The sequence below is a fragment of the Erigeron canadensis genome, chromosome 2, assembly GCF_010389155.1.
Source record: "Erigeron canadensis isolate Cc75 chromosome 2, C_canadensis_v1, whole genome shotgun sequence".
NCBI classification, from domain to species: domain Eukaryota; kingdom Viridiplantae; phylum Streptophyta; class Magnoliopsida; order Asterales; family Asteraceae; genus Erigeron; species Erigeron canadensis.
Genome location: NC_057762.1, coordinates 25,282,696 through 25,348,387, shown reverse-complemented (window position 1 = coordinate 25,348,387; position 65,692 = coordinate 25,282,696). Strand labels below are relative to the sequence as shown.

At 32.6% G+C, this 65,692-nt stretch overlaps 7 protein-coding genes across 10 annotated transcripts; 5 read left to right on the top strand and 2 right to left on the bottom strand.

Moving 5' to 3' along the window:
- Positions 1 to 13,414: 13,414 nt before the first annotated feature.
- Positions 13,415 to 15,526, top strand: LOC122587494 (60S ribosomal protein L35-2). Its single transcript, XM_043759680.1, has 4 exons — positions 13,415 to 13,517; positions 13,636 to 13,771; positions 14,862 to 15,018; positions 15,302 to 15,526. The coding sequence occupies exons 1-4, from the start codon at positions 13,514 to 13,516 to the stop codon at positions 15,374 to 15,376; spliced, it is 372 nt and encodes a 123-aa protein (XP_043615615.1). The 5' UTR covers positions 13,415 to 13,513; the 3' UTR covers positions 15,377 to 15,526.
- Positions 15,527 to 16,424: 898 nt separating this feature from the next.
- LOC122588518 (chalcone--flavanone isomerase) lies at positions 16,425 to 19,915 on the top strand. Its single transcript, XM_043760652.1, has 4 exons — positions 16,425 to 16,606; positions 18,223 to 18,381; positions 18,687 to 18,910; positions 19,561 to 19,915. The coding sequence occupies exons 1-4, from the start codon at positions 16,495 to 16,497 to the stop codon at positions 19,765 to 19,767; spliced, it is 702 nt and encodes a 233-aa protein (XP_043616587.1). The 5' UTR covers positions 16,425 to 16,494; the 3' UTR covers positions 19,768 to 19,915.
- Positions 19,916 to 28,753: 8,838 nt separating this feature from the next.
- Positions 28,754 to 31,873, top strand: LOC122586431 (probable receptor-like protein kinase At5g59700). The gene has a single exon (XM_043758421.1). It carries the CDS (start codon positions 28,988 to 28,990, stop codon positions 31,430 to 31,432), a length of 2,445 nt encoding a protein of 814 aa, XP_043614356.1. The 5' UTR covers positions 28,754 to 28,987; the 3' UTR covers positions 31,433 to 31,873.
- A 2,599-nt stretch (positions 31,874 to 34,472) lies between these two features.
- Positions 34,473 to 35,746, top strand: LOC122587952. The gene is made up of 2 exons (XM_043760103.1): positions 34,473 to 35,356; positions 35,530 to 35,746. The coding sequence occupies exons 1-2, from the start codon at positions 34,473 to 34,475 to the stop codon at positions 35,744 to 35,746; spliced, it is 1,101 nt and encodes a 366-aa protein (XP_043616038.1).
- Positions 35,747 to 37,689: 1,943 nt separating this feature from the next.
- LOC122589081 (protein CMSS1) lies at positions 37,690 to 42,709 on the bottom strand. The gene is made up of 7 exons (XM_043761325.1): positions 42,397 to 42,709; positions 41,787 to 41,982; positions 40,025 to 40,097; positions 39,760 to 39,809; positions 39,240 to 39,353; positions 38,053 to 38,230; positions 37,690 to 37,968 (listed from the first exon to the last, which is right to left on the bottom strand). Exons 1-6 carry the CDS (start codon positions 42,665 to 42,667, stop codon positions 38,095 to 38,097), a joined length of 840 nt encoding a protein of 279 aa, XP_043617260.1. The 5' UTR covers positions 42,668 to 42,709; the 3' UTR covers positions 37,690 to 37,968; positions 38,053 to 38,094.
- A 4,103-nt stretch (positions 42,710 to 46,812) lies between these two features.
- On the top strand, positions 46,813 to 57,089 carry LOC122586459 (rab GTPase-activating protein 1-like). Its single transcript, XM_043758446.1, has 18 exons — positions 46,813 to 47,083; positions 47,713 to 47,782; positions 48,497 to 49,003; positions 49,452 to 49,601; positions 49,782 to 49,895; positions 50,378 to 50,436; positions 50,538 to 50,604; positions 50,692 to 50,743; positions 50,828 to 50,920; positions 50,997 to 51,080; positions 51,590 to 51,945; positions 52,086 to 52,147; positions 54,884 to 54,953; positions 55,173 to 55,253; positions 55,337 to 55,438; positions 55,620 to 55,744; positions 56,030 to 56,150; positions 56,684 to 57,089. Exons 1-18 carry the CDS (start codon positions 47,025 to 47,027, stop codon positions 56,792 to 56,794), a joined length of 2,283 nt encoding a protein of 760 aa, XP_043614381.1. The 5' UTR covers positions 46,813 to 47,024; the 3' UTR covers positions 56,795 to 57,089.
- A 1,727-nt stretch (positions 57,090 to 58,816) lies between these two features.
- On the bottom strand, positions 58,817 to 63,266 carry LOC122586460 (probable serine/threonine-protein kinase PBL7). Of its 4 annotated transcripts, none has more exons than XM_043758447.1 (5): positions 63,121 to 63,266; positions 61,363 to 61,526; positions 60,472 to 60,661; positions 59,365 to 59,756; positions 58,817 to 59,182 (listed from the first exon to the last, which is right to left on the bottom strand). In XM_043758447.1, exons 1-5 carry the CDS (start codon positions 63,209 to 63,211, stop codon positions 58,982 to 58,984), a joined length of 1,038 nt encoding a protein of 345 aa, XP_043614382.1. In that variant the 5' UTR covers positions 63,212 to 63,266; the 3' UTR covers positions 58,817 to 58,981. The 4 variants fall into 4 exon arrangements, with proteins under 4 accessions (XP_043614382.1, XP_043614384.1, XP_043614383.1 ...); XM_043758449.1 differs by lacking the exon at positions 63,121 to 63,266 and adding an exon at positions 62,120 to 62,149; XM_043758448.1 differs by lacking the exon at positions 63,121 to 63,266 and adding an exon at positions 61,992 to 62,140.
- Between the last annotated feature and the right edge of the window lie 2,426 nt (positions 63,267 to 65,692).

Below are 65,692 nucleotides of genomic sequence, written 5' to 3'. Positions count from 1 at the left end.
GAAACATATACTATAGTAACAGGATTTTACAACATGTTCGATTATCTGAAAGTTTGTTGTTTAATTTTCTTGTGACTTTGATGCTAATTTAGCAGTGATGTACATAAAATATACTTGGAGAAACAAAGTTTATCCGATTACCTAGTTAATTAGAATGAAGAGTATAATCGGCATTTGATTTATTTGATTTATCCAATTACCTAGTTAATTTTGGCATGAGATAAACCATTATCTTTTGAGATCTCTTAAGTCTTAACATGAGTATGTGCTTAATGGTGTAGTTTTTTATATAGTTTGATTACATAGTTTTTTTATATAAATCGATAACTACACTTTTCACCAATATACTAAAGATTTAAGCAAAATTTTGGTAAAATTCGAATTTTTCACTTAACCTATGTATTCCACTCCTAGGAGCCCACTAAAATAGTTGCGTACAAAAGGGAATAATTTTTTCTATTCGAACTTACCGAAGTGAATTATACATTGAAATTAATCTAAAGTTGACCGGTTTCGTTAGCTCTTCCAGTTCGTTTTGGTCAAATTATTGAAATCGAAACACGGCTTTAGCGAAAGTCAAATTAGACCTAGTTGTTTACAGGTTATAATTTAATTATTTATAATTATAATAATGTACATAATGATATGATGAGATATTTAGATGCTCGATTGATTATACTCTAATCTCTAATATAGTGGTGGAACGCATGCGCAAATAAATTATTGGATTCAATGTTCCACAAAACTATTATTGAATAAAAAGTAGTAGTTCATTATTGAATCTTCGGGTCCTTAAACATATAAAATATCCAATCTCTTTCAATGAGAAGAAGTACAACATAACTTAAGAAAAAAATTTAACTGTCTTCTAGCCATATGCTATTTCTGTTTTTGAGAAATAGATTTTCTTCTGATTTTGACTGCTAGAATAGAAAATACATACATGTGAGTCAAGTGAGTTATTCAAATGAATTGTACGGATTTTGGGTTATTCATATTTAGCCTATCACAAATTTATCCAACGTCCAAACCATAGATTGTTCGTATCAGTCAATACTTTTTGAGATCTAAACCTATATATTCATTTTCATAAATAAATAAAATGGAATTATAAATAACTTTCTAACGATCTGATCAATTTATAAATAAGTTTCCCAATTATTAAAAGTCAAGTAGATGCGATATCAGCAATTAAAACTTTTAATACATACACTAATATTTTGAAAGTTGGATACGTGAAGTACAAAACCTACTCAATTTAGTACCGAATATATATTCTAATAAATAATTATTGACATATATATGTCAAAATCTATGTAAAATTTTTTTAAAAAAAGAAAATCGAATGGATGTGTCAACAATTGAATAGATTAGACATATTTTTGATACATTTTTTTTTAACCCTATCGATCATAACTCTTGAACAAAAGACAAAAAAAAAAAAAAAAAAAAGGAATTGTGTATGCTTAAGTAGAGAGTATAGTTGAATTTTATCACAAGATCCGAAGCCTTGTAAACTTCAATTACATGAAGTCAACTATTTTGGAGATTCAATTTCAACCCCTTGTTCTCGTAGCCTGGATTGTCAACAACGTTATCGTTGGCTCTTTAGTCAACTTGCAAATGGTAAATACCGATCGATTACCGTATAGTGTATACTAGATACAATGTTTGCCTTTTACTCCTATAGTCCTATATAGGTACAACTAATTTAGAGGTAAAAATATAAAATATATGATGTATTTAGTGATATATGATTGTATGTATAAAAAATGTAATATATTCATCTCGAGAGTCGGGTTAAACCGTATACCGACACTATCAGCTATAAAGACCAGGAATTGTTTGTTTAACTCTGTGTTATGCCGGTTATGTGAAAAGGAGGAGGAAACTGTAGATCATCAGTTTTGCTTGTGCGAGGTTTCTTTGGAAGTTTAGGGTAAAATTGCTCAATGGCGTAGTCTTCCCCTCTCTTTCTTTTCTGTAAAAGATGTGTTCGAAGTCCACACTCATTCTGATTTTGGTAAGACAAAGGGTTTGGCATTACAAGGGATTGTTTTTATTACATGTTGGTGCATTTGGAACCCCCGTAATGATAAGAGGTTCAACAATGGTAGGATTTTTGTTCAAAAGATTTTTTTAAGACGTTAGAGTTTTTAGATTTTTATGGTACAGAAATAAAAAACTAAGAAGTGTGCATTGTCTTAAGATGAGTGGTGCAAGTTCACCTTGATGTAATTGGCTTTGTATACTTATTGTCTCTCCACTAGTTGGTGGATTGGTCGTTGTGATAATAGTTAAATTTCCATTAAAAAAAAAATTAAAAAATAATAATAATAATTAGAAGTGTTTTTGGTCAACGGCGAGTTTGGTTGTTTGATGTCCTTATGTATAGATTGTATTTTGTTTTTAGTCAACTGGATGATTAGATCAATTTTTCAGTCATTGAATGGGTTTGTTTAAAATATTGATCATGGATGATTATCTTTAAATAAAATCAAAATTATATTATTTGACGAAAATCCCATCAAAAGAAACTATCTTAAACGAGTATTATATCTATATCTATATTCATACTACTTATAAAAATTCGAAGGGCGTAACACGACCAGACAAAAAAAGGTAGCCCCACTACCCACTATTAACGGCGACGTCGCCGGAAATAGTGGGTCCCACCGACAGACTGCACCCATTCAAACCGACCGTTTCACGTGCAGTGGACCCCACTATTTACGGCGACGTCGCCGTTAATAGTGGGCCCCCCACTGCAACCACATCGTTTTAAACGCGCAGATCTCTCTTTTCCTCCATATTTTTCTTTCTTCTCCGTAAACCTCCGGCCATCTCTTCCTCCATATTTTCCTTTCTTATCCATATTATCCTTTTTATTTGCATAATCCAGCCATCTATCCCCTCAACTTCGTTATCAACAATCCTATTTGTTTGTCCCACGTTTTCCGGCGTCCAGGCCTCCATTTTCAAACGCCGTTTTAGCGGCGACAGTTTTCCGGCGAATAAGTTATCCGGCCAACCAGTTTTGCGGGGAACGTTTTTTCCGGTTATATCCGGTGAACCAGTTTTGGAGATTTCCGGCGATATCCGGCGAACCAATTTTCCGGCGGTCAAATTTTTTCCGGCGACCCAGTTTGTCCGGTTTTCCGACTACTCATTTTTCCGGTGAACCAGTTTTCAGACGAGGTAACACTCATTTACCCTTTAAATTGTTGTTTTTATTTTAAGGAATCAAATATTTGTTTGTTATAGAAATTATTAGTTATAGAAAATAAATGTTAGAAAATATATGTTTGTTAGAAAATATATGTTGAAAAAAATGTTAGAAAATATTAGTTATAGAAATGTTATAGTTTAATGTTATAAAATATATGTTTGTTATAGAAAATATATGTTAAAAAACAAGTGTTAGAAAATATTAGTTATAGAAATGTTATAGTATTATAGTTAGGAAATATATGTTTGTTAGTTTGATTGTAAAAACTTTGTAGAATATGAATGTTAGAAAGATTATGTTATTATAGTTAGAAATGATATGATTCTTAGAAATTAATTGATTTTTAGGAATTATTGGTAGTTAGAATTATTGTTTAAAATGTTATATTATTATAGTTAAAAATTATATGATTGTTAGAAAATTTATAGTTATTGTTAATATGATTGTTAGTATTATGTTAGAAAACACTTGTTAGTATGATTGTAATTGTTAATATAGTTGTTATTAGGTTAGTATTAATGTTAGAAAAGAAGGGTTGAAAAATAAGTTGGAAAAATGTGGTCATTTTAGGTATAATAAGTTTGAAAAACAATTTTGTGTCCAAAATATATTAATTTAATTTGCGCCTTTTTTTTTACATTTATGATTGTTTATATTATTTTATAAGTTGTGTATAACTGATGTAAGTTAAAATGGTTGCCCTTCACGGCGGAGATGGTGGCAATGACCCTCCAAATTGGGGGTGGAATCCCGCATGGGGCTGTAGGTGTACGGGTAGTAAGTGTATATTGATGTATTAAGCATATAAATATATTATATATGTATATATATTTGTTATTTTATTCTGTTTTGCAGGTATTAGCACAGGGAGAGCTGCCGCTGTTAACAATGATTTGGAGCGAGAGTTTCAGAATTCCGGACGCCGTATCTCTCTTATGCTTAATAACGATCTTAGTAGGTGGCAGGCCATCGGGGACCATGCCAAATGGTACAAGAGCTATTTGGGGACCTATGTCACTACCGTCCCACATAATTACGAGTCGTGGGATCAGGTGCCCCAGCCCATCAAGGATGGACTTACTGAATGGCTTATGGTATAAAACATTATTTTTTACAATTTAAATACGTCATTAAAAAAATAGGGTAGATGCTAACTATTACTACAAAATTACAGAGACGGTTCTACTTGGAACCCTATCTAGATCACCCAGAAACTCACCCCTTACAGGAGGCCGTGACCAAGATGATTCGTCAGGATGCCCTGAAGATCTACAGGGACAAAAAATCAAAATTCAAGAAGACTTGGTTCACCGACAGGGGTGGGTCACAGAGGCTGGCAGAATTGGAGGGTCAACCGCCGTATGGAATGCCTCCATAGGTCTGGAGTTATCTACTGCGTTACTGGACAAGCGAGCCCCGGATGATTGCTGCCCAAAGAAACACGACTAACAGGCAGCAACAAGATAATATTGTCAGTACTCACGGTCGACAGTCATACGCTCAGCGTGAATGACATTACGCTATAAGTTATCGTAAATTTTTATATCCACATATGTATACATATATCTATAGAGAGATACACATACATATATATAACTTTGATTAATGTATATACAGGAAGATAATGATGGGCGACGTGAGGAGCCGCCTGAGTTCTATTTGCGGACCCACACGAGACGAGATAAGACGGTGCAGAACGCAGCTATGCCCATTTATGTAAGTTCTCGCACAACACTTAAATTCGTAATTTTTTGTAATTTTCTATTAAGTATAACTAATTGGTAGTTTTTTGTAATTTTTTGTTCATGTGGTACAGAAGCGACTTGTTGATACCCACCATAGACTTTCCCAAGTGCCCAATACCCCGCCTACGCAGACATTTGTGGACGCTTTAGGGACCCGATCGGGACATACTCGTGTGGTTGGGCGTGTCGTTAGGGGAACACGTGGACTGAATGTCCCCCTCCCAAAGGATATAGAGCAACCTCTCCCAACCCAGCAGTCACCGTCCTTTAACGTGAGTGATATGTTCGCCCAGGTTAGCCCTTGGAGCCAGGCATCATTCCAGGCCGGGCCTAGCACGTCATCATCCCAGGCTGGGCCTAGCACGTCACGGGCCCCCACACAGCGGTTGGGTACTGATAGTGATAATGAAAGTGATTAATTTTTAATTTTTACGAACTTGTTCGTTTAAGTTTGTATTCATGGTTTAACTGAAGTTCGATCTGAGCATATTATAAAAATATGATCCGATGCGGCTTATAAAAATACGATTGGTATCAACTTTACAAAAAAATTAATGATTGTAAACTTGTTTTGGAACAACGAAAACTCGAACATAAAAAATATATACAATAAAAAAATACAAAAACATACAACCTATATACAACATCGAACGAATTTAATCATTTATTACAATAGGAGGCCCAGGTGATACTCTTGGTTTGTTTGCATACATCCAATTTTGATACGTTTGTTCTTGATTCGCGTACATTGATGCTAGTCGACGTGCAGGATCAGTTGCGTGGAAATCCCACTCTGGATTCTTGTAAGCCATTGGGTAGTCCCCTGCTAATTGCACTGCAACAAAATGGGTTTCGCCATTTATGAGAGCAATACTTATCGGTTGCTGGAATAACAGTTGATCCAAGCCGTGATGCATCGGGAATACTGTGCGGGGGTCACGTAGGCTTATGCAGTTGATTATTATACCCAGCTTATTGGTCAGGAGGATATGGAACCACACTTTACTCATCCAATAATCTTTGGGTCGGTTTCTTCCATAATAAGACGTTCGCAGCGCCGACAACATGCGGGTGCCCTCAGTTTGCCCAAACATTCGCATATACCCATCGAGGTCAGATTCATACTCCGCGAGCATCTGCGTACGAACCCACTCTGCACCCATCTCCTCATCTAGCCCCAAAGCAACAACGGTAGCTCGAAATCCACAATTACCATCTCCTTTGACATTCTGTGCGCCTACAACGTACGGGCGTAAGTACGATGGTAGCTCATCTAGTACCCAATCGTAATTTTTGGAAAGACTGGCGTTATACGGTTCCGCAACATACCCAACCCAACTGGCCGAGGACTGTGCCTCTGACTCTAGATCTGACACCTGCTCTTTCGTTGTTTCATATATGGGTGCATAGTTAGGTTGTGTCGGTGGTGCCCCGAAAAAGTCATCAACTAAGTTGGAATATGGTAACACCCATTGATAATTCGCCTCCCGCTCGTTTACGATAAACGCATACGCTAAACTAAAGGTCTTGCCCGTTGAAGTCACGCCGACGATCTCAACTAGCGGCATGTTGTAGATGTTGGTTTTGTACGTGGAGTCTATTTCAATAACCCAGGGAAATGCGCGCCATAGGGTCATTGATGTTGGATGAATGAAAAACAGGTTCTCCAAGCGTCCATTTTTGTTATTTGTGGTGAACTGGTAAAAGTACCTTTTCTTCTGCAACAGTGAGAACATAACCTGCGAAAAGTGAACAAGATATAGTAAATAACTCACTTCCAACAACGTAGTACATAATCACTAATTTGATGTTTGTACCTACATTGGACTACGCCTTGCTTGGCCCGACCTCCGTCTCGATTTCAGGAAGTTGGTAATGTCTCCTTTCCAAGTCAGGTTTCCCGGAAATTCAAGTTTGAGGTTTACCAGGATCTGATGTGGGTACAAACCGCGATCCGATTAGTTCCCCACATATTCCATTTCTTCATCCGTCATCCGTCTCGCATACGCATTCCCTTGCAGATCGGTAGTTGGATCATGATTGTGTCTCCAGTCCTTGACGGTTACCCTCCAACCACCATCACACCCAGGGCGGCCTATTAAAGTGAAGGGACAACCTATCTTACTGGACCGTTTGGGTGGCCCAATTAACCTTGCATCGCGCGCTCCACCGTGGTGACATATAAGTGTCACTTTATTGACCACCTCTTTTGAGTTTTTATTTGTCCGCCGTATGACTAGAACATAACCTAAATCCATTGCTGTTCTTTGAGCCCACTCCGTCAATTCTTCAACGGAACCGAACACCTCATTGGTTTCAAAGTCCCCAGCTTCGCATTCAAATTCACCGTCTGCATCAAGTTGCTCAAACACATTATCCGACACTTCAATACGTACGTTTTCTGGGTCTGCCCAAATATCCTCCAAACTATCCATCTGAAACAATTCAAGTAAACATCTAGTTCATTAACTATTGATGGTGTCCATACTATCTATATATATATATATATATTTACACATATGTATAATATCTATATCTATATTCATAACATATATATATAAACATACGTCAATATACCAGCAGCTATGAAAACGAAATTGCCAGCGGCTATGAAAACGAAAAAGTAATGTCTGAAAACGAAAGACACAATACGCTTGAAAAAGAAAGATACAATTTGCGTTATGAAAACGACGACTACATATAGTGTTTGAAAACGATGGACTGCCATCATTTTATCCTATCAAGTATGGCATCATTTTATCCTATCAAGTATGGAAAATAACCATTCCCGAGACTATCCTGGTTTGTCAGTCGGTGGGGGGCCCACTTTTCGCGGCGTCGTCGTCGCAAATAGTGGTGACGGGGCATGTGGTTTGTCAGTCATCGTTGTCATCGTTGCAGGTTGTCGGGGGTCCCACTATTAGCGGCGACGTCGCCGCTAATACCCTGGTGAGGTTGACCGTTGACCTGGTGGTGTTACCCAGTGCCTAAAAATTATAACCACATGTTAAAAGTTTAGAAAGGATGAGACATACGATTTGACCAAACTACCTTTACCAACCTTTAATATTAAATTACACCATTATTAGTCACTTATATTATAAAATATATTTACTACCGCTTTTATATTATAAATATTTTACATCAATTACTTACATTATTTGACGTTGTCACCACCATCACCATCCGTCGCTTCCATCACCAGCTTATCATCGTATTGTGTGGATACCAAGCTTGTTTGTTGTTAATATAAGTGTTAAACATTTATTTATATTATTAAAATTCAACAAAAGTGGGAAGAAAATGAAATTCCGACGTCAGTCAAACACGAGTTGATCAAGGAGTAGAGGACCTCATGATTTATTACTTCTTTCTAGACAAGTGGATTGGATTTTGGGATTTGGGGGCCGTTGAAAGTCGGCTGTTTGACTTTTTAAGTCCATGAAATATTGATTTGTCTCTAAATAGTAATTAACGTGTACTCTTTTCGAATATCATCGAATATTTAGGTGTGGATATATATAAATAGATTTTGCTACTGATAGCGTTTTTCTTCTTGACAACAATTTAATTTATTGACGGGTTATTAACTTATTCAATCATCTAATCTAATATTTAATACTATTTTATAAAACATTTTGTCCTTTTTTTTTTGAAAAAGATGATTTGAACTACCCAAAATACCCATATTCTTTATTTACTAGATTAAACATCTCTACCTAATATACCTATAATAACCATAATCTCAATCATTCATTTTTTTTAATCTCTTCAAATCTTAACCACTTATTTTTTTCACTCTCAGCTATAAATCATTTTATTCCTTTAATTCATTTAAAATTTTTTATCTCAAAAACCGTATATCGATAAATTATAAAAATTGTATGGGTGTTCTTAAAATTTCATACTCTTTCATTAGAGATGTCATTCGATATACTTTCGACGAATTTTTAAATCCGATGGCGGAGCCCATCCGCCTAAGATATTTTGGCTATCATACTCTATGACTTGACCTATCACCCCATTATCTCACCGCCGCAATATGCGGGCACTATCTCTCGTCTCTTAAAAAAATTACAATTCATTTTAGATGAATGGAAAATTCCATATCCTAACATAAAAGTCAATTTTTAAAATTTAAACTCATGGTTTTCTACTTTTTCTCATTGTTAAAGTTATTGTATTTATCTCCTCAACCATTTGAATTGAAGCACTCGTTACTTATAACACTTTTAAAATTATGTATGATTTTAATCTAAAAGTTAAGATCTTTCAAACTCAAGTTAAGATCTCTCCAACTTAAAACTCAAGTTAAGATCTCTCCAACTTAAATAAAAGAAGATCTCATCTTTTGTAAACACTAGATGCTAAATTTGTATTAGATAACATGCATTTAAAAATGATAATATATCAAATCTTATAGATAATTAAATCAGCAATGTTTTTTTAGTGTGTGCGTTGAATATTTAACTTAGTATTAGTATATTGACTCTTTGTTCTATTTTTGTATGTACTGGTATAATATGTCTTGCTTACAAACTCTACAAAACAAGTCATTTACGTGGTACATATCAAATATTATTGGTTATATAGTGTAATTATTGCATTGTTATAATAAAAAATTACTTGATTAAGCTATCTAACAAGTCAGGATCATGCTCAGTTTTACCAAAGATTATGAATTCGATCCAGAGTAATAGCAAGTCTTGGGGTTTCTCCCTATCGAAATATTTGTAACGGCTCATGGTCAACATTTCATTTTCTAAAATACGTGCAATTATTTCATCATTATACGGCGATGTTTCCTGATGTCATATCCCGACAGAATAATGAAAAAAAACCTACAAGTTACCTCATAAGTAACCATTAACGCATAGAAGTATCACAAGATGACTTCATTCACAGAATTTGGTCACTTTTATGTATAATGCATTACTATTATGAACTGTCTACGATGACGAAAGTAATTTAAAACACATGTACACATTGGTGCATCTTTGTTAATGTAATATTGTAAATTTGTAATGCATGTGTCATTTAACGTTAGTCTTTCTCAATAAATAAGACTAAATGAGTTAAGGGTGTTGTAAACAATCTGTTGTCTTTTTGGAAGACCAATAGCAATATTATTTGATGTGACTTTTTAATGAATTAAACTTGCCGGGAACATTTTTGGATTTTCCATGCCGTCCTCAGAATTCTATTTTTCAGATGTAGGATATAATGGTTATATTATATAACCAAATCTGGATGTGTATGATAAACTCTTTTAGTTTAATCTAATCTAATAGTATATTTTTTGTTTTACAAAAACAATGTAATATTTTAGGGATTAATATGAAACTAGTTAGTATTATACTCGCACGTTGTTACGGGATCTATTTCATACATGACAAAGTTTTAGATATTAACAAGATATATTAAATATATTTATGTCAAGTTTTTGAAACTAAAAACTTGAATGGAATAGAAGTTGTAATAGTTATGATAAAAAAAGACGTATAAAAACCATAAGGGAGTTGATATTTATACAACAAGTTTTATCCATCTACAACAAAAATATAAAATATATTGCGCAGTGTACAACTGTACCATGCAGCATTTGTTGTAGATGGATAAAAGTTGTTGTAGAATTATCATTTCCCAAACCATAAGAATGATAAGATGTATAAAAACATAGTACAAAACAATAATTGTAAAAATGCAAATAATGACATTTTGACGATGATAATATAATATACTCTCTTACTTTAAATGTTACATAAATGTATGTATTAAAACATTATTTATAGCGAAACAAATGAAAATTATCAAAGCCAAATATTTAAAGATAAAATCAAATTATAAATTTGTGAAAACTGTTTGATATATACATGAAAACCCAAATGTTTGGTGTTATAAAACTAAAATAAAAAACATTGATAAGGGCAAAAGCTAAATAAAAATACTTAAGGGGGTAAATATGAAAGGACCAAAAGTCTTGCCAAAGCCTAAAAGTTAAATGTAGAGTATAAAATGAAAATTGATAAAGATAAAAGAGTAAATTATTTTTATTGACTTTGAAGTTGACATTTTTTTTTCAGTTTCAATCCTTTAAATATAAATACTTGTATTATTCATATTGTATTTAAGTATGTATATAATTGTACTTTAAACTTAAAATTTTATATTAATAATATTGTATTTTAGTATGTATATAATTGTGGTATGTAATTTTTTTCTCATTTCATGAGAAAATTTATGTAGTTATCATTTCTTGCATGTGCACCAAACTCCAAATCATTTCCAGACATTGAAATATAACAAACATTTAATAATTTTAATTGAATATAAGTTAAAGATAAAATGTGTCAGGAAAAAAAAAGAAGAAAAATATATGAATTATTATGTTCTATCTAGTTGAAACTTGAAAATATAACAACTAGTATCGAGTTATATTTTTTCCACTTTTAATTTATATTTACGGAAAATAACAGATATTTCAATATATGAATTTTTTTAATGACAAATTACCGTGTCATCTCAATTTAAATATTTTGTTTTAACTTTTTGAATTTTTCTTTTCAATTTTTACTTTAGATATTTTTATGTTTTTATAATATTTATGTAAATATATAAAAGATAAGTTATAAATATTATATCAGTATAATTTTTTTATCAAATATTATATAACCGAAAAAAAAGTCAAAGTTAAAAAAGAAAAATTCTAAAATGTCAAACAATAGATTTTTAGGTTGAGACAGAAGAATTTTTTTAAAAATCTATGATCTTGTTAACATCTAAAGGGAAAAGTTTTAGGGATAAATAATCCAACCATTCAATTCAATTCAATTCATTTCATTGCTCTATGCAATTGGTCCCTTATCTATTAATTGTTGATTATGCGTACTTTGTAATTGGCTGGATTATATGATGTGTCATACTGAAATAAATTTTTATGATCATCTTATAATCCTTTAAAAAAAAGACGATCCAGGAGTGATAAAGACTAAAGTGAACAATGAATACGCGTCTGCTAGCGTATTTTGTTCTTAGCCGTATGTTGATTTTGTGATATTTTTTTTTTTATATATCCACACTTTCATAGTTTTTATTAAGGAGTAGGACATTAAAATGTGAGTAACTTTACACAAATTATTATAGGGTGTTATGTGTATTGAACTTCAGTCTAGTGCGTTGTATTTAATAAACTTTTAAAACATGTGCATTGTATGTATCTGAGTATATGTGACAACTATATAAGTTGTCACTTGTAAATTTTAGATTGGTCGAATACATAAAAATTATAGGATTTGAAAGTTCATTACATATAATGCACATGATTAAAGTTCGATACGCACTATGACAATTCATGTAAAATTGTTACATTTTAATATGCTAACCCCTTTTTATTATTGTCACTACGACACTAAGCTACCACTATACTATACCTCTGTCTATTGTGATGATAGCATGGCAATTTCAAATCTCAATGGTTATGGGGCTATTAATACACTAATACGTGCAAAGGTTGAAAAACTCACTAGTCTACATCGACCGTACAATGCTTTAAAAACATGATATTTGAATATTATTACAAATTTAGAGCGAATAAATGTAATGTAAGGACGTGTCTGAGTATTAAGGATTAATAATCTCCGAAAAGCTTAATCTCAGTCAACGTTACATCAGCAAAATACAATTCAAAGACTAATTCTCTTAAACAAACTCAATATTAATGACTAGTCTTAGACTCATATTTTATTTTTATTCTACAATTTAAATATATATAAACTTTGGTTTTAATAATAATAAAATATTATTAATAATGAGAACAATATAATAATAATAAAAATAAATATGGTAACAATAATAAAATAGCTTTTTATATTTATATATAACATTATGATAAAAAAAAAAAGATAACAATTGTTCCTATATAGTGAAAAATGTGTACAAGAAATGTAGTAGATGACTATAATTATATACTAGTATAAGTTAACAATAAAGCAGGTAAATCAAACTCATCGATGAGTATAGTGATTTACATAAAAGATATAAATAAAAGATGAAGATTCGTTGCTTTTCGGGACCAAATGGGACTAACAGGATTTGTTCGGTATTTCCCAGTACTAATATCGCAAACTTATAAAAGTGGTTACCGGTATCGATTCCAATTGAGACTGGGACCACTTTCCGATACTAGGACTAGGACGGAACTGGGACTTAAGACTTTTCGCTTATCCCTAGTAGGTATAATTACCAATGCACGATATTACAAAAAGTTAACATATAGATATGTTTACTCATGTATCATGAAAAAAATTTAGTGGATAAAATCATAATGGGCTAAGAAATAATAATATACACAAAATACAAAATAAAGATACTTTGGGCTACATTGGGCCAGTGACTGATTTTCTTAAGCCCGCCCAAGTCACACTATATAAAACCCACAAAATCCCAAACCCTAATTTCCTTTCATTTTATACAGCAACTAGGTTTTCAGAGGCAGCCTCCCTCCTTCCATTTGCACTCGGATTTCACTTAAGCTAATCAAATGGGTGAGTTTATTTTCTCTTCTTTTATTTCCAATAACATTTGCATTGATATATTTAATTTTATTTTATAATCTTAATAATAATAATGAATTGATATTTGTTTTTAAAAAATATAAAACAGCAAGAATCAAGGTGCACGAGCTAAGAAGCAAAACAAAGGCAGATTTGTTCGCTCAATTGAAGGACTTGAAAGCTGAACTTGCCCTTCTTCGTGTTGCTAAGGTCACTGGTGGGGCCCCCAACAAACTCTCCAAGATGTATGTTTCATTATCTCTTCATTTTATTTTTATTTTATATATATGCATAATACATATTAAAATATATTTAAGTATACTTTTTGTTACATGTGTGTATTGATGTTATTTGATTTATACAATACCCATTTACAAATAATAGATGTACTGCTTAGCACAATTTTTATAAATTTATTTATATATCTTGGTATTGGAGGTTTTTTTATTTTATTTTTTATATGCCCTATAGCCCATTTTTTGTTGTTTGTATTTGAGTTTGTGAGTTCATGATATGTTAGAAAGTAAGTCTCAAAAAGATGCTTTGGAGATGTGTTAAGTTTGCTGTTTCAAATTTATGGCTTAACATTTTTTTTTTTCATTTTCATTTCAAGGTTCGGTAGATTTATAAGCATTGTGCAGACCTTATAAATCTCTGGATTGGTTTGTGTTTTTGTAATTTATTATGATCTGTTTGATCGTTTAATCTATGATGGTATGAAATACAAAGTTTATTTAGTTGATGTTTTGTTCTGTATGTTTTAGTTTGCATACTTCTTTTTGGTTTTTAAGATAATTTGGGTAGCATTTTGGTCTAAAGTTTGTAGCTTTGATTTATTGTGAACTTGTTATTTTTGCGATATAAATATCTGTTATAGAAGAAAAAACTGTTTGAAACAATAATTGATGCTTGCGTGTCGTGATTGTTTATAAGGTTGATTTTGATGATTTTATCGTTTATCTTCGTTCTTTTTAAGATAACCCATTTAGTTGTTAGATGTTATCAATTTCTTAACAAATTGTATAGTGACTACAGATGTTTAAGTGTATCTGGTTTCATGAGGTGCAAATTTGATTTCACTGTTATATCTTACAGTTTTTAAGAATTAATTCTTTCACCAAATTCTACCTTTTAGATTTTATTTTACCTAATACACATGATCTTCTCGAAGTTGACTTGTCAGTCATTTAGTTGGTGACATTCTTATAAGATGTTTTTGTATTTGTCTGATATGAGATAATGTACATCGATTGTTATCTGCTTGCTATAGTTTGTTTGTTCAAATACACAATTCACTTTACTAACAAATGTTGTGAATCTATTTTCTTTCTACAGTAAGGTGGTGAGGACATCGATTGCCCAGGTGCTGACTGTGATTTCACAGACTCAAAAGTCTGCTCTTAGGGAAGCTTACAAGAACAAGAAATACCTTCCTCTTGATCTGCGTCCCAAGAAAACCAGAGCCATTCGCAGACGTCTTACCAAGCATCAGGTATGCTTCATACCACAGTCTCGTTTGTTTTTTTCTTTTTTTTCGAAGGCAGTCCTTTTCTTTCCCCGGACAGTTGACTCGCTTGGCCAATCGTGAATACCATCAAACAAAATTTTAATTATTGATTTTTAAAAAAAGTAAAAAACACACTATATGATTGTTTTGTTTCACTCGCATACTGTACACCATGAGTTTTGGTACATGAGAGTGTTTTGCTGGTTCTTGAAGTAAATGTTCGGTGTGGTTTGGTTATGCTTATGAGGCTGTCTTTTATGTTATGTAGGCTTCGTTGAAGACAGAGCGTGAGAAGAAGAAAGAGAAGTACTTCCCACTGAGGAAGTATGCAATCAAGGCATAGGTAATTGAGAAGGATATTTAGTTTCAATTTTGAGTTTGGACTATGTGTAAGATCTTATGAAAAGCTTGTTTGATTCGAAATATTGGATCTTGTTTTGAAATGTTGAAGGTTGTTTATGTTATGCATTCTGCACTTTGATTAGATACCAAATCTTTGTCATGGCTAATGTGCAGCAACCCATCAAGTAGTTTTCGTCTTTTATGGTTGATTTATTCTGAAAGCTTCTTGTCCAATTTTTATTGTAATGGACCTCATCTGGATGAAACCATATCAATTTGCTCCTAAACAGGGTAGATGTCAATTTTCAATACAAGCTTGAAAGCACTGTTAAATGTAAAATTATACCCAGTTTTGCGACCCCAATCTTTTTATATATATACTAGCATAGAGCATTAGCTATTGAAATTGCAATATGTTTGCTGCCTCACTATACCTGTTTACCTATGTTTAACTATCTAATACCTTTGACCTGTTTAAGTTAATGAACTAGCGGTGTCATATTGGATTGTTTGATACCCATCTCTAACTTGAATCCGAGATGGATAAATACCAATAACTAATCTTCGTTGAGTAATTAAGGAATCAGCTGTATTGGGTTATAACTTATAAAGCCTAAACTTGTGTCTATAATGGAGTACTATGCAATTCGAGAATGAAACACTTGCGGGAACTCTTAAATCCCTCAACAAAAACAGAAGACTAAGAAAAATAAAAGGATATAGTAAGAATTAAGAAGTCTCATGCCTTCTTTTGAAATTTTGGTCAAGCAAAATAACTATGTAGATAAATTTTAATTTTTGAATCAAAATACTCTGTAGATAAAATCATAGATTCTGAATCAAGATACTTTTTAGTCGGGACAAAAAACCATATATATATATATATATATATTCGTTGTTATTATCATTTTAATAAGATGACGTACGAATATAAATCTTTGGATCTCCACCGTCCATGCATCCGACAGACTAATTATGATCCACACGATCCATCTACCACTTCTAAAATCTCTATAAATAATTAAATGCATGCTTGGTTGGTAAGTCATAAAATTCATAAAACTGTTGAGTCAACCAAGCCAAATACTTTCCCAACCGTCTAACTTAACAAACTTCACAATGGCTGCCACGACAACACCATTAACCACCAGTCTCCAAGTTGAATCCATCGTTTTTCCGTCGTCTGTCAAACCTCCCGGCTCGACCAAATCTTTGTTCCTCGGTGGTGCTGGTATTATATCTATATATATTCGATTTTGATGTTATATTTATATCAAATGATTGATAACTAATTTTGGTCTAGGCGTCTAGCTAGTACCATAATATAAACTAGTCCTAACATTGTTTATAAGTAGGTAGTGTTTATATTCATATATGCAAATATATATTATATCATGTTTAATGTATAGCATTACCCAATTATTACTTGGATATTCTAGTTTGAATGACTACTCAATTATTACTTGGATATACAAATATTAGTGCCCAATAATGCCAAGAACTTAGTTTAGACCCCGATAAAAGTTGTTTTTCCCTATTAGATACCCGTCCATGGATCGTAATGCATGCCGGTTTAGAGTAGCTTATAGAAAGTAAGTAAGTAAGTAACACCCAATGCCGTCTTCCACGGGTTTTGGGTCCCAATACCTCGACGGTGTATGGGGAAGGTTAAGATGTAGACAGTCTTACCCCTACCACGACTGTGTAGAGAGGTTGCTTCCAGATTCTATCTAAAGATAGAAAAGGACCTCCGGCCTTGCAAGGGATGAGGATAGAACCAATGACCTCTGTCTCCAGAGGCAAGGGTGTTAACCACTTGATCCAACCTTGTTGCTTTTATAGTAGCTTATAATCTAAGGTTATTGTCTTATTGAAGTTTTAAAGGTTAATAATTTTCTTTCTGGCTAATGTGGGGTTAGCCCACTTGGGAACTCTGGCATAGGTGTGTTTACTATTATTTGGGGTAGTTTAGGAGTAGACTAGTTTAATTTGGGTAGTTTAGCTAATCTATTAGCCGATAAATAATGAACGTATCTGTCTTTTAAAATCTTTGTAGTAATCCTATAAGCACATATATGTAAACACTAATCCAAATACTCTTTGTATTGGTCTTATATATTCTTAATTAGTCACGCTCCGAATATTATACCTATGTATTGTGATTGATTAGCCAATAATACAATCCCAGGAATTTGAATTATACTTTATATATATACCTGCGTAGTATGAATTAGGACAAATGTTACAATATATCAAATTTCATAACTTTCTAAAAGGTAAAAGTAAACTTTTTTTCGGTATTTTAACAAGAAGTTTTTTATTATATGTAGAGGAACAACTTTCATCATGGAACAAATTTCAAGCAATCTAGCAAGTTATTTGCTCAAATTGCACCCGACTCTAACAGTTTTCTTTGAAAATTTAAAACCCTTGTTAATGACCTGAATCTATATGCAGAAGGGTTGGATTTGGTGATCCAAATTTGGTTTACGTATCAGGGGGACGGTGGTTACCGCCTTACTGGTTGGAAAACATCATAATAACCCAAACTGAACTACCATATTAACCAAAAGCCCGTTCAGATGATACCAATATTTTTTTTTTTATCAAAGAGCTAGTATGTGACCTTAATAAACTTTTTTATTTTTGTTTAGATTATTACATAATTGTAAACATTGTGAGGGGCAAATACTATAGGATCAAACTGCTCACACACATGGCCTTCTTATTATATCCATTTCGTCTCTAACACCACGTTTAGATCGATTTTTAATGGTAATGTTAGTATGTAAACATGTAAGTATGTATCGGAGTTTTAATATGAATTTTGTTGCTATCATGTGCAAGGTGTGAGAGGTATGGAAATCCAAGGGAACTTTGTGAAGTTTACGGGAATTGGTGTGTATTTAGAGGATAAAGCCATTCCGTTACTCGCTGCTAAGTGGAAGGGCAAAACATCTACTGAGTTGCTGGATTCTGTTGAATTCTTCCGGGATATTGTTACAGGTAATCCGTAACTAATATTTTTGCGTATAATTTTCATTTGTCTTTCTGTTTTGACACAACTAACTTGCGCTAATGTGTTCTCATGTTATGTTTGTTACTAAATTATAATTAGTTGTTTGTATCTATTATAGCATTTTTTAAAGTATTCGATATACATTCATTTATTATTATCATTGTGCTAGACATTCAGATGTATAACATCAAGTCAATTACAAGGATAGGACCATAACTGATTCTGTTAAATTAAGCTTTTGTTAATAAGATAAAAATGATTCATATGTTTAATTGTTTGTCTTTTTTTACAGGCCCCTTTGAAAAATTTACTCAGGTGACAATGATACTTCCATTAACTGGTAAGCAATACTCTGAGAAGGTATCGGAAATGTGTGTCGGAGTTTGGAAAGCTCATGGGGTCTATACAGACGCAGATGGCACAACCATTGAAAAGTTTCTTGAGGTTTTCAAGGATGAAAACTTCCTGCCAGGCTCATCTATTCTCTTTACAACTTCGCCTCATGGATCACTGACGGTTAGTGCAACCTTAGATGATTGATTGGTTGGGGAGACTTGGTTTTTATCTAGCTGGCAAGATGGGTGGGTAGATGGCTTAAATGGGTTGTATATGAAGTGGGTCATTTTGTTGTGAGTCGAGTCAATACTGTTTGGGACGACTTGGTTTTGTCTAGGGATGTTAATTTGGGACACAACACACAACTCTAAAAAAGATAAGAGAATAAGTGAATTAGGGTTGGGGTTTATAATTCGGGTCAACATGACTAACATGTTTTATAAGCTGGTTGGGTTTGGGTTGGCTTTTCAAGCCCGCTTTTAAAACAACCAATAAGTATATATAATTACTATAAACTCATATGCTTACCGCAAAAGTGATAGCAATTATATGTTTTCTAAATTTTTGTATTTGATTTTTAGAGTGTATCTTCAACATATGTTGTTTGACTATTAAACGGGTTAAGTTTGGGTCCAACTTTTTGAAATGATTAATAAATGGATTGAGGTATATGAACTCGTCCACCAAAATTGGTACTTTTAGTTTTAACCGCTTGAGATGAACTGCAATCCAGATCGGCCTATAAATGGGTTAGAATTGTCACTCTAGTTGTTGTCTTTAATTCGAGCAAAATTCTGAGGTTGTATTTCTTCGTACTTTTGTAAATACAGATCAGCTTCTCGAAAGATAGTACCATCCCTGAAGCTGCGAATGTAGTATTAGAGAATGAAAAATTATCACAAGCAGTGATCGAGTCAGTGATTGGGAAGAATGGTGTTTCCCCAGCAACCAAACAAAGCTTGGCATCAAGACTCTCTGATCTCATGAAAAAGTTTGATGAGGAATTAAGTGCAAGTGTGGAAGTGGTTTGTAAATAGTTAAATAAGGATGTCAAAGAGGCATGAACATAATGCAGTATTATCTGCATATGTGATTATGTGCTCTGCTAAAGCTTCTAATAAGATGTAACATTTAACACAAGAACGTCTACAATTTAATTTACACGATTTTTATCATTGTCCGACATTATATACTTTGCAGATAATCGTTAATTTGCAACGTTTGATAGTAGCAACCTCGTCAAGTTTACACTTTACATGGTTGCTATAGAGGTATATCATATCTCCCTTGGCACGCCAAGCTCATAGAACTGGGTCAACTGGCAAACTTTTTCGTTTAACTTTTACATTTCGAAGATTTACATATAATATTGAGAAGGAAGTTCACTTCGATCAATTTACAAATTCGAATATGTTTTTCATTGAAATAGGCATTATTAGGAAAATCTAAACATGGTAGGGTTGCCAATTTGAAAGTTCTTAAACTTAAAAGTTTATTAGAGTTAATATCAAAACTGTTGATAAAGGTATGCAAGATATGCAACACTTACAAAATTTGAAGGCCTTTCAAGTTCCAAAATTATTATAAGCTTCATTTTGATCATATATTGTATCTTTTTGAATAATAAAACTTTTTTATGTCATGACCTAATCTTGATATTTGCACAAGGTCTTCATAATCTCGTCCAATATTGACTAGGGTGAGAATCGAGCCGAGATGTTCTCGAACTCGAGGTTAATTGTTTCAAGCTCCAGCCGAGTTGTTGAACTCGAGTAGTTAGACGAGCTTATAGAAACTCTGTTTTGAGTCAGCTCGTTCAAAAGATCGTTCACCTGTTTAACAAACGAGCCAAGCAAGCTCCACGTGCTACTCAAGCTGGTCGAACCTTCCATTACATGGTTAAAATGAGCATATTAGAACTGAAAACAAGATTAGTTTACACATAATAATAAATGAAATTATTCGAGCTCAAATTCAAGTAATTAGACGAGTTTATCGAATTCATCAAGGCCTTACAAAAAAATTGGTTAAAACTTTAAAAAAGATAGTGAGTACCAAGCTCGAGCTTGAACAAGCCTAAAATTCATGAAACTCGACCCAGCTTGGGTTGTTCTCACCCCTAATCTTGACTACAGCCACTTTTAATGTTAGTATGTACGTACGGTAGTTTGAAATTTATGAATAATGTAGCTATACATCATGCCCAACGCATGAGTTTTGTATAAAATCCAAGACAACAACGTACATGAAGTTTACGTAAGTTGAGGAGCACTTGGTAAAACGGCAAAACCGTTACTTAATTAGTAGCGGATTCAGTTGTAGAAGAGTTAGACAAAATGATATGGTTTCTAGTTATCCGTAACTAATTTGTGGGTATGTTTTGTGTTCATATTCACTAAAATCGTGTTTTCATATTTAGTCATTTCCGTGTTATTAACTTATTAATTGTTTGCAATTCTATCTAGGATTTGTTTGGATGAGGTTCCTCTCAAATTAATTACCAACTTTGACCTATATATGAAGTGTGAAATTTGTGGGTTAGAAACCATGTGAGATTTCTATCATAAGTTCGGTTTTTTATTTTATTAGTTTTTATTATCTCACAAAACCAATTTAATAAGTCAAGTTACTTGAAATGATCCAGGTTTTTCTACATAAATTATCTTAGACCAGATGCACAAATTAACAAGAGTGGAGTCATGATTTATAGCTAAAGGATGTAACAAACTAACAATGATAAATAGATCTGAAATATAAACTTAAAATACGTTTGACACATAAAAAATATTGATTTCTTTTTCTTTTTCATTGTCATTGATCATGGTATATATGTAATATGTCCACATAGAAAATTTAAGTCTATTAATATAAAAATCCAGGCCTATCGATTATTAATCTTTAAAAGTATATCATAACTTGTAATTTTAAGTTAGTAGAGCCAAAACTTTCTTTTAACCTTAGTCTAATTAACGTATAACTATTAAAATTCTATCATTATATGGTATATGTACTCCTATGATATTAATTTTTTTTTATCCTTAACCTTTATATTCAAAATAAAAGAAAAAACTGTGTCGTTGATCTCTTATAGCGACGTACTATTCTTTATTGGCCTCTATTTCTTGCATTTATCTGAAAAATTTTTATTTACCTTTTTATATTACTAGCGTTGTACTCGCACGATGCAGCGGGGAATAAGAAAAAAACGCTGGTGGTTTGATGGTGGTTTGTGGGGCGGCGGCGATGAAAAAGAAAAAAAAATAAGCCGGCGGCAGTGGATGATGGTTTGATGGTGGTTTTTGGGGCGGTGGTGGATGGTGTTTATGGGGGGAGAAAATCAGAGAAGGGATGAGGGAGAGAAAATCGGAAATCGGATGAACGTATGTGTGTGTAATGAGCGTGATGGAGAAAAAATAGGGTAGTGTAAATTAGGAGGGCATAAAAGACATTTTAAAGGTAGAGGTGTTAAAAGGGGGTGTGATAGTTTGCTTATTAATGGAGTATAAATGTGTTATTATTATGAAATTATTATATGTTGAACTTCAAATCTTTTGATATGGGTCAAAAGATTATCGACAAAGTTGGGCTTTTAGATGGGCCAAGCACCTGCGGGGTCATTTACTTAATTATGAATGAAACACGTTATTAGCTTGGTAAACTCAACTCTTTCTTCTCCACTTCTAATGTTCGAAGAAAGACACTTCAATTTGTGCTTTTTTACTTTTGTTTTATTGGATTGAAAAATAAATAAAAATAAAATATTATAATTTAATTTTATATTCTAAATAAAATAATAAATATAAATAAAAATATATATAATTATAAAAGAAATAAAAATATAAAATTATAAAGAAACAAAAGGTGTTCTTAATGCTAGTTTTGATCAAGATAGTAGTGATCGGTCATGGTATCCATAGCGTTGCTTCTTCCAAAACATAGAGTTGTTAATTCGCATAGTAACTTTTTGTCAATTGTACATTGAATTTTAACAAAGTCAAATTAGCAAAGTGCATACTCCTAAGTCTTAAGATGATTATTTAGTATGACCACATGTTATTATGTTAACATATACAGTTAACAAATCATAATTATCGGAACATTTAGTTGGTGTTTAAACTCTATCATTCTAATTTGTGAGAGTATATTATGGTGGAATTAAAATCTCTTTGATTACTCAATTAAGTGGATGTGTATGAAAGACAAGAGTCCAAACAACTATGAATTATGATGTTTTTCTTTTCTACTTCACACACTTATTTGTTTATTGTGTCAACAACTTAATAATTCACCTAGGACGTCAAATCCTGCGTATATTATACATCTTCATTATTGACTTTAAATGATGGGACTCATGATTATGCATGTGACATTGTTTTAACATTCATGTGTAGTAACATTGAATCTGATCAATCTTTATTTGTTAGTTGTATACGATTTAGTATATACGTATAGTCGGATAAGTACTGGTCACGTACAATTTCCCATTATTATAAAGTTTAAGATAGACTTTGGTTTTCATTTTAATAACATCTTATAGACTCAGAATTAGACTCGATACGACTGAAAATAACACAACCATCAACTAAAAGAAGTTGCGAATTGAACAGACAAAAAGGAGGATGTATCATGTATGCAACTTTTGACGATAGGCCCAAACTGAGATCACTATACGAAGGACATGCAATACGAGACACTCTCATGAAGGACACAAGCCCGAAGGTGCTTAACTCGGTCAAATGACAAAAAGATTAACATAAATCCTTTCTAAAGATAAACATATACTCTTGCCTAGTCTGGAATATTCTAGGATATTCTTCTAAGGAAATTAAATCGGATAAACATGACAATAAGAGTTTGATTCAAAGAAGGAAAGGGAAAACCTTAGTCTTCTTCTCTAAGAAACCTCATACTATAAAAGCAGCAGGATTTCTCCACGAACGATATATATTCATACAATCACGGATCGAACTAAAACCCTAACTAAAGTCGAACAAGCTTCAACGCTTACACCATTCTACCCTAGTTGGCGTAAAGGAACACCGTTCCTATCTTCGGGGAATCGCCAACAAAACCTAAACCCCTTTTTAGGGTTATTCACAAATCATCCCTAAACCAAAAACCCCTCGACGCGGTTTGATGCACAATTGTCTTTATTGTCCTGAAGCCCTTTTGTATAATTAACCAAATCAATTTAGTCGGTGTGCCATGTGATTATGGCATTAAGACAAACTTGCTAAGGCTATCTCCAATGGGGTGCCTTTGGATGTCATTAGGTGTTCTTGAATATCCTTTGTCGTTGAAACTTGTCTAAAACTAAAGATTTTTTGAAGGATGTTCTTACTTATGGGCATGCCCTTACTTGTCATTACCTAATATATTTTTGTTAAGATGATATGTAAGGATATTTGTATAATTGGAGATAAAATTATAGGATTTGAAGGATTTATAAAGATTTGTAAGGATATGATAAGACAGCTCAAGGGCGGCCTTAGCATTGGAGATAGCCTAAAAACGAATATATACATTGTCGTTTGAAAAGATAACTTATCTATTTCTATACTATATTATAAAGCAGATTCCTTCCAGATTTTCAACATTGAGTTGAAATTTTCAATATTGACTTTAAGTACATCCCCAAAATACCTCTCTCATCTATTCTATATTTATCTAAAATAACCATAATACCCTTTCTCTCTCCTCAAATCTCAACCAATCATCTTTTTTCTCTCTCCTCCATAAATCATTTATTCTTCCAATTCATTCAAAATCTTTTATCTCAAAAATCATACATCAATAAATTATAAAAATTGTATGGGTGTTCTTAAAATTTCATGCTCTTTCATTAGAGATGTCATTCGATATACTTTCGACGAATTTTTAAATCCGAGGGTGGAGGGCGGAGGCCGTAGGCATTTGACTATCACACTCTCTGACCTAACTATCACCCCCATCATCTCACCGCCGCAATGCATGGATACTTACTCTTATCAGGTTTAAAACTCTGACAATAATTATAATATGTGTTTAAAACCAACTTCAACCAAATCCTTATCAAATTTTTTTTTCTATAAAAAGAAGTTTGTAAGAGGGGAAGGAATGGTGCGAGATGGGGGTCTGGTATCATGTGGTACCATTTGCTACACCATCCATTCTTATATGAGATAGAGAAAAATGGTAAAATTAAAATGAGAAACGACATGGTGATCAATTAAATGATCTTGCAAGTCTCTTTCACACATGACACGTATGCTTTACTTTATTGTTTTTTTAGATTGAAAGAAACGGATAATAGATGAAAATTGGTAATAGATGATTATTCATTGTAAAATGAGATTGTATAAAATGGATGATGTGGAAGAAAAAGAAGAAAAAGAAAAAAAAGAGATTAGAGATGGGATAGAGGGTGCTCCCTCCACCCCTATAGTTTTTCAATCGGATCAAACACATAACCATAGTTATCGACTCGATTATTTTGACTCGACTCGAAATTTAATTTTTTGACTCGTGAATCGAATCGTAAGAGTCAGGATATTTGGTATTATATAATTTTATAACTATATATAAGTTTTTATTGTAAAAATATAGTATTGTATTGATATTTTATGCTAAAAATAGTATACATTATTAAAATTTAAATCAAATTTGAAAGCATATAAAAGAGTTATGTTTTAAAAAAAATAAAAATAAAAAGTTATTTTCGTGACTCGTGACTCGGAGTACGACTTGTACCGACTCGTAAAACAAAACACGAGTCATGCTACGAGTCTGGATTAAAACGTGACATCTACCGAGTCGCCTCGTTTTCACTTCATTTTGACTCGACTCGTGACTCGTACGAATTTGACAACTATGCACATAACAACACTTCAACGGTATGTGTATGTCGATAGTTCAATTCTACCATGCATATTCAATCGTAGTTCATCCGTTTCTTTTTATGGAGACCCATAGTTTTTCCTAAGCTAATACTAATCACAACCCAAAGTACAATATTCTCATATCTTCTTTCTGTCTTCAAATTATTAAAGTCAAAATATTGAATATAGAATGAGTACTAAATTAATATATAACTATGATGTGTCTTATAAAACAATATTAAACAGACAAAAAGAAGATCCATAACAAATATATTGTCCCATATATGTTTAGTCAACCACTATGGTCCGGTTGTTACACCCGAAAACGCGCTTTGGCCAACTCTTCATGTTATCTTTACTAACTTCCAAAATATGTTCAAATCTTGAAAATTAAATATATGTATCCTCATTATATATTTCCCTCTTTTCTTTTTTAATTTTTCTGTAGAGCAAAAATATGATACTAAAATCATACTCACACAATATAAAATGATAGACCATACGTGATGCAAGGTTTTTATAAATATATTTTATATATAGTATTTTTTTTTTAAATATGTATTTTATGTTTTTTAAATACTATAAGTATGCTTTTTTATATTTTCAAAATTTTAACAATCAACTCATGTTTACGTTAAAATTATTCAATGATAATAAACACACAATTCATGTTAGATGGTTAGAGAAAACATTATACCCTTTTTTCTTCCGATGAGTAGCTATATGCTACCTTGAAAAATAAACATCACGGGTTAATATTCGAGCTTTCGAAGTTATCATATCAATACAAATTTTGTTTAGATGTAATATGTATTCCGTATCATTATTACAATATTTTATATAATAAATTATATTAATAATACCAATTTAATATAATAGTTTGAGTCACACTAAAAATCTATATCTACATCTATAGAACTAGTTAAATTAAAGTTAAATATATTTATTATAATATATTAATATAGATTAACGAGACACAAATTACAATCTTATTTTAGTTTATTGATAAACTAGCTAAATAACCCGGGTTCAATCCGGACATTTTAAAACAAATTTTGTTAATCAATAATAATGTATACTAAAGGAATAATTGCATATTGCATATTTACCAATCATTAATAGATGGATTGGTATATGGTAGAGTCTGAGACTGTGAGGTCTTGGGTTCAAATCCTGGTGTGAGCAAAATGCTACCAGGATGAAGACAGGGGTTATCCTAGTATGTGTTTCTCTGGAATTGGAGTTGGGTATATGAAGAGGCATGCCGCTAAGCCCAAATTTGCCGTTAAAAAAGGAATAATTGCATATTTGTTTTATTCTTATATATGAAAAAAATTCTGAATCAAATAATGCAATAATCATTAAACACAATGTAATAAAGTATTTTAACATTGACTATTTATCACATATATGAACAAAACTGATAAAATATACACGAGAATGGGAAAAAAGTTATAATCATAATAATATATTTACATATTTAAATGGATATGAGACAATTAGCTTTTCATTTGCTCTACACTTTCAAATTCAAGAGTAAAAATCTTATGAAATTTATTACTTAGTATTAACTATTAAGTGATACTATTTAAGAATAAAAGTCATTATTAAAAATCTTATAAAATACACACAAACTAATAATTATTTTTTTTAGTTAATCTACAAATTAAAAAGAAAACCAATAATTAAGCTACAAATTAAAATAGACTATAACTCTATATCATTAATAATAACTTTAACATAATAATAATTAATAATCATAAAGGAACATCTAAAAAATAATTGGTTTCCATATTAGATTAAATATACAAACTTTAAAAGAAAATAAAAATAAAAACGAATTATGATGTCATGATTTTTAAAATCCTTATAGAATAAAATATAAACTTGATATTTAAGATTTTTATTTAAAAAATTTTATAGAAACAATTCTCTTTTATTTATATAAGAAAAATTTCAATGTAATTTTAAAATTCAAAAACCTCAATTACAACAAGGAGTGATGGCAAGTAGCGATCAACCTCACCCATTGTCAGTTCTAATTGATTTTATCATACAAGAGTATATGAGTATGTAAAAATTGTGTTCGTTGTTAACGGTTGAATATTTAGACATAAATTTACAAAAAATAATATAAATATAAGAGGAGCGAGAATATATAGTTGTTATACACGTAGCTTGGGAGTAGATCCTTTTACATTTTGTTTTTTAATCTATAAAAAACATGAGTCAATCATTTAAAATAATTATTAAAAAATTAATATGTTAAAAGTACACACCCAAGCTTAGATCACATACTCATTTTTCTCTAAACATAAACCACTACGATGATGATCCATTTGGAAGAACTTGTACCCCTTAATGTAAAGATCACAATTTATATCCTTAGCATAATCCTTTTAGTGGACACAGAGGTTTACCAACTATGACCCCGAGCTCGCAAAACGAGTAGCCATAAGATTAGCTCGCTCACAATTTGGATATGTATAGGTTATATAAATGATCACGTATAAGGATAACATGGTAAAAGCGTTCTTATTAAAAGTTACAAATCAATAAATATGTATAGGTTACTAAACTCTTAATCTTTTATTAAACTTTTTACTATATTTTTTACTCTCTTTTACATGTATGGTTACTAAACTATTTACTCTTTCCTATTATTATCTTGTTTATCCAGAAGTCCTTATGAAAAAAGACTTTTTACCATAAAGGCAAAATTGTTTACATCTCACTCTTTTATACTTCGCGATTGGATCATGTTGTTGTTGTTGTATTTGTATAAGTTTAATAAAACCAAAATATTAAAGTAAAATTCTTTCTTTTTAACACGAATAACATTTTAGTTTATACGCTTTAAATTTATATTTGTAATACCTCATTTCCAATACGGTAATATTTCAGAGATGATAGCCAAAATCATCTTTGTATGGTTCCGCCATAGCATTAGCATATACGGTATCTCATTAATCTTTTAATATAACCCAAAAAATTGGGAGGAAACTTCTCACTGAAATCACTACCAACAACAACTTTTTGTCTGCTGTTTTCCACATCCAATTATCAAAAACTAGCGTCCCCCCCTTTCCCCATCAATACTACATTATTATATAGCTGTCTTTCTATATCTATCTATATCTATATTTTTCTGATTTTCATGTACACACACATACACATTATTTTCATACATATATCACCACCATTATCTATTTGATTCTTATTTCTCAAACATAAATAAAATTCCCATTCATTCCTGTAGACTGATCAAACCATATACTACTTCCCACCATAAAAAAGATCAAATTTTTAGCACAAATTTGGAAAAAAGGTTGAACCTTTAGCCCAAATTTGAGGTTGGTTTGTTGTATTCTTTGATTCTTTTTGTGGGTTTGATTCAAAAATGGAGATAGATAGATATAGATTATTATTATGTGTTGTGTTCACCATGTGTTTGATGAAATGCGCCTTAGGGTTTGAGCCTGTAGATAACTATCTGTTAGACTGTGGATCCACCAAAAATACTTCAGTAGGCAAAAGGGTGTTCATAGCAGAAACTTCTGATCATGGTTTTCTGTCAAACCCAGATCAAGAATTTGTAAAATCAGCTGATTCTGTACGTATATTAGCCCCTTATGGTTCTGAATTGTATACAACTGCTAGAATTGTTAATACTACTTCAAACTATACTTTTAGTATAAACCAACATGGCCGGCATTTCGTTCGTTTGTATTTCTTTCCGTTTGGTCTAGATTCTGGAACACGTAACTTGAGTAGTGCTAGATTTAGTGTTTTTGCTCAAGGTTTTACTCTTTTGAAAGATTTCCAGCCTTATTTTAGTCCTGTTGTTAAGGAGTATTCTTTGAATGTTAGTTCTGATAAGTTGGTTATTACTTTTGTTCCTTCTGGAAAGTCGTTCGCTTTCTTAAATGCTATAGAAGTTGTGTCTCAACCGGATGAACTTATCCCGCCTACTGCCAAAACTGTTGAGGTTCCTGGAAACCATCATAGTTTGATGACACAGGCATTGGAGACGGTTGCTAGGGTGAATATGGGTAACCAGACGGTTTCTCCTGAAAATGATACATTGTATCGGCTTTGGAATGCAGATGGTCCGTTTATAAAACATAACAGTTATATTCGGTTTGTGTCGAATTTAAGTGCTGTAAATTATACACAAGGGGGTCCAACGCGTGATATTGCTCCACCGTCTGTTTATGGTACTGTTACTAAACTAGATACTTCGTCTAATCCTGGATTACTTTTGAATAATACTTGGTCGTTTAATGTTGATCCGGGGTTTTCCTACTTAGTTCGGTTTCACGTCTGTGATATCATCGAGCGTCCACCTTCTGAGCTGCTCTTAAATATTTACCTAAATTCCTTGTTGGTTGTTAAAGATCTTAATCTAGGTGAGCAGATGTCAAACATTTGGGGGGCTCCTTACTTCTTGGATGCTGTCACTAGGGCAAGTGGAAATAGGCTACTAAATGTAAGTGTAGGAACTAGCATTACAAACGGCAACTACCCTGAAAGCATTCTTAATGGGCTCGAGATCATGAAGATTAGTGATTCTAAAGGGAATCTTGATGAAGATGAGACTTCACGGTCAACGAAGAAAGTTTGGGTCATAGCCGCCTCGGTTGGTGGAGCTTCGTTGGTTGTGGTTCTTTTGGGTTGTCTATTCTTTATTATAAGCAGAAGAAATAGAAGGAAGTTATCACAAGAATGCTTGAGCTCTAATGGTAATAAGGATCTTGATGAAAGTAACATCTTTTCAAGATCAAAGATTGGATACCGCTTTCCCTTGATAGCAATTCAAGAAGCTACTGATAAGTTCAGCGAGAGCTTGGTAATTGGAGTTGGTGGTTTTGGAAAAGTTTACAAAGGGAAATTGTTTGGTGATACAATAGTGGCGGTGAAAAGAGGTACCCCTCAATCTCGTCAAGGTTTGGCTGAATTTAAAACCGAAATTGAAATGCTATCTCAATTACGTCATCGCCATTTGGTATCACTAATAGGTTATTGTGACGAATGTAATGAAATGATCATTATATACGAGTACATGGCAAATGGGACCTTGAAAGAGCATCTTTATGGCTCAGATCTGCCTAAATTGAGTTGGAGGCAAAGGCTCGAGATTTGCATTGGGTCAGCCCGAGGACTTGATTATCTTCACACAAGTTCTTCAAAAGCGATCATTCATCGAGATGTCAAGTCTGCAAACATTTTGTTAGACGAGAATTTCATGGCTAAAGTTGCTGACTTTGGACTTTCAAAGGACGGGCCAGGGCTTAATCAGACTCATGTTAGCACTGCAGTCAAAGGAAGTTTCGGTTATCTTGATCCAGAATACATGAGTAGGCAACAATTGACAGTGAAATCAGATGTTTACTCCTTCGGTGTTGTGATGTATGAAATCCTCTCTGGGAAGCCTGTCATTGACCCATCTCGTGGACGAGGAATGGTCAATTTGGTTGAATGGGTCAAAGAGTGCCGGGAAAAAGGCGAATTGGAGAAAGTTTTTGACCCATTTCTTGCGGGGAAAATGAACATGGAGTCTTTGAAGAAGTTCTTGGAGATTACTGATAAATGCTTAGCAGAAGAAGGCGTTGATAGACCTACAATGTATGATGTTGCACATAATCTTGAAGGTGCACTTGCACTTCATCCAGAAGGAACAGAAGTAAAAACGCCTCAAATGGACACTATTTCTGAAACCAATCATGCGGAAAATGGTGTTAGTAGTACACTTTTTAGTGAAGCAAGTGTTGGTGATCTTGAAGGTGTTTCAATGAGTAGAGTCTTTTCAGAAATGGTTAAAGGTGAAAAACCTGAAATGAGGTAAGAAAATTTGAAGTTTTTTCTTCTTCTTCTGATTAGGGAAAAGATGTATAATGAAGTATAGGAGATGATTAAAGATTTTATTTTTGTGTGTTTTGCCTGACACCATAAGCTTTCCAACTTGTAAGTTGATTTTCCTTTTAATCACTGGTTTGAAATGTGATTGATCTTGAAGATGGTATATGTTAGTTGTTTCATTTGTTTTGTATCTGCTGTGCCTTCTTAAAGCGTATCCGTGATGATATTAGCTTGTAAATAGGTTGATTTGAGTTATAATAATGGCGAGAATAAATCCGCAAGGAACGTCAAACCAATACAAGATTTATGACCAAGGACCAGACTCCAGAGTCTTTAATCAGCCATGCTTTTAGCATTGGATTTGAAATTATGAATTACGAATATGATTTGTCGATCTCTTTATGAAAACAATCTTTTTGTCTTTGAATTTGGGTATCTGGTACCTTGTTTTGACCGGACATTGGGTATTATCGACTTATTGTTATTGTTTGCTTATGAAGCAGCCCACTTGTTTATTCCTTACTTTGATCATGTCATTCTGCTCCTACATTAGATATCCCCATTCTGCATAAATTAGGGGCTTATCTCAAAAGTCAAATACTCAAATGGAACTAATTTTTCTTCTTTATAAACTCGAGCCTTGCAAAATGTTGTACAAACAGCTTATACTTTGATAACCGATACCATTAAAAAATGAGGTTGTAACCGGATGAGTCGTTTTAAATTGCAAAGCCAAATAAAATCCAATGTAACATTGATATTTTGGTTTCAAATATTGCAATTGTGTTTTGTTATTGATGTTTAAGGGCAAAAACACATCCAAAAGTTTACAATAGGTATTCATTGGTTTTCGCTTGAGCATTGTGTGGTTTCAATTATTTTAATTATGTTTCGTTATTGATGTTGTGACATTATATATGTGTGTTGTAAACTTTTTGTTTGCAATATCGAAATGTATATATTGATGTAAGAAAACCAAAAATTAAAAATGGGGAAAACAAAAAAAGTTGAATAAAATTTATTTCAATGTGATTAAATCCAAGTAATGATACTAAATATAATTTGGACAAATAAAACAAGGGCAGTAGTAGCACTGTTTATAAATCTTGGTGTTCAATATAAAGTAATGTATAAAATTTATTATAAACATAAATTTATTAAATATTGAGTTTTTAATAAATATATATATATATATATATATAAAACATTACATTTACTCCAATGGTTTAAATAAACATTTTGGATAAACATTAGTAATTGACTTATTAAAGGTTATATTATATGTGACCAATCATTAATGAGAATTGATAAATTAATCAATAATTTGATTAATTTATCATATTGTACAAGTAAATTATGAGAAATGATATTCCTACAACACATTTTAGCCATTTACAATAATACATGCATTATGCAGTTGTATTCTGTGCATAAAAATTTATATATTTGTAGTAGAAATATCACTTTCCGTAAATTATACATAGGTATAGATAAGTTCTTATTGAAGGAACTTGAAAACTTAAAGTTTTAGATTTTAATTTTGGTGTAAGTAAAATATTCTTTCAACTGAGTTTTTTTGTTGGCACTAATCATTTAGTGAACAATCAGAACATTCAATCAACAACATATTGAAAATTAAAGACATGAGATTAGTTTTTTAAAGAATTCTTCTTAATGAATAACCAAAAGAATTAAAAGACTAACTCTAATCTTAAATTATTCTTCACTAAATATTGATTATGTTTGATAAATACTAAATTTATCAAACACGGAGAACCGCTAGCAGATAGAGTTCTTGAGAACAATATTTGAAAACACAGAGTTACAAAAATATTATTCTAAACAATTGGACGAACACTTTCTTTTAGTTGTTGACTTTCCTTTATAGACAAAGATTCACTTCAGACGAGTGAAGGTCACATGTCAAAGTCTGATTAGACAAGTACATGTTCTGACAACTATGTCTCATACCTTTGTGTCTTTGTTGTCTTATCCTAAACACAAAAATACTTCGTGTCTATCCATAATCATTTTTTGATGAATCAGTAGGGTTTCTAGATTATGTCACTTGTTCATCAACAACTATTTATAAAACTTGTCGATGATATTTTCAAGTTATCATTTAGACTTCTAGAGTAATTCCACTAGTCTTTGAAGTTTCTTTCATCAAACTTTTTTTTTTTTTACTCCAACAGACTATTTTATGATGTTTTTACTACAACAGACTATTTTATGATGTTGATATTTATGATGTTGATATTTGATGATACTGATTCACGGTGAGACACTTAATAAAATGTTTAACTAATTAAATCCTAAATCCTTTTTTGGAACTAACAGTTTTCATACCAAATGGGTTAAAAACCCCAGCGACATTCCGAAGTTCTGCAATGATGTTTAGATCCTGGGAGACTAGGGTTCGAGTTTGAGCAGACGATGTTTTACCTCCAATTTAACGTCGTGTCTTTTGTAACGGTTAAATTGGTGAGTTTTCCTTCTCATGTGATCCATGACTTCACGGATCGGTCCCTAGTGACTGCCTGCTCGTATAGATGTAACGGCTAACCGTCCCGTGACACGAACGTGAAAAAAAAAAATTTCATATAAATTGGATATAAAAAAAAATAAATGCAGCTAAATCTAATTATTAAAATAAATATTAAATTTTCAAGATCTCAAAAGTAGTAGGCTTTATGTGACTACAAATTTGTTTGTTCCGTTTTACATTGTAAAAAGGTAACAAATTTAAATTTAAAATGCTATTAATAGGAAATAATTAACTGGATTAGTAAGAGGTAACAAATTTAATATACTAGTTATGGAAAAAGATTTATTGGAAGTTTTTATTAGTCATATAATTTTCAAAATTTTATCTACCGCACTTTTTCGAAAAGGTATTTTTCGTCATTACTTGCCACAACGTTACATTTTTAGTCTTCATATATATGTTAACTAGCTGTGTATCCTAACAAATCTCACTAAGTAAAATATATAGTAGCACACACATACAAAAATTGCCTAGAAACATGTATAATACGAATGTTGGTATATTTGCCTCACCAGAACAACATTCGCTTTTTCCTATGACGATTCCTTGTCCAAATATCTCGAGTGAAGATTATCGGGTCTTTTATCGTCACGAACGACGATTATTGACTCTCTTACTCGTATCTCTACATCGAGAGGTAGCTCAATCGATACTCATATTGGGTTTTCTTTTATGGGTCGAGAGAGAAGGGTATACCTCAAAAAATCTTGTTCAAACCATTCTCCGTTCTTTGTCATTAGACGTTGTAAATTTGGTCATCGATGAGGTTGTGATTTGCTTGAAATGCATAGAAAAAAAAGAAAATAAGGCTGAACTCGATCAAAGCAACATCACACATAATATAGAGTTGCTACAAAATTTTTTGGATCGAAAGAAGATATGTTTAAAGGAATTACATAAAAATTGTATCCGAATTTTGGATGAGGTGTCTTGTATAGCAAAAGATGTTTGTCATAAGGCACTTGATGACATCATGCATCAGTTTATAAAACGTGACACACCTCTACCAACAATTGCATCCTCTATGGCCGATATTATCACTACAACTTGTACTACTCGAGGGTCTATTTCTCGCTACCTTTCTATAGGTCCAAGTGTCCCCTTTCCTTCTAGTAGCAACTCTCTTGCATTGTACACTGATTCCACTATTGTTGCACTACAAAATAGGCCCATTTTTGCAAATGGTTCTTCGCTAAATCGAATGCTTGACTTAGGCAAATCTTCTAAAAATATATTTTTTCCATCACTCATAAAAGACGATCAAGAACATGAAGTAGTATCACCAGATGATCGAACCATATTCCTCACATTCTCAAAAGGGTATCCCATATCTGAAAGCGAAGTTAGAGACTATTTCACTAGGTATGTATATTATATATATCATTTGAATTATGTGACTTTATTTTTAATTATGTGTACATATTTTCTAACTTTTTTTTATTTAATGTCTGTCATATTATTTTTAATACTCTTAACAACTCCGAATATTTCTTTCAAATTACTGACTTATTATTTTTTATTTATTTGATGATTAGTTACTTTGGGGATTTCATCGAGGAGATCTATATGCATGATGTAGGACCAGACGAACAATCACTATATGCTCGAATTGTAGCTTTCTCGGCTTGTATGGTTAAAGTGATAGTGGAGAGAGATGGTCCTCATGGAAAATCCAAATACAACATTAACGGAAAGCATGTTTGGGCTAGAAAATATGTCAAAAAGAAACCTTCTAGGATGTCACCTAATTAATCTACCTAATTTGAGTGTCACAACCCTACAACAACCTTAGATATGCATTGTATGATGTCGATTAATTGTTGATTGAATTTTTATTTTTAGTTATCTTCAACTTTGTTTTTGGATGTTGTATAATGAAGTAATGAACTTGGGCTTTAAAGTAGTTATTATTTTATTTTTTTTATTGATGGTTTGTTTATCTCCTTTTCCAACTATAAATATGAATTACTATCTTACAATTTTGAAAATGATCATACTCATAAGGTCATGGTTTGAAATGTAAAATAATTAAACTATCTTGCATATCATAAGCGTTTCATATAAGTTATGTTACTTATTATTTATGTTGCTAGCTATTTCTAATTTGTCTTTTTTTAATAAATGGTGCGTTTCGAACAACAACAATTATGAGTTCGGCGTTGCAAGTAGTATCCTCAGGATAAGCCCCAGAAGCTAGTGTCTCTCCAAGAAGTCTAGCTCACAACCTTTTATATATATATTTCATACCTCAACCAGTTGTGTTTTTAGTTTCTCATGTTACTGTGTATTATTTTTAGCATATCGTAAAATGTTTATTATGTCAAAAAGAAGAAGTGTTTAGGGTTATTTTTTTTTACTGAAAATTTCATTTAAATGATTAACAAAAAGAGTAGTGTCGTGTTAATGTACGGTTAGCTCATTTGATAGAGGTTATTGTCAGTTGAGGTAGAGACCAAAGTTTGAACCTAGCTTGACATGGTGTTAATTTGTATTATTTGCGATAATTCAAGATTAATGTAGGATTTGCCTTTGAAGAAAAACAAAACGGTATTGTCATAGTAAAAAGTTCATGTGAATATTATTTGAATTTAAGAACCATAAAAACATTAAAATGGGATTAAAACAATGACTAAGCCTAAAAAACTGATTTGGAAGACTACATCAACACAACTCAAAAACAGAAAGACAATGATACTTGATTTATTTGATTTACAAACATGTTTTCTTCTTTCATTTGAAACTAAAGTCTAAGAATTTCCTTCTCTTTTCCTTCTTGATTTCGTGTTTTAACTATAGTGAGATGATAATTGTTTGATAGTTTTGATGATATACAAATTGAGTAATTTTATGAACGAATTTGTTTAGGCTAAAGAAGATCAGAAAAAACGGGTTTTGACCCAACCTGACCCAAACCCTTTTTTTGGTCGACAAGATGGAAACCGGGTTTGACCCAACCTGAATCGGTTTGAACTCGGTTTTAGGTCAAACAATGACCGGTTTTTTTCCTTGTAATTTTTTTTGGAAAACCCAACCCGGTTGAAAATCCAAAACCCAAACCGCTTTCAAGCCACCGGGTTTTCCAAAAGTCGAAACGGTTTTGACCGGATTTGGTTCGGGGGTTTTCCGTGTTCAGGTTTTATACCAACCTCTACGTATAAATCTTGATTAGGTGATTTATGTTTATCTTTTAAACATTAAGTCTCCAACTATATAAGACGGTTATTTTTGTTTATCAAGTAAAAAAAAATTTTTTTTGATTGAATGCATTAAGTTCTTAATTATTAAGTCAATTATATACCTATTTTATTTCATTATATATCTATGTAATAACAGGTACCATATGTTATCATAAAAAAACAAGTAGAATGTATAGCAAAATCTTGTTCATTACAAGTCACACAGGCATCATAAAATGTTTAAGCTCGATCAGAGTACCACTTTGATGCTTAACATGCATTTCAGAAAAGAGTGTTCCCTAGATAACACAAAATACCTATCAAAATTCAGTACCAAATAGGTATGGAAACAAATATATCAGTACATCATACCAAAACCATCCGTAGTCACTATTGATCTTGAATTTTTCAAGTAATTTGATTCATTCTACAGCTAATAACAAATTATCTCAATTATTTTTCAGTAATGACAGAGTAGGAAAACCAACAAAATCTTATCAGTCCTTGATAGCCATCATATAATAAGCAAAATCCTACTTTCTCATACGTGACAAAACACACAGTAATACAGCTTTAATTAGGATATGGTGGAGAATATAACATATTCCAAACCAAAATATACTTGCACTAAAACAACATAATATCATAAACTAATGCTGTCAAGAACCATTACTTTTTCAATCTTTTTTATTTTTTTGATTTTCAGATTCCGACCTCTATTTTCAAGTTCTCTGGTCTTCTTTGAGTGTGCACAACATCTGCTTTGCTTTCTTGTGACATTCATGAAACCTTCGATGTCTAAGAATCCACCGAAAATCGAATAAGCCAAGTACAGCTTGCAAAATAAAAGTTGTAGATAAATATATAAAATTCAAGATGTACCTATGCAGCTTTTTGAGCTTCACCAAATATAAAGAGCACTGCTCACTCATTTGCATCCGTTTTTCCCTTCTTTGCTTTGAATTTGTTAGCATCAATGGGACCATATAGACAGATTCGAAGAGTGCCATCTAGGATCCGTTGATGAAAATGAGTTGTGTACAATTCCCAGAATTCATCCCTAAGGAATTTATTGGAAACAAATATACAATCTCATTAACAAAAACATGTATTATAATGTAAATAAAAATTAAAACTGTTACCTTTAGCAGATTCAAAACAATGTACAGAATTTATTAACTCAAACTTTTGCATATACTTGTGTCAAGTAATTTCACACCTTTAACATCTCAAATGTATTAGGGTAAATGTATTTAACTAACTAACAGACTGTCAAATGGGTCTAGCCGTTTAGGGGTAAAATGCATAGAAGTGAAACCTTACAAATGCTGTGTTAAAAACATAAAAAATTCATCTTATAAGGCAAAATAATACAGTTGCTGTAAACATTTTCTCAAACTGTTGCGGTAACATTATTCCTCTAGACAACTTTTAACATTTTCCGCAGTAAATGAACAGCAGGATAAGTTGGTACAAGGCCCACAGCTCCATATTATATGATTATAGAAGAAGAATTTAGTCTATGCTTGTTTATAATATAGTTACTGTGACGATATCCATTATTATTATCGGTATATCTATGTATGTTGCTATAACTATTTGATGCTGGTCTTATGACTAGTGTAGTTCTTTCATTCTAACTTTCTACACAGCTGTTTGGAAGACGCATCCATGCGTACTATAATGACCAGAGAAGGGAATTTTGACCAATGTACCAATACATGGATTAAAGTTGTATTACCTCTGACATGTCAAATGAGTATGACTGCTAAAGCTATAAACTCAACGAGTTAATTGGATTGAAATGTCTAGGCCATCTCCGATGGATCCTCTAAAAGGGTCCTCTATCTCTGAATATAGAGATAGAGAACCAAAAAACACTCTAATGGGTCTTTCTAAATTTAGAGAAAGTTTTAGAGTATCATTATTATCTGTGATTGCTTTGTTGTGTGGGTGGGTGGGGAACATTATTTATATAATACTTTACTTTCTTGTAAAATCATACTCGTATCTAACTAAAATAATTCATAATATTCAGAGAAAACAATATAGTAGTTCAGATGTATAACCTGATTTGAGGGATGTTAAAAAGAGTGAATCCCTTGACATCTGTATACATATCAAGCACAATAACAGATAATCGTGACAGTCCCAACGCTTCCATGTCAATCAACTTTTTGATCCTGAAACATTTGAAGTTTAATGTATCAGCCAAATAATAAGTATTAGATGCCCAGCATAAGAACTGCAATACTAAAAGCCTGCTTCTATGTATGAAATTATCAGATTTAAATCAATGAATGTAGATGAAAAAACATTAATGGATTTATACGAAAACAGGTCAACTTGGGTTATTCTTTATCGATACCAGATCAGAGAGTGATAAAATGGTGGAAATAACATCAAATTGAAAAGTTTAAATGTTGCCAAATACACTTGTGCGTTCATTGTGTTAGTCAGAGTGGCACACAGCCATTTCGCCTGTTTAATATTTGGCGATTTATAAAGTTAACAAGCGGTAACCTTTTACCCAAAATAAAATGTAAAAGATGGTGGAACAATGTGAAAGCAAATACACAGCACATTTACCTGCTAGGTGTACCACAAGCAACATTAACGTGATTCGTCAAGCAAGAAACCTAAAGGCAGTATAAGTGATAACTACAAACTGTCAGAAATATAAAAATCTAATATATGGAAATTCTAGAAATTATTTCACAAAGGGTCCAGACTAAACCTTTATAACAATAATCTCATGTAAACATCCAAAATCCAGACCAACATAGAGAAAGTGAACAACGAAGAAGTTATAGAAATCAATGAGAAACAGGTAAGGTTCCAAAGCAATTATTACCTGATCTTCAATCTTCAAATGCTTAGCAAAAAGTTTTGCGGCATGGCATTCTTTAGTGAAAGGCTTCAAACTCCTGCATGTTAGCAATGAAGAGTGAAATACATACAAAAACCTCAAATAACTTGAGAATAGACGTGTTCATATTTAGGCAACCTTTCAATTTGTTTACAGATAGACCATTTTCAGTAATGACCAACTCAATACACGCACAAGGTAGCAGATGATGATTTTTAAAAATATAAAATAACAAATTGATTTTCAATTTATAATTAACGGAAAATCAAAGCAACCTTTTCTCAATTAGTCTTTTCTTCTAAATCTCGAATGACCCACTTTTTCCAGTAGTAAACCCGGTCAATCCATATAAACATCTTTTTCCAAAATCTAACTTTTTTTCAATATCAATCCTTTCCATGCGTGTTTTTCACCAGACCTTATAAATTAACATTGACATTTTTTATAAGAATCGGTCAATTTCAAAAATTACAAACTCTGCCAAATTTTTATAAGAATCGATCAATTTCAAAAATGACAAACTCTGCCAATTAGCAGTATCACTGCCAAGTCAAGTTCAACAACGTTGTCAAGGTTACTAATCTTTATCATAAACTTAGTGTAGAAAATTATCTCTCTTTGTTTAAATTAGTACTCTCATTGTCAATCGTGATTACGGGATACTCGGATATATGGCCAGAGAAATTCAACAGTCCTTGTTCCTATCCCACAGATGCTACATGGAAACTACGAGTAAATTATTTCCTTGTTGTGGAATTGCTACTCAACTCCATGATACCCTATATTAGTCGTACTTATTTAGTTTTCAAAACAGCCAAAGCTCCACAAGATGCTGTCAAAGAAGCAGAACAACTTGGATATGAAAAAAGCATCCGAATGCTGAAACTTTGAGAGGGAGCATTTATAAAAGAGTCTTCTTTTTTATTCAAAAAATACGTTATATAAACAGGGTAACTTGCATTGCTAGCTCCTTAGTTGACCACTTATCCAAAATTTAATCTTTGATGATTTATATGGTTGTGTCCACTTATTTGCTTACATTCCCATTGTTATGCTTTTATGTAGAATAAATTGATAGTTCGGCAAGAACTTTGAGCTTGTAACTGGACTATATGTTCTTTTAGAAAATACTATCTTGTGGTTCCCTTTATAAGTTGGCGGTTTTCGTAGAAGAAGTCTCTCTACTATTGGGCAGGGGTATGACTGTCAATCGTACCTCCCAAAAACCCATATACCAGCAGGATATGGTATTGTTGTTGTATGTGGTATTCTTGTGGTTCCTTCTAGCAATTTTTTACATGTTGGGTTTTTTAATATGATTGATGGGGATGAATTGGTAAAGATAGTTTAAACTAGTTATAAATGAAGCATTTCAAATTGATGGACCAAGAATGAAGTCAGGTAAAGCGTATTTTATGCTTACACCCACCCACCTCCACTCGTAACACACACACTTACACGCTCTGGCTAGAGGTCCCTTCGGAAACAGTAGGGGTAAGATTGTCTACATCTCTGTACCCTCGAGGGGAATTGGGTACCGTAGATGTTGATGCTCCTAGAGATGAACATACTTGGTAGTAACATACATTTCAAAAAATAGGATAAAATGGTATTGGTAAATCAACACATCGCAACCTGACACATTTTGAGCCCGATCCATTTCAAAATGTGGCTTCCCAAACCATCCATTTGGCAAATTTGGTACCAAGAGAATATATACGACCACCTGGCTTCATCAGTTACGTACCTGAGAATTTCTAGCGATCTTAGTGCTGATAAACTAATCGTAAGTAGTGCGGGACTCCCAGGTACAGAACTTTTCCCAGGAATCTGCTTTTTACACAAGGCTTCTTTCCAAGATGATCCAAAGGAAGACTTCATGTGTTCACTTAAATTACTGACATCCTGAGGTACACTATCAGATAGTTTGACAATACATGCCTCTGCAAACAAAATTATATCGAGTTTCATCAAGATAAGAATACTAGCATTAAATTCAACATTTCATCGGTGTTGACAACAAATATTTTTTTGTATCAACAAACATAGTAATGTGCAACATGTAATAACAGCTTAATATGATTTTATATAATAACAGCTTAATATGATTTTATACAAATTACACGTCCTAACAAGAACGAAATGATAATTATTAGTATTTCTTATATAATAACAGCTTAATATGATTTTACAAAGGCCCACTTATCATTAAAATTAACACCTTTTGGTCGTATATACTCCTGTTAAGTTGCAATACATACATATATATATATATATACACACACACACACATTCAGCAATGAAATACATATATAATACTGTAGTAAAAAGTATATAATAATGAAAAAAAAGAGGACCTGAAAAAGATTCAAGTTCAAGAGAGGAAAGTTGAAACCCATTAGACGATTGATACTGTTGAATGAAAAAGTCAAGCTGCTGTGAAGCGGTGGTCAACAGTGCCGGTGGTGGTGATCCTGGTGGCGGCGGCGGAAGCTGCTGTTGTTTGGGTTTGGTTTTTTTAATCTTTTTGGATGATTTTGAGATGGGTTTGAGCTTATTTGAAAACTTATTATTCTTATTATATTTTGTTTTTGCTTTTGAATTTGAGTGTTGTTGTGGTTTTGCCATGGTTAAACTGCAACTTAATTTTGGTGGCCTTTTTGTTTAGGTTTGCAGAGGAACGAGGTATTAAATTGTGAGAAAATCACCAATGTATCCTTTAACCTAAGGTAAATTACACAAACCATCCTTGTAATTTTCTTTCAACCATGTCCTGTTCCTTCAAATATTTATTACATTAAGCATCCTCATATTTGTCAATTGTCATGAGAGATATTTTTATGTCTTCTTTTACTCTTTTTCTTTACCAAAACAAATCTATGTCTGCGTATCTATGTCTATACAGTATTTAGCGTTTTGCCATTGTTAAGACACGTACAGACAGAATAAGCGTGAGGTACAAGCGTCTTAATGCATGTCATTTTAATTTTAAGATGTTGTAACAAAGGGTATTTATCCATCTCGGTTATCGGATCGTAAGCAAGAATACTAAAGTTATGCTCGAGGGTAGAATCCTCAAAGATATACAACGACTATAGCGAGTTATTGTTCAATATTAAAACTAATACCAATAAACAATCGCACGGATTGTCATTGACCCTAAGATAAGCTCGCACGTAAATACCCACTTAACTGAAGAATTATGTATTCGTCATCTCTAAACTCATTTTGAGCTAGTATTTTTTTTAATTAACAACTAATTAATGGTTAGTAGTTTGCATTTGAGACACCACATTGACATCCAATTGGGAAATATGCAGAGCTTAAACCACGCATGCCTAGGATAAAATCCATGACTCTTGATAAACCCCCCTAATAATCCACTTCTACAAATGTAGGTAATGAGATTCGAACCCTGGTGAATTTCCTCAGGGTTTAAGACCTTACCAATGGGCCACCAACCCATTGAGTCATTTTCAGCTAGTTTATACTTTAGGTATTAAATTCGTGTGGTTTGGGCTTTACGGGTTTATCATGTGAGTTCAATGGGCTCATGTAACACCCCAAAAATGTAAAAGATAAAATAATCAATAATCTATGTATTTTAGTCCTTAAAATAATTTCCTAGTACTTTATTTTGAGATTCGGGGTTAATTTAGTTGAAACTTTAGTGGCTAACGGGTATAATACCCATTAAAAATTGAAAGAAAACGTGGCATGCTGGAAGGAGTCCAACCATATGTTGTTGGTGATTTACACTATCACTAGTTCTTCCATCTCACTAATCCTTTCTTCCACTAATTCTTCCACAATCTTCCAATCCACAAAAATTGATATATGAAATTCATCCTCCTAATTTTATTAACTAATTCAAATAATAATAAGAAAACAAATTTGGGGATTTTGGTGTTCCTAGTGGTGGCCGAAAATTATAAAGAGGGAGGAAGAGAGAAGTGAAATTTGATATTGTTATTGTTCTTTTAAGGTAAGAAATCCTCTCAAATACTTAATTTTAATTTAGGGTTCTTATAATATTGAAATTAGGGTTCTTCCCATTTGAAATTGGGAATTTGAATAAATTGGGATTTTTGTAAGTTTGGGAATTTGTTAGAGTCCTAATGAGATTGTTATGAGAAAACTTGGAAAGATGGAAATGGTGTTTTGATGGTAAACTCATATTGGTGAAAATATTGTTTTAGAGTGTTTGGCCAAAATTTTATATTGTAAGAATTATGGAAATATTTTGTGTAGCCAAACACCATAATGAATGAGTTCATGGTGAATTCAATTAGATGACTGTGAAAGAGTTGAGTTTGTAGAACTCATAGATATTTTTTACATAATGTGTAGGTGATGAAGATTTTCTTGTTGAGCCTAGTAGCCATATAGTGCCAAATAGCCAAGTTAAGGTGAGTGTATATGCATATGATCAGTTTCTTGTTAATAGAGGTCATAGGTGGGTAAATTCATATGACCCATATGTTTGATGAATATGAAAGCTAGTAGGTGGGTAAATTCCTACTAGCAAAGTTTGATTAATGAATATGTAAGCTAGTAGGTGGGTAAATTCCTACTAGCATATTTGATGTTTGATTATGAAAGCTAGTAGGTGGGTAAATTCCTATTAGCAAATGTGATTTTGATTATGAGAGCTAGTAGGTGGGTAGATTCCTACTAGCCAATTATATGATTAAGACTAGTAGGTGGGTAAAGTCCTACTAGCATTGTCCATGGCCATGTTGAAAATGATTTGTGATGATTTTTGTGTTTATGATTGATATGAATGAAATGGCTATCAAAAGATAGGCTATGAATGATGTTTGATGCACTAATGTTTTGGTAACTTGATTATGATCATATGCATATGCATTCACTAAGCATTGCTTACGTTTTAGTTGTTTAACCTTTTTATAGGAATTGGTAGTAGCAAGGAAAAGGATTTGATCAAGTGATAGATTTGGAGTGAAAGTTGTTATTGAAGGTATTTTGTCATCTTGGAAGGTTGGCAACTTGGATAATGACATAGTAGACAATCCATTTGTATATTATGGCTCTTGATACAAACCTTCCTCCTGGATTTAACAAGTCTATTTTTGGTATAAAAACTGTGGTTATGTCAAGGTATTGGTCATTTGGTTTGTATATGTCATAGCATTGTTAATTAGGTCGTTCATTAGGTTAAATGACCCGTTTGGTCTTGTGAATTTGATTTGTAACAATGGATGATGCAAAGACTTTTGGAAATGTTGTATGATGTCTATTATGTCAAAATGAAGTTGTTTGTCAGTTTGTACGAAGCTTGGTATCGATTGGAAAAGGTCGAAAGTTGAATAAAGTGTCAAAGTACGAAACTGCATGAGGACGGCCTTTGTTTTCAGGGACGGCCTTTGAAGACGGTTCTTGCAGAATCAAGATCCGTGCTCTTCTGTAATTTTTACAAAAATTTTATCGAGGTTTCGTTTAATCTTTTCGGGACCTGAAACTCTTATAATAGACTTATATTAATATGTTAAGAAGGTTCCATTTGTTATATTTCAATTTTGATAACTTTGATTTTCGACGAAAATTTGCAATATTTTTCTAAGTATAAAATTGTCCAACTTGTATATCATAAGTTTTCAAATTGTTGTATGCTTTTCGAGTCAATATGGTTTGGGGCGTTACAGCTCACATCTCAAACTCGCATATCTGTGGGTTAAGATTTTGCAGTTTTGTCGGGTTTGTCAAATGTATTTTCCTAAAATTCTCCATTGGCACACGTGTATTAACTACAAAGGAAAATGATTAATCGTTATAAAATTCTCATAAAAATTCAATAGAAATCCTCTTAAAAGTTCACTTAAAATCACCAAAGTGTGACATGTGGTAATTATTAAATTTTTTTTTCTAATCTCATTTATTAATTTGTTATATGTCATGATTTTTTTTAGTTAGAGGGATTTTTATGATAAAAAATTGAAAATCAAAAGAATATCATTTCCCATTACAATTCTTACATTTATTTTACTTTTTAATGTTTTGTTCGTTGTCTTAATCAAAGAGTATTGTGTTTTTCTTTCTACCCCGTGACGGTTTCACCTTATCATTGGACAAGACTAGAAGTTAAAATTTTTTTAAAGTGTTCATGCAAATTCAATTATGAATGTATCATGTAAAATCATTAGACTTAATTCAGGTAATTGACTATATGAAAAAAACCTATGACCAACTTTTTTTTATATGTATTTAATTTAGTCGTTTGTTTTTCTCGGTTTTTGTTTTTGCAATTATAAATTACTCTATCCGTACAATTTTGAAGTCTTAAACCTTGTTATAATAGAACTGTAATAACTTTCAACCTTAAACCTTATTACCCAAAATTATGCTTTATTATATATGTATTTTTTTTACCCGACCCGATTTGTTTGTTTTTCATGTCATAACCAAATTATATATTCTAAAATTTAAAATCTTAGATGTGCCGCTATCTTTAACATAACTGTATTTAATAACGAAAAATGGATTTTTTTTATGAACAACCAACGTAGGCATAATTACTTTTTGTATTTTTTCAAACACAATATAAGAAAAACCAAACCAAGGTGAAGCCTTATACTAATATCTCTAAAGAAACGAGATTTTTGACCATAGTCTGCCACAAATATTTGAACCAAAAAAAAAAAATATCCAAAGGGTTAAAATCCATAAACAGCAAACTCAAAACCAAAGTGACGCGACAATTACTCCTTGTTTTAATTTGAAAAAGTGAGGTATATAAAATCGTGACTTTTATAATGATGAGACGTGACGGCTTCTCCCCGTGACTTCCGGCCACCACTCGCACACTCACTCACTCATTCATTCACATATACCAAAACTATACATACACCTTGCTATATCTATACATATAAATATATATATATATTACTGTATGATTTTCGTTCCATAAATTTAGCAGTTAATCAAGGAAGCTCATCTTAACAGATCCATCCATCTTAGTCCGATTATGAAGAATGCCACATCACCAGTTCTGAATCCTTCTTCTTCTTCAACTGAACATAAGAGGTATATATCATTTTCAAATTATCACTATATATATATATATCTATATCACTATATATATAGTTAGGGCATTTTACTCTCTTCATCTGTCTCTATTAGATCTTATTATTACTTGCTATCAGATTTTATATACATTGTATCTATATCTATATCTATATATATATACAAATTGTGTTGAGCATTTTGGTAGTGATCCTTTAATTGTGAGTTTGTTGAAATTGAGTTAATTTGACGGACATAGGGCCGGCATTTGAAACCCGACTATTTTCGCTTCTAATGTTAACATTTGTTACTTTTTTTTTTTTTTTTTTTGAGTTGGTTCTTGTTGTAATTTGATTTAGAAATGCATGCGTTTGAAAATTTTGTTCAACTATGATATCGGATGTCCAAAATGTTTGCTTTTTGAACTTTAACATTCCAAATGTGGTTGCTTTTGAACTTCACTATCTTTTAAAGTTTTAATGGAAGAAGTATGCAAGAAAAAATTGTATTAGCACGAATTTTATATGGTTGATGTGGAAAGGATTTTTGAAGTGATGAGTGACTTGCTAGTAAGTTGTAACCTTAAAGTTGATTCATGGCTGGATGTATGCAATTGAATGTGAACTGCTTTTGGTTTATGTTTTGGGCAGAGATGCTTATGGTTTTGCAGTGAGACCTCAGCATGTACAGAGATTCCGTGAATATTCAAGCATCTACAAGGTATCACTCTGTCCATCTCATCTCTTGTGTACATTGATAGAAGTTTATTATCTGGGCCGAATATCTTAAATGTTTTGTCAAAATCCCTTAATGATAGGCAAAAATGAGGTATTTTTCTGTTTAAGTCGATTTGAATTTCATTGTGTCATTCTAGTAGAGAAATTGGTCCATAGTCTATGTTTACATTTTTCTGTGGCAAACCCTTAGATCATACATCCGATAGGTGTACCATGGGAAAATTGTGTGTGACAAGATGCACATACAGCATACCTCAGTGGGTGTTAAATGCTGAAAATTTGGTATTAAATAGCTGACCATACATTAACAATTTCATGTAGAGGGTGCAACATGCGTGGATTCAGTAACGAGTCAAAACAGGTTCAGGTCAAAATAAGTAATATCTTGAGGTTCTCTTGGGTTGAGCCTGAAGATTTTGTCGTAGTTCTAAATTATTTTTATGGTAGTAGTGATTGTGTCATATATGATTCATATGATTTCGTTGATAAACTAATCTTTTTAAAAGAATGAGTTTTGAGGTTTTATGCTTTAAGATATACCACAGTGACTTTTCCCACCGTTCAACATTTTCCCTTTCAAGCTATTTTTTTATAATATATACATATCTTCACCCTTTTGACCCGTTAGATATAAAATTTACTGATAATAAGGTTTTATAATGTGAAAACATCTTGTATACATTTTTCATGGATTTAGGAGGAAGAGGAGGAACGATCTGATAGGTGGAAGGACTTTCTGAAACGGCAATTGGAGGCGGCTCAGTTGCCTGAAGTTGGCTGGACTGCAGAAGCAAATGATACAAGTGGTAAAAAACTTGGTCATGATGATAGTCAAAAGGAAGAAGCAGTTCCAACTAATCAAACACAGATATGGTCTCACATTAGACCTTCCCTTCGAGCCATTGAGGATTTGATGAATGCCCGTGTTAGGAAGAAGATTAATGTTTCCAATACTGAGAAAGATGAAGAAGCTGAAGAACCCGCTTTGTTTGAAGATGCTAAACCTGCAAAAGCAGGTATTGAGGAGGATTCTGAAGAAGAATTCTATGATTTAGAGAGGTCAGAGTCAGACCCAACTCAAAACGTCCCTTCAAGTAATGGTGATTTAAGTGCCCCAGCTGCCATTATTGAATCATCAATTCCATGGAAAGAAGAATTGGAATGTCTTGTCCAGGGAGGAGTGCCAATGGCTCTTAGAGGAGAGGTAGGTTTGTATGCATTTTGATCCTTTATTCATGTCACTTATAAACTGAGGTGACAAAATGTGTGATCTGGGTTGGTTAACGGGTTAAAATGTTTATTGATTGGTGACAAAATGGTGGTTTTCACCCTCAACCTTTTTATTTTCTAAAATTGAAATAGTTGAAGTCAATGTTATAAATGTGATCACATAAATCAACTTTTTCAACAGTAATCCATATATTTTTATTTACAAATATAATGTTGTAGGAGGTTCTATGCAGTAAAACTGCACATTAGGAGACTTTCAACCTGTTCCCTCTGAAGTTAATATTTTCTTTATCACCCCTTTGACCTGCTAAAGATAAAAGATAACAAGAATCAACCCACCCATAAATAAGTACATGTTCTGAATTTGTCACCTTTACTTATTTATAAAGCTGGATTTACTTGGCATTTATTGCTTATTTCAGCTCTGGCAAGCTTTTGTGGGAGTGAAGGGACGTCGCATTGAAAATTATTATCAAAGTCTTTTGGATCCCGATACAAAGAATGATAATAGTAAGACGTCAACTATCGATTCTGTATGCTTACCTGAAAAATGGAAAGGGCAGATAGAGAAGGTGATAATGTAGATTACTCTTTTGGTCTTATATTAGCCTAAAGTGGATAAATTACTTCTATTGGCATCCTAATTGGGATTTGGGACAAGTGCACTGAAATAGTTTGGATATTTGCCTTTCCAGAAAGAAGAATAATGAAGTAAAAATGATCTGATTTATAAATAAACTGTTCGTATGCAGGACCTACCTCGAACATTTCCAGGTCACCCTGCTTTGGATGATGATGGTAGAAATGCTTTGAGACGTTTACTCACTGCATATGCTAGACATAACCCATCTGTTGGCTACTGTCAGGTACATGGAGACACGTTTTATATACTCTCTATTTAGTATTAGCCAAAATGGGCAGTTTGGGACTTTGGGTAACAGGTGAAAACAGTTTTGATTAACCTGAAGCACTTCTTTTGGGTAACAGGTTGTATGCATAAATAATACTGCTTGGGTGAATTTTAACCCGTAGGCCGTAGCCAAGTTAATTGATTTAAGTCATTCGGTCAGTTACTTATAAAACCTTACCTGCAGCGACCCATTCAAAAATAAATGGGTTAAAGATTGCATTACCTATTATTTAGATATCAGCATGCAACTTGTTTGACAATTCTATACTGTCTAAACTTAAAAACCTGGAATTATTTGAGGTCTTAGTGGTATTTTTTTTTTTTTTTGATCAAATGATTCTTTTAAATATCTCTTTGGACTTTGCAAGGAAACATATAAAATTCCTAGTCATGCATATTCTTTGCTGGATACTTGCTAAATTGCTGGATCTCATATAGGCCATGAATTTCTTTGCTGGATTGTTATTGCTGCTGATGCCAGAAGAAAACGCTTTCTGGTGGGTTTTTAGGCTTCATCAGCTATTTACCTGTGCATGTTAAGCTTCTTGTTGTTACAACTTCCAAAGCTCATAGCACTTGCATTGTAACTTGATCTTAGGGCTCTGATGGGAATCCTTGATGACTATTTTGATGGCTATTATTCAGAGGAAATGTTAGAATCTCAGGTAGTTACATCTATCTTTTCCTCCAAGATTGAACCTCACTAACATAAGATGTGTAGATCCTTATAATAATTAGTGATGTGTTGTTAGGTTGATCAACTTGTGTTTGAGGAGTTGGTGCGTGAGAGGTTTCCGAAACTGGGTATGTTATTATTGACATTTCCATACATCCTTCCAACTCTGGGGTTGCTTTCTCTTGCTGATGGCATCTAATCACCTGTTTCAGTTAATCATCTGGATTACCTTGGAGTGCAAGTAGCGTGGGTATCCGGGCCATGGTTCCTTTCAATATTTATGAATATGCTTCCCTGGGAAAGTGGTTAGTTTTTATGTTTAAACTACTTTCATATATGTTTCAAAAGAATATAATATTTATTGGCCGTTCTTGTCTCCAGTTCTTAGAGTTTGGGATGTGCTTCTGTTTCAAGGAAATCGTGTTATGTTGTTTCGAACTGCCCTTGCTTTGATGGAGTTGTATGGTATCTGTCTTTCTTTCTCTTTTGCACTGGTCTTGTGTAGGTACTGCAATATCATTTCATTTATGTGAACCTGGGTTGATTTGGGTTTAGTTGAAATGCTAGTGGATCATAGGTGTAAATCTCAAAAAGTTAACTCAAGGGGAAACTGGTTTATACTGTTAAAAATAATCTATTACATAATCAATCAGTTGTAACTTTTTAAAATGTTTGAGGATCATCATAAATTCATGACGATAAATGTATCTATTATAGCCAATTCAATTATTATTCATAAATTTATTATATTAAAAAGGAGAAAATTTGCTACTAGGTTTATTTAAACCTACCTGTTTTGACCCGTCAAAAAATATACTAATTTTGCCATGTCATCTGATCCAATCATTCTGTCACTTTGCCTGACCAGCTCGTTTTTCCATCTATGATGTTGTCGTATATTTTGGGGATGTGAACTTCCTTTACTGTTTTAATTTTGTTAGAATCACAACTTATGTTTGTTTAGTATTGTGTAGGACCTGCATTAGTCACAACGAAAGATGCCGGAGATGCCATTACATTGCTGCAATCACTGGCTGGATCGACATTTGATAGTAGTCAACTTGTCTTAACGGCTTGTATGGGTTATCAAAATGTGAATGAGCCAAGATTGCAAGTTCTGCGAAATAAACATAGACCGGCTGTTGAAACTGCACTCGAGGAAAGATCAAAGGGACTTCAAATGTTGAAAGAAAAGAAAATCGTTCAGATAGGAAACATGACAAATGGTGTATTGTCAAGAATAGATTCCGAGTCTTCTAATGAAAATGAACTTTATATGGGTATATCAGGAGACGTGGAGATCGATTCTGTTCCAGATCTTCAAGAACAGGTTCCACATTATCTCATGTGTCAAATGAATCACTATTGTTGTTTTGACTGGTATCATGCGGTTTTTTTTTGTAGATCTTGTTGAAAATGATTATAACATTAATGGCTTATTTTGATTGCTCCCAAAATGTTCCTTTGTAGATCTCGTGGCTAAAGAACGAGTTGTGCATGATACTAGATGAAAAACAATCTTCAACACTCAGGTTAGTATATTTGTTCATTTGGTGTACGTACACTTTTTTAGTAAGAGATTAATTTACTTTTCAAAAAAAAAAAGTAAGAGATTAATTTAAAAGGAGGGGGGTGGAGTTAAAACTCGTTATATGATAATTATTGGTCGAAATAATTTAGTGTGAATAAACAGTTTCTATGTCCGATTGATGACCAGCCTCATACTAGCAGCAGGTAGCCTAATAATTAAAGATTTAAATATCAGCCTTTTAGTCCCATCAGATAACTTTCCAACTTGCAAGACTTCTTTTCTCAGAAGTATGTTTTTTGGGTTATTTCACATCTTGAATTTTTTTTTTTCAAGTGTGATATGAAGCTGTTTTTTTGATCCTACTAGAAATCTATATAGTCATTCATAACATATGTACATAAGGTTGATTCTAATGTATGCTAATCGTAAGCACTCTTTATCAGCAGCTGCCTTTATATGTTCTTATCCACGCTCTTTACTTACCATATATCTTCCAGTGTAGATTTCAAAATTTTTTTAATGTTTATCTTTAATAGCTTTGACGGTTTCACCAGTTGTTTTAATGTTTAACCCTAATATAATCTTTGCATATCAATAACTTGCTTGCACACTGCATCCTGATTTCCCCCCACTGGTTGAAACAACTTCATATGTCTTTCTTTTCATACGTAATAAGCACCAGCAGCCATGCCGATTTATGAATCCCACTCCATAAGCTATTGTGGTTCTTATATTACACATACTCAACACTAGATCATTCCATGTATTTGGTGTTCTTTGCATATTATACTTCCTTTTAGTTTGATCCAGATTTCCAGCTAGTATTCACGCTCAAATAAGTGCTTAGTGGGAGTCTTTAATCTTCTTAATTAATGGACATACTACTGTCATAGTAGGGTACCACTTTACAAGTTTATCTTGTGTCTTTAGTTCTTTTACTGCAGGGCCGTCCCTTCAGTTTAAGTGGCCTCGTGTAGTACATAATAAATATAGGCCCTTTAAAGAGGATAAATTTTACAGATTATAATAATATATAAAGGATGGTTTATTGATATTGAAAACTTTCTTAACTCGGTACTAAAAAGTTAAACAAAATGGATAAATATCAAATCGAATGTCAAAGCTTATATAACTAAGTTTGTATCCAAAAAAAGGAAAAGATAATTTCTCTTATTTGAGAGTTCAAAATTCAAATGATCTTTCATTTTTAGAACTTTAATACCCAATTATATACTATAATACCATCAAGTTCAAATGACTTGCATAACCATAACTATACTATAATACCATCTGGTCAAAACAGTTTTGTACAAATGCTCGTAAATCGTAATAAATTAAAAATAAGAAAATGGTTCTGGAGAACCTGAAAGCGGGAACACCATGATAAAAGCAATGGTCCTGTGCCAAATGAGCTATGCAGGTTTTATTTCTTTATTTTTAATACATATATATTTACAACTGCTTATAATAAGATCTAAGACGATTTGGGCTCCGGATAAACGTAGTCTATGTGCAGTCGCCCACCATGCGCATGTTAATTTCTGACCCTGTTTTACTACCATCCAAAGCACAAATGCATGACTAGGTGTCCATTGCGTATACCAAATCATTTTAGCCTGTTGTATCTTTTGTCCCTGTTGTCTTACATCACTGGAAATGTGCAACCACATAATAAGTATCATGTAGAGCAATGTTAGCCCAAAATTTGTCAGCACTATTCCAGTGAGTCCCCCTATGGTGAACAAAAATATGAACCCTCCTGTACAGGAAAATCAGTGGCATGCCCCTTATTACTAATCCACAATTTTGCATCGTAATTTCATTTAAACAAGGAGTGTTTACTTTTATCAAATTTGGGAAGCTACGGCACCAGTACCTTAGCCATTTCCAGCTTCTGTGTTCTACCATGTCTGCAACTTTGCATGTATCTTTATTCTTTCATTCTTTCAGCCTAGCATCATACAGATCCCTTTTACTTCATAATGGTCCCAGTTCACACCATGTCCCTAATTTCTGGTTTACTTATGTCTCATCAGCCACCAACTTGATACCAAATGTTATTGATTTGTTATTCCATACACAGCAAAAGTAAGTTACGTAACACGAGTATATAGTTTCGGTTGGATTTCAATATTAGCGTACCCGAACTAATTTAAAACGTAATACATATTATAGGACAGAAAATGAATTTGATAATAAGATGTTACAATTGTAGCATTATATCCATGCTCCACTTTGTGGGATCCAGCCCAAATTTTAAGTCTAGTCATTCGGGTGCATCATGTCTTCGGACATCATACTCGTATAAAGTAGAACGGATATGTTTAGAAGCTGAGGCTTATAGAGGTTGCATGATGGGTGGGTTAAAATGAGTAGTTTATTCATAGTATGGGTTGAAACTTGAAAGGGCTGATTACGGCTAAGCTGACCTGCTAACACTTTATGTCCATCTTATAATTACCTGTAAATAATTGATGCGTTAATTATGCTTATAGACATAATATTATCGGAGTAGTGTACTAGTTATCTCCATAAATGGGTGCAACAATTTTAGGATATCGTATGCATTAAAATGGACTTCGTGTGACTGTCAACCCATTTGACTTTTACCTTTTCAAGCTAATTTTTTTTAATACGATGTTTGTGATGAACAAGAGAAAGTTGACAAATTGATGAGTAATCAGGGTGAAATTGCCTTCTCCACTGTGGTCTTATGTTTATTTAAATTTATTTCCAGAGCTGAGGAGTTGGAAACTGCCCTAATGGAGATGGTAAAGCAGGATAACAGACAACAATTAATTGCAAAGGTATGCTCAAACACTTAGGCATACGAATCTTCATCTTTGGTTTTGTGATGACACATTTTCTGGTTGTACGATAAAGTTTTCCTGTATCTAATTGATTATCTAATAGATATCCTATGCTAAAACTTATGCTCTTAGTTTTGTACGGGTAGTTATTTACATATTTTATCTTATTGTATCCATTTGAGACCTTATGCTATTAAACATTGCAATATGTTTTAGGTTGAACAATTAGAGCGAGAAATAGCTGAGCTACACCAAGCTCTTACTTGCAAACAGGAACAGGAAAACGCCATGCTTCAGGTTTTAATTTTTTCTCCATACCATTAAGATGCATTTACTTTTTGTATTCAGTTGACACTAGTTGCTACATTACTATTGTGAAGGTTTTGATGAGAGTAGAGCAAGAACAAAGGGTAACTGAAGATGCGCGCATATATGCTGAGCAAGATGCTGCCGCCCAGAGATATGCTGCTCATGTGCTTCAGGTTTATCTGTCAGATACAATAGTTTCGTTTAATAAAGAAACCAGAGCAGACTTATATTTGCATATATTATTCAAATGACTGGGTTTTCTCTTTTATTCTTCTAGCTTCTGATCAATAATCATATTTCTCGTTCTTTTGACTTTATATATATGGGACTAACATAAGTTTGTGCAATATATAGGAAAAATATGAAGCAGCAACTACTTCCCTTGCTGAAATGGAGGAGAGACTTGTTATGGCAGAATCAATGTTGGAGGCTACCTTGCAATACCAAACCGTACAGCCTAAAGCACAGCCTTCACCTAGGTACATTGCACCACTTCAATTCTAAAGTTTCAGTTTAAAAGTATCTGTTTGTCCATTGACATCAATAAATCATGCCGATGTTTCATTGCTTATGTTATTTTTACCCTACTTTTTAAGTGTCTTTTAGACACTAGGCTTATTGTTATTTCCCAGAAAACTTTGTCCAAATAAATACTAAAATTTTCATTGATGATACGCGCACACACACACACACCTTTTTTACGACACATGCCACACTTTTTCCTGTTTGTCGTGTTATCCAAATAGTTTCTCTCTATATTTTAGATCGACAAATCATGAACCTTCAGCGACAAGGACCAGTCAAGAGTTCTCCCAAGACATACCTGTTAGAAAGATCAGTCTATTATCAAGACCATTTGGACTCGGGTGGCTCGACAAGAACAAGGTTCGTTCTTTCATCTATTAACAAATAGTTTTAAGATTATCAAGGGAAAAGGGTATCATTTTGATTGCGCCTACGTTTAGGCAATGACTTGTTATGATCAACATGTAGTAACAGTGAATACTTTTGAACTTATCTGGTCATTTAGCCTTTGGTGTCTTGGTTTACACTTGCAATCTTTATAGTGGGTTTGTAAATGTATAAAACATACCTTCGACAGTTATGATAAGTTACATCATTTCTACTTTGGAATTCAACTAAGGAAAATAGTATGCGATTGCTCCCAAATTAGCCAATTACAATCGTACAAAGCTATAAAGCTAAGTGGGTAACATATTGGAGCAGAGCTAAAGCTTTCAACATAATTGATTAGGAATGACATCGTTATAGACTTCCAAAATTATTACAGAGTTTCATTCTTTTTTGCCCTTGCAAGCGATACAGCTTTTGACCTCTGAGAGAGAGAGAGAGATCTAGGGTGGAAAGGATAATATTATCTTATGAATCCGAGATTTCATAACTACCTAAAACTACAGGAGAAGCCTGTTGAAGAAGCACACCTTGTCAAGTCTAATGATGAGTTAAAGATTCTGAATACGCTGAAAGACACCAATGGTCATCAAATGGAGGAAGTATCCCTGGGCTGATTGTAAAGATGTGTAGTATACCAATAGGTTCCTTTTATTACTGCTAGAATGGTCAAATGCAGCACGGCTATATTGACTTGTATATCATACAATGACAGTCATATATTGCTATGGGCTTGGCCATGACAACCCAAATCTAAATTGATTTGGTTCACAAGAATGTATGAGTTGCGGCATTCTTGTTCGTGTACATGGTCACATTCTAGATAAAAGTTAAGGAACCCAGAGTCGTGTTATTGTAACTGTACAATGTTATTTAATATTTATTGATTAATCACATATTTCTTTTTTATTATTTCTTAAAGGTTATGCATTTTGCTATTATTTTTAGTATTCTCCTGTCAGATAAGTGGTCATTCAGTGAAGAACAAAATGAAATATGTTGTATTGACGCTATTTTGTAACGGTCACATCTGATCAATTGATAATGATAATGTGTTATGTTTTAATTTTTTACAGCACAACAAAAAGTAGTTATATGATGGAGCATTATTGTTATGTTTACTGGCGCACTTCTTAGTGATGATTAGAGGTGAACAAAAACCGGTTTCTAGCCGACCCGAACCCGAACCGGTTTTTTGTTCTAACGGAAACTGATGATCTATTAGTGTTGTAGTAATACTCGATTCCTTCTGTCAATAAGGTAGTTTTGATCAGAGTTGATAGATAGTAGTAACTAGAAAATTTTGGACCCCGCAACCAATTCCTTTGTTGAAACGGTTCGTTATATTAGTATATATGCCGTGAATTTTTGACAGCTTAATAGAAATAATTGTCATTAATATGTTTGTTTAAAAGTATACAAGAAAACAAAACGTAACTCATAGTAGAAACCTGAACGGGATGTGATATGACAAAAAATATTAATATATTAATTCAGATATCATGTGGATGCGATATAGCAAAATGCAAGTAGTGGTACGGGGTGTATTACAATAAGGTTGAATGACAATTAAAAAATGTGAAAAAAACAAAAGAAGTAACCCGTAATAAAAAATCCGAAAAGAAAAAACAAAACTAAAAAAGAAAAAGACGTGACAAAATCCGAACAGAATGCAATGTGGTAAAATCCAAACTATAGGAAACGTGCGATGTGTCACTTTATAACTGATGCGACGTGTCAAGTTTTAATAAGCATGGTGACTATTGATAACCATGCAAAAAAAAAAAAAACGAAAGAAAAAACTCAAAATGGGATCCGTAATGTCAGAATCTAAATAGTGATGCGGGGTATATGATGAACTAATAAAAGAGATCATATAAGCAAAAAAAAGGTATCAAAAAACCAAGAAAAACCAAAAGATAAATAACGTTAACGAAAATAGAAATAACAAAGGAAAAAATTAAATATTGTGTAAAAGTTTCCAATATATTAATTCAGAACACAAAAGCCAAAAAACTATGATGAATACCAAGAAAAAACCCCAAACGGGACCCAAAATGGCAAAATGTAAATAGTGATGGGGGGTATACGATGAACCAATAGAAAGAAAACACAAAAGCAAAAAAACTATGTAATAAACCAACAAAAACCGAAAGAAAAATAACCTTAACGGGATCCGATATAGCAAAATCCGAAAAAACGCGGGGTATAGGTGGACCAATAGAAAGAAAACACAAAAGCAAAAAAAACTATGTAGGAAACCAAGAAAAACCGAACAAAAAATAACCTTAACGGAATCCGATATGACAAAATCTGGAAAAAATGCGGGATAAAGGCGAGACCAATAGAATAGCGCCACGTGACACTGTTCATTGGCATCACCTTTAATGAGGTTACAATACTATGATTCCTTCTGTCCATTCTTATAAGACCAACTTAAAAAAGAAAGTTTTGATCAAAGTTGCTAGATACCACTTAAAAAAGAAAGAGCTGAAAAGTAATTACCTATTACTTAAACATTCACAATCAGCTGACAATTTGTGTTACTATACAGATTATATCACTAAGTGACAACTCTATAAATACCCACAAAAACTTGTTGACAACTCCAATCCTTCAATGATCCACCAAAGAAAAAGTTTTGGATAAATGAATACCACTGGGTAAAAATATCTGGGTAAAAATATCTTAAAAAATGGTTAATAATTCACCGAGTTTTCAAACATTGTGTAACGCAATGATGGTTAACTTCACGTGGTGCTTCTAGGAGTTGAACCAGAATGGATATTTTGAGGTTGGTGAGGTCAAGGTTCAAATTTTTGAGAAGCAAGATAAACTAAGGCTGTAACTACATCTGCAATACAAGGGCGCGAGGCAGGCTGCTCTTGCACGCACATTGCAGCCACAGAAAGTGCCTGAAAGAGCCCTCGTGCAGGGTACTGCCCTTGGAGTGAAGGGTCGGCCATCTCTGAGAATTTCCTTCTGTCTTGGAGTAGTGGTCGTGCCTACAATAAAAACAATACAAACGTGTAAAAAGTCTATCAAAAAATGAAGTTAGCTGTAGAGGTGGCCTTTCGATACATTTACTTTCGTTTTGGGGTTGTATATACTCTTATCTGAGATGAAAAATTGGTAAATTGGCTAAAACGTGGTAAAAAGGTAGAGATGATTAAAGGGTTGTTCTTACCCACGCCACTATATTTTTCTCGCAAGTGGTTTTAGAGTTGTCGATTGCTTTTCGCCCAGTAATGATTTCCAGAAGAACAACTCCAAAACTGTAAATATCTGATTTTATAGTGAGTTGACCTGTCATTGCATATTCTGGAGCACAATACCCATAAGTTCCCATAACTCTGGTAGACACATGACTCTCGTCCCCAACAGGTCCCAATTTAGCCAATCCAAAATCTGAGAGCTTTGGATTGTATTCACTATCGAGCAAGATGTTAGAGCACTTTAGATCACGATATATAACAGGAGGACTTGCTTTGTAATGCAAATACTCCAAACCTTTTGCAGCACCAGCCGCTATTTTCATTCGTGTAGTCCAGTCAAGCTTTTGTCTGTCAAAGGGTAGGTCTGCCACATCCAAATCAGAGTTATAAGATATTAAGATCATACAGATGAATGAAAGGAAGTAGAATCTGAAATTTCAACTCATTGTCATGATAATTGGTCAAACAGGTGAAATTTTACATTAGCTATAGAGGAAACATGTCAAATTGGTCCAAAATTGCCTATATATTATTCGTAACATTGATCTTGTTTGGTAATATGTATTATATAATGTTTATTAAGTTAATCATTTATAGTTCAAATAATGTTGAACAAAAAGTACTTGTAGCTCAACCCAACCCGGTCCGACCATTACCCAATTTTAAAAGTTGACCCATGTTAACAGAACCACACTTGACTCAATATTACCTACTGACCCCAGCTTAAAATTTGACCCAATTTAATCTGAACCCATTCTTAGCCATAATAACCATATTACAGCTTTAATAAGAACATTCATGTTGGATGACTTGTCTAATTAGATGTTTGAGGTCAAACAAAGCGATTTTCTTGCATAGTTGGGTAAGATTTGTAACTTGATTAGACTTTGTATATAAAAATGTTGTAACAGAATCTGTGTCATTTTTGGAACTTTGGAAGTCTGTTTCTGTAAACTAACACTGAAACATAGAAAGAAGTTTGCATCGACTTTTAGGGTCAGCTAAATTAACTCGTGTATAATCATGAAAACTTATTTAATCACATTAATATCTGAATATAACGTAAAGATGGTAAGTACCATGTAGATGATCGTCCAATGAGCCTAGTGGCATGTACTCGTAAACTAAAAGTCTTTGATCTCCATCAGCACAATAGCCAATTAAGTTCACCAAATTAGGGTGGTGTAGTAAGCTCAACATCAGCACTTCAACAAGAAATTCCCGGTTTCCTTGCAAACCATCACGATTAAGTTGCTTGATTGCCACAGCCTTCAACGAAAGAGCATTGACAGTTCTTGCGAGTCAACATTGTTAAAATAATATGTTAACTAAAGCCAAAAGATGCAAATAGGAGATACAATTTTGCCCTGTAACTCTCTTAGTTCAAAACAAGCTATTTGTTAACTCCACAATGTTATTTAGCCTATCCAAAACAAGGTTTGCAATAAACTCGTCAACAAAATCCATGCCAGTCTATTGAAGGTTGCAAAATGTGTGGGTCAGACGAGTTAAGGAATGGGTTAAAACAAGCATCTCTTCTCCATGTCAGAATGGGCTAACCCTAAACATTCTTTGTCCAAATTATTATTTTTATTAAGAACTAGCATGTCAAATGACAGATATGTTTAGAAAACTATATATACTCAATAATAACCTGAATATCTACATTATTTTGGATAAGATGATTTAGTAGGTCTTTACATTACCACTTCGATTCTGTTGAATAGCTTTATTATATTATTAACCATTTGACCCACTAGATAAAAAAAACAGAATATGTCCAACAACCAAAGCTGCTATCAATCAAAATTTGGAAAGGGGCCCTTTCATATAGCCATAAGATATTCTGAAACCATAACATAATCTGTAGTCCATAAGAATGTTGATGTCAGATAGTACTTTACTTTAAAAGTCATAATATGTCACTACTCTAACATTGGGAGTAATAGAACCTTAATAAAATAACAAACCTGGTTGGTCATCTCCAATCGGCCCTTATATACTCTACCAAATCCACCTTCACCCAAAAGACAATCTGCTCTAAAGTTATTGGATGCAGCTTCCAACTCACGTAATGTAAATGTTTGTGCTGCAATGTATCCTCTATCTTTCAATGCTTCCTTCTTTTCATCAACTACAGAAATGACCACAGAAGCATCAGAAATTGGTTTGAATACAAAAAGATGTAGAAGAGCAAGGAAATGTAGCTCTAACTGTGATAGACATAAAGAGGTGTGGTCATCATTCGATTCATTTATTTATGAATATATTGATTTGGGTTGTAATTCACCTTGAAAGAGTAAAAGAAAATGGGTTGTCTATGGACCAATCTAGAGTTTGAAATGCACCTTAAGCCTAAACACATCAGTGGCAAATTGTACTAGCTACAAAAATAGTCATCCATAATTGGAAGTCAACACAGCTAAACTGATACAATAATCCCAAAAACTAGTAATTTAAAAATCTGGTACAAATACCCAACTTAAATTTCATTCAACTCTCAACAAAAAGGACCTTAAAGTCTTAAACTATCTGGCAGCCCTATAATCCGCGATTGAAGCAACCCTTAAAAGAAACATCAAGTCTAACGAACAATCACCTTTCTAACCATCATATTTGTACGTTATGGTTTAACTCATTGTACATCACACTATACAACAACAACAACAACAAGGTACCCAATCCCGACATAAGCCGGGCTATGGGAGAGGTATGATGTAGACAGACCTTACCCCTACTCAAAGGTAGAGAGGCTGCTTCCAGATCCACCGGAGTGGAAGGGACCTCCGGCCCAAAAGTGAAAAATAGGGTTAGATCCACCGGAGTGGAAGCCTTAACCGGATAGGGATAATCTCGATATCAAACTCTCAATCTCAATCTCAATCCCACTCTTCGGATCACAAATTCAGATCTTAGATCTAGAAATTTGTTACCGTTAGGGAGAGAGAGAGGTTAGAGAGAGAGAAGAGAGAGTGTCAATTGTACATCACACTATAGTTGATAGGAAATTAGCTGAAAAGTTATGTCAATACTAGAAAATAACCAGACTCCATCAGCCACAAATTAGCAAAATAATAATAATAATAACATTTACTCTCAAAAAATCAACGATAAGAAACTTTAGGGATATATTTTGGAGCCAATCAAAATTTAAACAAATGGTAACATTATATACAAGTTTACGTCTACTAGAACATTAACTGGAAAATGGCTATTTTACATATCCGACATTGTCAAGACGAATAATTTTGTCCCCCTTCTAGTTGCAATTTTCTAGTTAATGTATGAAATCATATCTGCGGTACCTTTTAATGACTGCGAAAATTTACATAACCTACATTGTTGATTTTGTAATGAAACAAATACATTTGTCATTATCATCAACCCAACAATTATTTTTCATGAAACAACAAAAAGGTTGCTACTTTTTTACATTAATAAACCTTAAATCTAAAACCCTTGAAACCCATTAAAAAACCAAGAATCTTGAATTTAACAATATGGAGAACTAAGCTTTAAAAATCCATACTAAAAAAAAAAAGTTATTAACTTGAAAAAAACCCTTAAACAAGAATCCCTGAAACCAGGAAACAAAGAAACAATATAAATGTGAAACTTAAAATGCAATAAACAGTAAAAAAAAAAAGGTTTATTTTTTGGATTTTGCTAACCACAAAAAAGATTATTATTTTTTATGTACAACAATTTATTAGTGTAAAATAAAGTACCTGGCTTTGATGATGATGAGATCTGAGGAAGAGGTTTGTTGTTTTGATGTTTTTTAGGTTTTTTGGTCCAAAGCAAACAACAACCCCCCATTTGTCTCACACTTTTTCACACACAAACACACAGTGATTAAAAATATTCAGACAAAAATGAGAGGGAAGAGACGAATATAATATGGCTTTTGATTTCTTTTATAATAATGCTAGTATAATACGAGTAATAAGTATTTCCTTTTCTACTTTTTGGTTTTTGCAGTAAGATTTGCATTTACTTATTTACACAGACTTTTATCTTTATTTGATTTGATTTGATGATTAACTAAATAGTTAGAATATTTCTTACCAAAAAACAATGCTGTTATAATTTGTGTAATTCTGGTAGGGAAACCAGTATTATTTATATTATACTTAATTATATATTTATATTTATTTTTTTAACAGTAGTTATTAGTTAGCATCCGAGACACCGCTTTGACTTCGAATTGAATAATATGCGAAACTCAAACAATGTATTTTTGTGATGAAATTGAGGACTCTCGAAAACCTCTCAATAATCCACTCTTACAAGTAATTTGAATATTTATTATTATTAGCTTTTGCTTAATATGATCACATATACTATCATAACTCATAGTAAAATACTATGTATACGTACATAAATTTTATATATAACCAATTAACCACTCTTTGAAAATCTTTATCTCTTATATATAATAAAGAAGAATTGTCTTCTAAAATTATTTTTAGAAAAAGTATTATGCAAGTCTATATTTTTCTTCAAAAAAGTTTTATTTTATTTGTGATGTCATATATCATATTTAATATTGTAATATATTTAAAGATAAATAACTAGCCTACTAAATGCTTATTTTAAAATTCTTACTTTTTTATTATAAATTTCTTTTTTATGTTTTGTTAATGAAATAAATACTCATACATATATATTATGTTAACCAACTTAATATCTCTAAACCAAGTTATAATATATCAATTACAAAAACTACATATATTCTTTTAACTTTTTTTATTTTAAAATTTTAGTTAATGCCCGGGTTAAACCCGGTATTATTAGCTAGTAAACATATAAATTAAAATTCAATGTTTGACATAAATATACTTAGGGTAGTTTTTTTTTTTAACAACAGTGGTGATTGAGCTCAGCGGCATGCCTCTTCATTGTCCGGTAGAGATCGACCAAGTCACCAACACAGTCAATCCGAGGGCATGACTGGCGGTGGAAGTCCCACCACCATTCTAGAGGAAACCAACTAAATGCTAGAGAAAACCCCCATGCCCCAAAATTCTTTATATATCTAGAGAAAACCAGCTAATTCTTTATATATCTCTTATCTCTTATATAAATAAAACAATAGCATCATTATTTTCTAAGTAATGCTTATTTGTCATTATAATACTTTTTTATATTAATTAATTCTTTCTTATTTTCTTGATTAATGACATCATCCTATTTAAATTTAAATTATTTTTTTAATTAATTTATGATTTATTTCTCTTTTAGCCTAAGTCATATGTAAGTTAAATGTAATTATTTAGTTTATTTTTTTTTCTTGAAACGACTATATGTACATTATATAGAAGACAATTGTTATGACAACATCATTTTTTTAATAAGCCCAGGTTGAACCCGGGTTAATTAGCTAGTAGTAAAAAAGAATTGTTTTTTCTCTAAACTATTTTTAACAAAATTGTATGATGTGGTATGTCTACAATTTTTTTCCATTTTTTTTTTTATATTTTGCTTATAATGTCATAACTAATTAGTAACACTATTTTGTAACATTTTCAAAAAAAAATGTTTTTATTATATATATAAGATGAAAGTTATTTTGAGAACCATAAAAAAAAAAAACGCGAGAACCAATCTGGGCCACACATCTCATCTCTTTTTTTCTCTCTCATCACTTTCATCCAAATTTTTCAAAACGTTTTATCTCACAAACCGTGCATCGTTAGACGAAAAAAAAACCATAGGTAGTTTTAAAATTTCGTCCTCTTTCATTAGAGATGCGACTTGATATACTTTTGACAAACTTTTAAATTTCGAATTTTTTTTTTTTTCGAATTTTTTTTTTTACCTGCACATGTGTAGGATGTGTATGATGTATACCCTACACATGTCCTGCACATGTGTAGGACGTCCTACACATGTGTAGGATATCCATCCTACACATGTGTAGGATTATCGCTAAAAAAAAAATTAAAAAAAAAATCGAAATTTAAAAGTTTGTCAAAAGTATATTAAGTCGCATCTCTAATGAAAGAGCACGAAATTTTAAGACTACCTATGCTTTTTTTTCGTTTAACGATGTACGGTTTGTGAGATAAAACCATTTGAATGAATTGGGTGAAAATGAAGAGAGAGAAAATTAAATATCATCAAGATCAAAATCAATGGCCATGATTGGTTCTCGCGTTTTTTTTTTTTTTTTATGGTTCTCAAAATAACCCACCCCTAAAATGATATACGTTTATTATTTACCACCCAAGTTAATTAAAAAAAGGAAAGTAAATCAATTGAAATCTAGTAAAAATAAAGGAAATATTCCCATAAATC

Excerpts from the sequence above, each read along its gene's own strand:
- LOC122587494 (XM_043759680.1), top strand. Across the intron at positions 13,772-14,861 it reads CCCAACAAACTCTCCAAGAT|TAAGGTGGTGAGGACATCGA; the intron begins GTATGTTTCATT and ends TTCTTTCTACAG. Across the intron at positions 15,019-15,301 it reads GACGTCTTACCAAGCATCAG|GCTTCGTTGAAGACAGAGCG; the intron begins GTATGCTTCATA and ends TATGTTATGTAG.
- LOC122588518 (XM_043760652.1), top strand. The coding sequence starts at position 16,495 with ATGGCTGCCACGACAACACCATTAACCACCAGTCTCCAAGTTGAATCC. Across the intron at positions 16,607-18,222 it reads TTTGTTCCTCGGTGGTGCTG|GTGTGAGAGGTATGGAAATC; the intron begins GTATTATATCTA and ends ATCATGTGCAAG. Across the intron at positions 18,911-19,560 it reads CGCCTCATGGATCACTGACG|ATCAGCTTCTCGAAAGATAG; the intron begins GTTAGTGCAACC and ends TTGTAAATACAG.
- LOC122586431 (XM_043758421.1), top strand. The coding sequence starts at position 28,988 with ATGGAGATAGATAGATATAGATTATTATTATGTGTTGTGTTCACCATG.
- LOC122587952 (XM_043760103.1), top strand. The coding sequence starts at position 34,473 with ATGTATAATACGAATGTTGGTATATTTGCCTCACCAGAACAACATTCG. Across the intron at positions 35,357-35,529 it reads GTTAGAGACTATTTCACTAG|TTACTTTGGGGATTTCATCG; the intron begins GTATGTATATTA and ends TTTGATGATTAG.
- LOC122589081 (XM_043761325.1), bottom strand. The coding sequence starts at position 42,667 with ATGGCAAAACCACAACAACACTCAAATTCAAAAGCAAAAACAAAATAT. Across the intron at positions 41,983-42,396 it reads TGAACTTGAATCTTTTTCAG|AGGCATGTATTGTCAAACTA; the intron begins GTCCTCTTTTTT and ends TTTTGTTTGCAG. Across the intron at positions 39,354-39,759 it reads GCTTGTGGTACACCTAGCAG|GATCAAAAAGTTGATTGACA; the intron begins GTAAATGTGCTG and ends CAAATGTTTCAG.
- LOC122586459 (XM_043758446.1), top strand. The coding sequence starts at position 47,025 with ATGAAGAATGCCACATCACCAGTTCTGAATCCTTCTTCTTCTTCAACT. Across the intron at positions 55,254-55,336 it reads AGGAAAACGCCATGCTTCAG|GTTTTGATGAGAGTAGAGCA; the intron begins GTTTTAATTTTT and ends ACTATTGTGAAG. Across the intron at positions 56,151-56,683 it reads GGTGGCTCGACAAGAACAAG|GAGAAGCCTGTTGAAGAAGC; the intron begins GTTCGTTCTTTC and ends CTAAAACTACAG.
- LOC122586460 (XM_043758447.1), bottom strand. The coding sequence starts at position 63,211 with ATGGGGGGTTGTTGTTTGCTTTGGACCAAAAAACCTAAAAAACATCAA. Across the intron at positions 61,527-63,120 it reads CTCATCATCATCAAAGCCAG|TTGATGAAAAGAAGGAAGCA; the intron begins GTACTTTATTTT and ends TCATTTCTGTAG. Across the intron at positions 59,757-60,471 it reads ATTGGACGATCATCTACATG|ACCTACCCTTTGACAGACAA; the intron begins GTACTTACCATC and ends TGGATGTGGCAG.